General features: G+C 36.0%; 3 protein-coding genes across 4 annotated transcripts; 2 read left to right on the top strand and 1 right to left on the bottom strand.

Annotated features, from left to right (window-relative positions):
* The first annotated feature begins 21,302 nt into the window (after window positions 1–21,302).
* Window positions 21,303–27,973, top strand: mdfic2 (MyoD family inhibitor domain containing 2). The gene is made up of 4 exons (XM_067372931.1): window positions 21,303–21,399; window positions 21,495–21,567; window positions 24,360–24,530; window positions 27,717–27,973. Exons 1-4 carry the CDS (start codon window positions 21,397–21,399, stop codon window positions 27,971–27,973), a joined length of 504 nt encoding a protein of 167 aa, XP_067229032.1. The 5' UTR covers window positions 21,303–21,396.
* A 15,820-nt stretch (window positions 27,974–43,793) lies between these two features.
* zgc:113054 (uncharacterized protein LOC541322 homolog) lies at window positions 43,794–57,914 on the bottom strand. Of its 2 annotated transcripts, XM_067373023.1 has the most exons (11): window positions 57,782–57,914; window positions 55,820–56,009; window positions 55,518–55,609; window positions 54,674–54,906; window positions 54,318–54,554; window positions 54,124–54,195; window positions 53,770–53,986; window positions 52,953–53,161; window positions 52,162–52,234; window positions 47,042–47,159; window positions 43,794–44,574 (listed from the first exon to the last, which is right to left on the bottom strand). In XM_067373023.1, the coding sequence occupies exons 1-11, from the start codon at window positions 57,795–57,797 to the stop codon at window positions 44,379–44,381; spliced, it is 1,653 nt and encodes a 550-aa protein (XP_067229124.1). In that variant the 5' UTR covers window positions 57,798–57,914; the 3' UTR covers window positions 43,794–44,378. The 2 variants fall into 2 exon arrangements, with proteins under 2 accessions (XP_067229124.1, XP_067229125.1); XM_067373024.1 differs by lacking the exon at window positions 47,042–47,159 and having other exon boundaries at window positions 44,386–44,574.
* A 2,240-nt stretch (window positions 57,915–60,154) lies between these two features.
* eevs (2-epi-5-epi-valiolone synthase) lies at window positions 60,155–71,819 on the top strand. Its single transcript, XM_067373025.1, has 5 exons — window positions 60,155–60,473; window positions 62,298–62,931; window positions 63,742–63,978; window positions 66,646–66,898; window positions 71,618–71,819. The coding sequence occupies exons 1-5, from the start codon at window positions 60,223–60,225 to the stop codon at window positions 71,701–71,703; spliced, it is 1,461 nt and encodes a 486-aa protein (XP_067229126.1). The 5' UTR covers window positions 60,155–60,222; the 3' UTR covers window positions 71,704–71,819.
* Window positions 71,820–72,089: the final 270 nt, after the last annotated feature.

The following is a 72,089-nucleotide window of genomic DNA, read 5'->3' as shown; positions in this document are numbered from 1 at the left end:
TTGCGTTTCATTAGAACAATTCCTTTAATTGCGTCTCTCTCTATCTCATCCCTCTGTCCTACTTTGTGGAATCAGCAACAATGAGCTAAGGGTTCACACACACACACACACACACACGCTGGGTTTATTATTTAGACTCTCAAGGATTGCGACACTTGGGCTAAATTGTAATTTCCCTCTGTACGATGACAGAAAGCTGAGGGTACAGGATAAAGACCATATTGAGTGCTCTACCTCAGAGATTTTGGGCAAGATGAACAGTTGAGTGTTTGTTTTTTTCCCACCGACAGGGTCCCGAAACATCATACCGTCCAAATCCCATAGACCTCATGAGTATGAAAGCTTGTTTCCGTCACGGAAAAAAAACAATTTAAAAGATAATTGCGACACTTTATCTCACAATTCTGACTTTAGATATAAGATATAATGCAATTCTGACTTTGTAACTCACAGTTGCAAGTTAAGGGGCTGTTTACACAACACCATTTTCAACTAAAAATGAAAAACGTTTTATGCATTTTGGCCATTCATTTAAATGACAACAGCGTTTTGGTGGCCTGAAAGTGTACTCTTTCGAAAATGGGTTTCAAAGTGGAAGTTTTTGAAAACATTAGTTATCATCTCTGTGTAAACTGCATAAACGCGAATCTGTGAAAATGGTGACATCATGCACATGCGTATTACGTATTTAGTCTATCCACACTGTAAAAAAAATCCCAGTCAAATTTACCAGCAGCTGTGGTTGCCAGAACTTTACCGTAAAAAAAATATGTTAAATTTACGGTAAAATAACGTATTTCATTAACTGATATAATGTTAATTTACCAACCTAATATCTGTTTTGTACCTTTATAATTCACTGACAGTCACCAAACACAGTGGTGATAAAAGTCACATGATGAATCAAAGTTCATCACAAGCAGATTTTCCACAAGTTGAGAAAGACAACACTAATATATAGAAGGAGCACACAGTGTCATTCACACACACACTAAACACCATCATGGTAACATGCATGAAATTTTAAAAATGCAATAAACATTAATTTAACAACATTAGATGTAACATAAAAACCCTAATGTACATAACTGATTAGGAAAAAAAAGAGAAAAACTAAGAAGAAACAGAGTTATTTCAACGAAAATATATCAAATGTGAAGTGTCACACAGGGAATTGTGGGAATGTCAATTTACGTTTTTTCACTGTACATTTTTACAGTGAATTGTTATTTTTCACTTCCATAAATTGTGAATTTAACGGTATTTTACCGTAAAATTACATTAAATGTACCGTTAGATCCATTACAGTTATTCACCGAATATAGTACGGAAACTGTAAACCAATTGACCAGTATTTTACTGTTAAAATAACGGTCATTTTTTACAGTGCACCTTATTTTTCAACGCAAAAATAAGGTGTTTTCTGTGAATGTGCAGGACTTCCAATTTATTAGCCACTATAGGGAAACAACAAGAATATCAAACTGCAATAAACTGTAAAAATAAGGTGGATAGGCATGCGCGTTTGGCACAAGTTCTCTGTAAAAGAATGCGTATGCACGTAGTCTTTCTTTACAAAGTGACATTGCCAAATACTTGTCTGTCATGTAAATGCAGCGTTTTTAGTCGTTTTCGTGGATCTGTGTGAACAGGGATAGTTTTGAAAATGTGTCATCTAAACAAAGAAAAAACTTTTTCCATTTTTAGTACATTGTTGTCATGTAGCTAAACGTACCCTATATCACACACTTCCAGGCTGATGACCAGCTAAGTCCAGACAACCAGCTTTGGCTGGTTTTAGCCGTTTTTTTTTTTTTTTAATTTGTTTTTTTTTAATCTGTTAGCATTATGCTAAGCCATTCATTAAACTAAAAACACAAAAGAAAGAATTGTCCATCTAAAATAAAATGATAGGCCATTATTTACAACTATCTTAGCTATGAATGTATCAAAAGCATGTGGCTTGCAATATCAAGAAGCTATTACATTACTTTAGATCCTTAAATATCCTTACTTGTAAGAGTCAGTTATGTCATTGTTCAGCTCTCATGTCAGTGGAAACATGGACTGGGAAGTCCGCAGATCCTCGAGCTGAGCACCATTTCAATCTGTGAAAGAGACCGAGAGAGCAAAATAGAAGCTTGAAGCAATGCACAAATTTTACCGCAGTTACCTAATGTCACAATAAAACTAGAAGAGTTATAAAGCCTTGTATAAACTTGCTGTTCCAGAGAGCATTCTGTACATATAGTGAGACTAAGCCACACACACAAAACTAACCACATACAAATACACATGAGGAGATCATGATTTAATATAACCCATTCTAAATTAATGGGTTGGTAAGGTTTAGGAAAAACAAATTGAAAGTTAAAACAATCCAGGAAAGTTGAAACCAGGACAAATGACGGAATATTCTTACCTCACCATGTTCAAAAGCCTTGAGCATCTTTTCTCCCTGTAGACACTTGACAGTTCACCCAAAAATAAAAAATTCTGTAATTATTTAAACTGTAAGCTGTTATTTTCTTCTTATAGATCTTTTTTGAAGAACTTTACATGTTTAATACAACTACAATTGATTGTGACTTCTGACAGCTCTGAATGAGGAACAGTATGGACTTTGTTACTCATGAAAATCTTTTGTCTTCCATTTGATAACATCCAATAGGTCTGGACTTAATTTTTACTTGTGTACAAAAACACTAAACCTTTTTGTCTTGTGGCATATTTGAACAACAAAATATATTGCATACTTGCAGTGTCTACAGTAAACTAACAGTAATAACAGTAAAAACAGTAATATCTTCAGTGAATCAGTTAATAAAAAATTATCTACACCATTATCCACAAAATGCAGTGGTTAGCTGGCATGTATTCTCAGATAAACACATTAGCATCCCCCCCCCCCACCCCCCCATGCAACTCCACAAGGTGAGTTCTTATCTTCCGCCTTCAAACTGTGACTGAACACTATTGATCTAGAGCATGTTGTCATTCAAATGATAATTAGGACTGGGTTACAGGTCAGGATGAGATCCGTTTGAACATCTGGATGAGAGTTCCTCAAGGACAATGCAAGCAGCAGGACTTCTGAACCTCTCCAGGCCTTGGTCCATTATACAAATTATCTAATTAATTCCATCACTCCAATGTGCAGCAGCTCAATGGCCAACAAACCAGCATACTGCTCAGGGAAAAATGACACAGAAATGGAAATTTTCCTATAACATGTTTTTATTATTTTCATCTGTTGGTGAAATGTATATGCTACAATTTATATTGCATGGAGTGGCAGCAAGTCAATACAGGCACCTGCAATAATCATTTTAGTAGTCAATCTATAATTTGTTAGTTTGATTCCAAGAAGTTAGCTCTATTAAAAAAAGAGACAAAAAAACTGCAATGACTAATAACAATTATAAGTTTATTTGCATGAGATCGTGGCAGAACTCAAATTCGCTCAAAAAATAAAATGACTGATTTGCAACTATGCATAATATTGTAAATTTTGCTGCTCCATGATGAAAACAACATTGTTCAAATATACACAAGCAAACTTCTCTTCAAGATCATCCCAACATGTTCTACAAAATGCAAAGAAAGGAAAAAGGCAGCTTATATATTTCATTAATATTAAATAAATAAAGTTTAAATGTGCATGCTTAACCTCCATCGAAATTAGACCTATACTTATCTTAAAAAAGACTTAATTAAAGCCATGTTAAGTCATTCTAATGTATGGTAGAAAAAATGGTAACACTTTACAATAAGGTTCATTAGTTAAACATTAGTTAATGTAGTAACTAACATGAACTAACCATGAGCAATACATTTGTTACTGTATTTACTAATCTTCGTTAACGTTAGTTAATAAAAGTACAGCAGTTCTTTGTTTGTTCATGTTAGTTCACAGTGCGTTAACTAATGTTAACAAGATTTTAATAGTAAATATTGAAATTAACATTAATAAATGCTGTAGAAGTGCAGTTTATTATTAGTTCGTGTTAACTAATGTTAGCTAATGAACCTTATTGTAAAGTGTTTCCAAAAAAATAAACATTCATAATCTGAAATGTGAACAAAAGGTGAATGTAGTCAAAGAAGGGGGGAGGGGGGACACTGCAACCTTTTTGCAAATTTGCCAGGTCCTGATAAGCATTAAAACATGTCTGTGTTAGGGAAAAACAGTCTAGTGTTGCAGGTGACGATTGCCAAATAGAGATAGTTGCCTTTAAGTTCATGTCTATGTGTCAAGTGTGGGCTGTGGACACTGGCGGAAAGGTCTTATCAGACTTTACTGTGAACATATTGTTTGCATGTTATGATGTAAATGAACAAACTAAACTGTTTTTGATCCCAGCATGCAAATACACAAGTCTGATGTAAATGAGAGTGCCTGGGGAGGAGACAGACAAACAATGCAAATATTGCCCTCTTGTGGCTCCCCTGCTGCCAAATGCAATGTGCAAGATCCCTCTGTCATACCCCGTATCAACTTTTTGTTTCTGAGAATGGCATGATATGTAACTGTTTAAAAGCCATCTGCCTTTAATAACCATTATGATGTGGTCACCATCATGTACTTTTGGAGTTACTATGCTAAAATCAGTATTTTATTGTTTATTTCTGAAATGCTTTTTAGCTTAAAGCACCTCAAACAGCAATTTATTAATGATTGTAGTCTAGCACATAATTGTGCATATGATCAATGTATTGTTCAGTAAGTAGTGTTAGGTAGTAGTGGTGTATTGCAATTCAAAAAAGGGTCACAGTTCTGTTCTGATAGGGTTGCTGACAGCAGAAAAAAGAACAAAAATGCATGCAATCATTTGTGCATACTTAATAAATAAATAATTAATAATTATGAGAGCGAATAAAAACCAAATTATGAGAGCAAGTTTGGTTGTTAAGTGACAAGAATCTAAAGAAACTGAAATAACATTAAACTTATTAATTTAATCCATCCTTCCCCTCTTGCAATGTCACTTAAAGTCACTGTTAATTTATTTGTAGCTTAATACTGATGGACAAAGGTCTCCATTTCAGCTCGGAGACACTGAAACAGGTTTATCTTTGCGGGTTATTAACCTTGACCCACTGCAAATACTCTTCACTTCCAGGAGCCTCCGGTCCCACGCCATACATTTTTATGCCCTTAAGAAGTTCACCCCGGCAACAGCTACAGTACAGGCTGTCCCATCTCGCAAAGCGCTTTAAACTCATCTTAATTGTCACATGGGAGCCGGCGACGGGCACCTTAATTGATCTGACCTTTAGCTGTGCTTTTTAATTTCCAATCCGCCTTTCATTGTTCCATCTGCCACTTTTAAAACGACATCTGGTTAACTGTATTTTACCGGGTGATCTCTGTTCAGTTATTTTTAAAATGTAATGTATGCTTCAACAGATGTTAGTTTTTATAGACTAGGCGCAAAATTGTGCTCGGATATATTCGCAGTGTCTGCAATAGTTCCCCCAGCAATTCAAATATTGACACCAGGAATTACAAGCCTCTTGGCCGCCAGTGAACTCCACTATTATGTGGAAGCTTCTTATTTTGCAGCCTATTAGCAAACATCAATTCAAGCTGTATTTTCTCTCATCATATGGCATAAATAAAACATAAGCCTGCAGTTTATAAAGCGATAAACATTATTTTGCAGCAGGACTCGTTTTTACAAATATGACTGCTGTCAGCAATAAAAGAAGACAATTTGCTTGAATAAATAACATACTGATGCCGTTGGAGAAAAGATTAAAATATGCTTACTGTAAAACAATTGTGTTGTCTATTGGAAGGTCATATGGCAGAATATCATAATGGGGGACAGTCATGTACAGTTAAATCCTAAAGGTGTTTCAAGGATTATTGTTGTGGATGTACAGTATAAATAAGCCTTACTGCCTTAAAGTTTTTTCATCTTTTGGTGTACTACTGTAAATAGGATGTAAATAGAATCACATCTCTAAATAACATCTCTTCAGATGATTATCTTCAGTGTTGGGAGTAACATTCAGTTAAAGTGTGTTATGTACACATATTACTTTTGGAAGTAAGAAGTAATGTGTTCATAAAAAACATGGCCTCAACAAAAAGGATGATGACATTATATGATTTCCCTTTATACAGAAAAACTTTTTTTTTTTATTATTATTTTTTGTTGTAATATGTTTGTGGTAAAGAAAATGTAAATTAAATGCATTAAAAAAATTTAAATGCGCAAGAAAAAAAAACAATAAATGGTTTCGATGCAACACAGTCTTTGATTAGTAACGTATAATGTATCATCATTTACAAGTACATTTCCACAACACAAATGATCTTTCAGTATGTCAGATATTAAAATGAATCTCACTATCAGCAGTCTCCTCAGTTCATCTGCACTTCCTCTGTCTCTATAATGAAACCACACTAGTGAAGAGATGAGAAGCCAGTGCTTGGGTTCCACAAACTCTTTCACATCCTCACACGACGGCTTGTCGATTTTTACATCCCTGCTTGAGAACTTAATTGTCTGCCTTTACATTTTCCAATAGATAAATTTCCTAAAGCATTATATTATCATGGAGATGACTGTACCTTCAGGGGTGTTAAATTAATGGCATATAATTGACTAATTAAATGCTTATTGATTAGCAAGTTCCTAGGTGATGAGGACGCAGGAAATGGCTACTTTTACGCATGAAAAAGTGCCCATTTTATTCCAGTCTCCATCACCGGAGTACCGGAGGCCATGGACAACAGATTTTGTGTGTAGAACAGGGACATTCTGACATCAGTGTCAGAAAAACATTTCACCCAAAAATGAAATTGTCAGCATTTACTCACCATCATATTGTTCCAAACACATGTGACTTTGGAACACAAAAGAAAATAATGAAATTACAATGAATGACACAATGTTACTTTTAAAAGTAATGTGTTAGTAGCTAATTGTGTTACACATTGTGTTACACCCTAAAAAGTAACAAATTAGTTGAAAGTAATGCATTGTTTCTTTTGTGCTACTTTTTCCTCACCTGGGCTGGGTTTGCTTGTTTGTTTTTTTAATACCAAAAAAGCAAAAACAAACAAAAAAAACAACAATGGAAGTTCTATTTTTAGCAAATGTAAAGGCCCTTTCGCATCAAAAGTGAAATGAATAAGCCTCAGGCAGAAGGAAGTGCAAATTCACTCCTGTACAGTAGAGGGCGCAGCTCAAACAAACCTTTCAGCTGTGCTGCCATTCTGAATTGCAGAAGAATAGGATGCAGGAGAAGAATGTTCAATACTCTAACTTAAAAAAAAAAAAAAGAAAGAAAGAAAGAAACACACAAATGTGATGTTTCATCAAAGGTCAAGAGAAAAGACAGTTAATAAAGTGAGATTAAATACATAAAGTATACTTGTATTTTTAACATATTTCATTATTGCATGTTTGCGTAATATTCTGAGTTTGTATTTCACTGTTTTTATTCACTTTGAGGAATACTGTTTTTGTGTAAGTGAGATGAGTAAATGCATGTTCACATTTAGTCTAGAACCACTATAACCATCATGTTTGCACACAACGCCCCTACACCTCATACCTCGATTTGGGGGACAATAGAGGTGTCAGTCAATAAATGGGAAAACAAAGTAACTTGTGTTACTTTTTTGAAAAACCAACTCAGATATTTTGTTGTAAATGTAAAAGTAATTGGTTACTTTACTCGTTGCTTGAAAAAAGTAATCTAATTACGTAACTCACGTTAACTCAAACATTAACTAACGCATTACATGAGTAAGTAACTCATACTAACTCACCCATGTAAAGCGTTACGATCAACACTAGAATGAGGACTGGAAAGGAAAGGACAAAGGACAAAAAGAGTATCATAAAGGTGATACAGTTTGAGTGACAAACAATCAAAGATTATAGATAGAAAGACAGTTCACTCCTATTAGTTATGAATGGGAGAAACTGTAAAAGAGCAATATAAAGTAAAAGAGCCAATCGCTGATTGATAAAGTCATTGTGTCACTGCAGCTGCTGTTAGAGGCTCCGGTTCCCATAGAAACCTGAGACTCGCGCTTAGGACTGCATATGCGCATTGGATCGTCTAGCCCGATTTTTTATTTTTTTTTAATGCTATTTGAGCATAAGAAGCAACATTTATAAGACAGTTCATGTCAGATTTTGTTGCTGATTTGAAATATTTAATTGTGAGTTCGCCATGCGGTTTTTGAGATTTCAGGATTCCCCCATTCAAATAGATAGGACTTGGTCTTGGATGCCCGAAATAGCTACCCGGAGGCGTTGCAAATATGGCTGCCGAGTGAACAGACTTTCCTTGAAAGGCACTTTGGAAACTATTCAAAATTTAAGTCATCATTTCATGATAATCCTCCTTCTAGTGAAATGTTATCCAGATCATTAAGTCATGACAAGTTGAGTCCCATCAACAGGGCCGTAGCTAGAGTACCCTGCCCATCAGTTTGACTTGTGAATGAATCATTTAGACCATTTTTGTGAACTGAATAAACTGATTTCATTCAAAAAGATCTGACAATTCATTCATGAAGCAGACATCGTTACATCTCTCATGAACACACCAAGGACTAATTAGTAATAAAGACTTAATGTTCTACTTCTCACAAGATTCTCACACAAAAGACAGAAAATGAAAATTTTCATTTTTGTGTGAACTATTCCTTTAATCTGAATAACATCTTTCTGCACAATATTAGGATGTAACTATCTACAAATTGCAATGTGGTATTGGTCACGGCCTCTTTTCCCTGACATAAATGTAAATACAGAACAGGTTAATTCCCTACGAGGTCCGTGTGTTTGTATTTTAGAGCAGAGACTTTGACATGTTTCCTTGCTCAAGGTCAGAACAGCAGCACTCTCCAGCCACTGATGGACACACGTGGTCCCTCCAGAGCGCGTTTGCTTGTGTGCGTGTTCACCCCAGAACATCTGTTCACCAACAGCCCTGACCGCTCTGATCTGACACCACCCTCGGCTTGATCGTACCACCCAATTCCCTCTCCGGGGCCAGATGGCTGCCTGCTCCCTCCTTCATACCCCTTCTAGCTTTCTCCTTCCCTTACTCTCTCTTACCGAAGCTGCTTCTGCAATACCCGTTCAGCCACCCGCCCCACAGGTATCGCCCCAGGCTCGGGCCCTGCCACTCACTGTTGACCAGCCTCTGGTGGCTTCATTGGTCCCTCCTGTCAAAAGACAAATTGTTCGACAGCCTGAGCTTTTATGAATTCAGCCCTGAGGTCTAGGGCTCGGTAAAATAGGTTAAGGAAAATCCTTGGCCCGAGCTATCCAACTTTGAGTGGGAAGTCGAGGTTTTCAGAAAAGTTGAGTTTGAGCAGGTAGAAGTCAACAATGAAAGCTGAAGTTAATTACTTCAGTTTGGTGACTAAATGCGGTTTTCATCAGGCTGACCACAAGAACAGTGAGTCACTATGAAGTCAATCCATCATATCAGTGTATTTCAGAAGCTTTCAGTAGTGGGAGAAATAAAACATTCAGGGGGGAATTCAATAACAATGGTTTTTGAATATTTGAATGCTCTGTTTGCATTTTTGTATCCAATTCGATAAAGACTCCAAATAAGATAATGACTCAAACATGGCCAAAGATTTTGTGGTAACACTTTACAATAAGGTTCATTAGTTAACATGTACTAATAATGAACTGCACTTCTACAGCATTTATTAATCTTTGTTAAAGCTGCAGTTCATAAGTTGTCTCTTTGTCGCCATCTCTGTACGAAACCTGCAATTGCAGTTATTAGCGCCTCAGCACGGGTGAATCTAATGCTTTGAGGAGAATGTGTGGCTGTCAGTCACCACACCGGTGGATACTTCGGAAACACAGATTGTAGTCCTGGAAGCATGACCAAAATAAGAATTTTCACCGGAAAAATGTCATCTGAACAAGTAACAAATCTTTTGTTCTGACCAGCTGAGAAAAAAAAAACATTATAATAAATCACACTACCAATGCTGATTAAATCTAACAATCATTTAGCTTGTATCACATCAAACTGTGCTAATTATTGACTTATTGAAGCGTTACTGATTTTGTGCTGGATGTAAACTTGACAAACTTTACAGGGAAACCAATGTGTGTTCACACTTGTAGTTTGGTTCTCTTGGTTCTTTTGATCTGGATCTCATTGTATGTGTGTACATATGGTGTTTTTTTACCAGCTGAAAACTCATAAAGTGCTTATTAAATGTGTAAAGGAGTGAAAACAAAGATCTGCTGCAAAGAGATGGTGGTTTCGATGCCTGTAATGGGCAACACAGCTCCTATGACGAGAGGAACCATGCTTGAGTATTCTGACCGTTTTAGGTTCGCATTTTGACATCACATCCTATTTTTGGTTTGTTTATACAGTCAAACCAAAAATGATTCAAAAATTATTAAACTATAGCAAATAAACTATAATAATGAATTAAATGTTCAAGGTGTCTGAATAAATTTTGCTTTGACTATGTCTTTGGTCCATGTGTGTTCATATTTCAGTCAAACCGCACCAGACAAAGGTGGATCTCGGTCTGCTTGTTTGGTGCACACCAAGGTTTGGATGGCAACATTCACACTTATTCAAATGAACAGAGCAATCACACTAGAGTTCGATTTAATTGAACCAAACCTGCCAAGTGTGAACACAATCTCAAACACCAAAAGTGGTACAACAATTTAGTGAATTTGTCCCATTACTGGACCAGAACCAGTCTACAACTGAAGAGATGCAGCTATCAAACATATCTGCATTATTCACAAAATTAGTCATTCATAAACAAGCAAATAAAATATATGCAAAATCAACATAATTTAACACTTGTGATAGTATTTTAATCATCATTCATTGTTAGAGTTCTGTTTTTAGTTGCCATCTACAACAGGAAATGACTCTCGAATCACCTATAGCCAGTGAACATTCAAACTCACACGCAGAGAGAAAATCTGATTTCTGTTGAAATTCCAGATTGCATTAATTAAAACCTTTCTTCACTGCAAAGAGGAAAGCGCAAACTTCTTGAGTACTTACATAATAGCTCAAAGAATTTTTCCTGACCTGAGCTTTCAGGTATGCGGACAGGCCGCCAAATCCACACAAAAGACTTTAATTCTAGATTTCAACAGCTGAGTTAACCAAACACACACAGTTCAAAGCAACCTGTGCGTTGAATGTTTTCCGGAAGTACAAATGTAGCCAAAGGTATTTGAAAGCTGAGGGAATTTTGGTACAATGCCCTCCTTTAAATGCTCTGGTAACCACAGATGAGGCACAAAAAAAGAGAGAGAGGATCATTAAGTGGCCACAACATGAATCTTTTTAATTACTCATCCCTGCCTTAGTCATTAACAAGAGGGGGAGTCTCCACTGATAATCCGTGTAATTGGACAATGGGCTTCTCTTATTCAATTATTGACCACTGGCTCTGTTAGTGCACTGATGTCTTGCTTTGCTTATTAAGACCATGGGACGGTTTAATCTACTGTAAGGACTATATATCTTTATTTCACCTATATAGACACAGCACACTGGTTCACTGTAGACATATGCAGTAAATACAGTATGCGTATGAGCCGATAAATTCCTTGCACTACATATATTGTGAAATCACCAATAACATTCATAAACAGCATACATGATAAAACTAATTCAAAAAAATTAAATCGTGCTCTGATGCAACTCAAATGCATTGATGGTTTCATTGGCAATGCGGGCCAGTGTTAATTAACCCTACTTACAAAATCCGCACCTCCAGCTAAAGCCATTCTCATAACTATTCCCAAATATGCCCCTTTTATTTGCTACACAATTAATTCACTCAAATGAATATTTCCCTGGCAAAAACAGTCATTTTCAAATTAACAGCTTTTTCAAATCATTCCACATAAATACAGATAAATACACTAATGTTCCTTTAGAAGTCAATGTGGCATGAAAATTATTCCAGTGTGCCTCAGCAGAGAAAGAGGAATGGTTTCGGTTAATGAAAGCCTTCCCTTAAAACACTTTATGAAAAAGGCTTACATTTAGGTCGATGATACATTTGTATGCTATACACAAATATCTTTTCAGCTAGAAAAGAATCATTATAAGACCCTAAGTTATAACAGCACACAGCATTTGTGAATTTTAAGCACTAAGACGATGTATCTCGAACAATAGGTGATCATTTATGCCAATCATCACTGCACTGCTTTAGGGCCAAAAGTACGTTATTCACTACAAAATCGAGGAGCTCTGTTCTTTGCAAAGACAAAAGTGTCATTTTTCAGGAAGACGTAAAATGCATGAATAAAAAACCTGTCGTTAAAACTAAAATAGATATAAGATCAGTAAAGTCTCATTAATTGTGGTCATTACTACTTGCAGTTTATTGATTTTAACAATGCAATAGGCTCAAATAATGTCTAGTAAAAGCTATTCTCTGCCTCGGAGCACAGTGTAATCAACAGATTGTTAGACATGCATTTTCTGGGCCTATGACAATGCCTGATATATGGGGTCGATGAGAGTGTTCCTAATCCATCCATTGCTACAATTTATTAACTTATTATAATTGTATACACAAACATTGTGGTGATTTAGGTGACACAGTGGAAAGATGAAATCCGTTTATATTAAAAGGGGTGCTCACCCCTGAAACACCGAGCTGGCAACACCTTTCAACGGCTGCTTTTAACAACATGGTTATTGTTTTATTGATCAGGATTTTATTACATATTTGACACCCATGTTATGTGTTAATCGAACGGCATATAATTTTCTGACACATATTTTACGAGATTACGACCGCAATTAATTTAATAACTATTATTTTTTTGCACATTTCTGTCTGAGCGTGGTTTGTGGGGAAGTGGACCGTTTGTCTTGCGGGTATTGTCAGTCATGTACGCGCTCTCTCGGCGGGATAGTGCATGACCTGAACAGAGGGGACGGAAATGGCCGACGGTGCACGCTTCACAGACTCACCTCCACTCCTCTGTTCTCGCTCAGCCTCCTTTTGTTCTGGGGAGTGATATCACTATTAGCAGGGCCATTCATTGACGTATAATTCCACCTCTCTACACTTAAATGTTCCCATTTTATGGGAAAATTATACGACGGCAAAAGCTTTGCACATGTATACTTTGGTAATGTCACATATTTCAGCGAAGGACGAGTTAACCTATAGGATAAAAGAAGAAAAAATGTGTCACAAGAGCAAAAAGTAGCATTGATAATATTCATTACAGCACTTTTCTCGCACCTGTGCTCCAGTTATTGAAAACTAACACACTATATCTGAAAAGCACAGTTGAATACAGGCAATGCTGTGTGCTAATGCAGAAATAAAGCAAAAAAACTGTATTCATATAAAAAGAAGAGACAAAATCAGCATGTGCTCTCATGTATTTCTCAAGAGTACATTTGCTGAAGGTGGCAAAAAACTGTATCAGAACTATTAATTAATTTGTTCATCTCATTCTTCATAATTGAAAGATCTTATTAGCCCAGATAATAAAGGCTCTGATACTCTCCCACCTGAACATACAGACAGCACTCTGTGGACCTCTTTAGTGGCCTTGTCAGCAAATGTATTATTTGGCACCGAGCATAGGTAAGAACTTGCAGGTTTTTTAAACTCATTTTCTGTCTCTTTGAAATCTTCACAGCGACTATGTTCTGCAATAATCAGCTTCAAGACCTTGAGTTCCCAAAGGTCCTTCGAACAAATGTAGAATAATTGTTCGTCACTGGTATTTGAGGTCCAAATTGCTTAATAATCATAAATTTTAAGTCAAAATATGGTAGCGAAGATTTAAAGGCAGAGTCCAGGTACTTTAGATGTGCCATAGGCATTTTTTTCACAAAATTCATACTCTTTTAAATGCCACTATGAGAGGTATTCTCAGCTCGATTTTAAAGGATTAGTTCAAAATGAAAAGCATCAGATTTACTCAACCTCAAGCCATGGTGTATATGACTTTATTCTTTCTGATGAACACAATCAGAGTTATATTAATAAATATCCTGAAACGTCCAAGCTTTATAATGGCAGTGAATGGGGGCAACGAGATTGAAGATCAAAAAAAGGATATTTATTAACATAACTCTGATTGTGTTCAGCAGAAAGACGAAAGTCATATACACCTAAGATGGCTTGAGGGTGAGTATTTCTTGGGGTAATTTTCATTTTAAAGTGAACTAATCCTTTAAGGTGGGCATAAAACAGAAGTTGCAATAGTCTTTTCTTCCCTATATTGTGAAATATATCCAAGTGAAACAAGTGAAACTCCTTGAACAAGAAGAATGTAGACTGGAACTTGATTTTGTCCTTCGAGAATTGATTGGATCATTGTTGTTTGCTATTGCTATGATCTCATGTGAGAGACAGGTTGTAAAGACATCACGCCAGTAAACACATCATCAGAGAAGAGAAGAGATGTCGCTGCAAGAGGGAGGGGGAGTTATTTTGATTAAAGATTATGAAGACACATGAATTTAATAATAAATACGGCAATATTCCATAAAAACAAGAATTGTCCATCTTGATTTCATGGACACAATGTGTTTAAATGTATTCTGCAGATTTTTACCCAAAATCCCCAGAAAATGCATAAAACGTTTGCCTGGCATAGACGAAATAGGCTGAATGGCATCCTTATATTCCAAGAGACACCTCCTCTAATTCCCAAATCAGTTTAAACATTTGACAACAAGCAAGCAGTTGGTTGCACTGCACTGTTAAAATCATTCAATGAACAATTTGGCACATAGACACCACCATTAAAAGCACATTCGAGCACAGCAGTCCAAGGTAAGACATCAAACAGACCCAGGAACACAATAAAACATTCACTGTTGGAACACGCCAATCAATGAATACCAGCTGTTGTGGACGTTTACATTGCACTAGAGGGTCTTTTACACTGTTTTGTAGTTGTGGTATGCAGTCTACCTTGAGCGATGAGTATTTGAGACATATCACATTAAAAGATACAGGGGGATATGCTTCAGATTTGTCCCAATTAACCTTGTAATAAGATGTATCAAAGGCCTTATTAATGATGGTAATGAGAGAGATGAATTGACAGTGTTTAAAAACAGTGCTGTATGAAGATAAGCCTGCAGCACTAGTAGACGGAGGGAGACCCAACTCATGAAAATGTAGGACAAAAGAGATCCTTACCAGCAAGGACACACACACATAGATGGTGAGAGAAAATACAAGGCTAGCATTGTGTTACCCTTGACTCTTAAAGTATATATGAATCAAGGAGCTTATTATCTGGTTGACACCATAAGAGAGTTGTTCCCTCCTCAGCACTACTTAGGGCTCACCTCATAATGTGCCTGCGCTTAAACCCAATCATAATCTGTCTTACGCAATAACAACAAGACAATACTTTACTGAGAATGTCTGATGTCATATCATAATTACACTAATGGTAAAAGCTCTCGTTGCAAAAAAAAAAATCAAAAAAATCAAAGGTGCGTTTTAATTCATATGGTCAACTGTTTTCTGCTAAATGGCCTGTGATGACTGAAAAAATAATATATGGAATTTGGATTATGGAAGTCCAATAATATAAAAATAAGTTAAAAAAGAAAATGTGGCTACAATGTGTCTAAGCAGGTTAATATAATCCGCTCCTCAGACTGGAATATCTATATTCTACTGGAATATCCATTTAGTGCCAAGACAATATTGCCAGGAATATCAATAATTCAAAAATATTCATCAAAGATGATCATTTTGACTTTGACATCTAATTAAATAAAAAACAGAGAGTCAAATAGTCTGCCTTCAACCAATGTGGGGCTATCAGTTAATAGAAAAAAAATCTATTTAGTCATTTACTGGGTTGAATAACTTCAAGGGTTTTCCGATCCCCTCTTGGATCACCCTGGGAATTCCCAAGTGAAGCCATCGCCTTAGGAAACCTTCACTTTCTTTGTTTGAGAGAGAATCCCCAAAAGATTTAAGTCATATACTGTTTAACTTCACCAAATCCAATTTTCTCCTTTTCTCATATGCCTGCTATATTTTGCAGTATTGTGAGGTCATTTATCTGTAGTCTTAATTGGAAATTCTGATATCTATTTTGATTGTCCTTGGGAGGGATATTTCTTTGTCATTTTCACTGGAATAAGCTGGTATGATGGCCTGGTCAAGTAGCTGTCCTCAAACATTTGATAGAAGCTGACAAAACCGAATAATACAAGGGAGATTTACTGGCATTATTAGCAGCCTGATGACATCATAACCTTGCTTTAAAATTAAGGAATCATCTGTGTTGGAACTGTCAGGAACAATTGGATTTTATTTGTTTAAATATCTCTCGTAACATAGCTTAATATACAGAGGCAACTCAACTTGCTGCTGGCCTAGAAGACAGGGTGTGCTCAGGAAACTTCAAAAACAATCAATATTTTTGAAATTTCATGATACCAGTGGTGCAGAAATTACACTTCAGCTCTAAAATCTTTCAAGTAACTTCATTTTACTCAAATCAATCAATGAGAGCCTTAAGTATGAGTCTATCAAAGTCATTCTGTTTCAACTCATCCATCAAGATGTAAATCTTAGAACTCAGTGTCTGTGTATGGGGGATGGGAAGCTATATTTATCATTCAATTTAAAGCAGCAAGGTTTTTCTCCTTTTATACAAATGAATTAATCTATTTTTGTCATTACGCATAATGTATTTCATTACTGGAGGATAAAAGAGGGGTTAACTCATAAATAATTTAGAGGAAGGGAATCGGGTTGCAGTATAATTAATTATCAACTGGATTTAGAATATGACTCCATGAAAGATCATTTTATCTGTCTTTGTCTCAAGGTAAGAAGGAAATATTAACTCTGCATATTATGAGACAGCTATATTCCAACATGTCTGACATTTTACAATGTAAAATATATGCAAAAAAAAACAAAAAAACAAATATACATCCATTGCATGTTGTCCTCATGATATACAGTATAGCTTAAAGGTCCAGTATGTAATATTTAGGACGGTCTATTGACAGAAATGCGATATAATATAGTTTTTAGTGGTGTATAAAGTCCTTCCATAATGAATCATTGTTTTTATTACCTTAAAATGAGCCATTTCTATCTACATACACTGTGGGTCCCCTTAGATGGAAGTCGGTATTTTGCACCACCATGTTTCTACAGCAAAACTGTAGACAAACTGGTCTACAGAGTGTGTTTCTTCACTATGTTGTTCTTCTTCTTTCTTGGTGTTTTTAGAGGCATCCTGCATCGTCACTATGTTGAATATGCATGAAGAAGAAGTAGTAATAGTAGTAGTCATCTATGTCGTCTGGTTTATTAGAAGCAGAGACCATTCTTTGTTAGAAATAAGAAGAGAAATGAAATTTGAACAAATGGAGGATCACACGTATTATTTTGTCCAAGAGATGACAGAATGTCAATCTTTGTCGTCAAAGAAGCTAAAACATGATGCAAACAGGGAGAAAAATGTCTGCTAACGCTATTTCGCTGTCAGATTAAACGTCTTGAACAGCGTAGCTATTTACCATTAGCTAGCTACTTCACTACTCTTACCTTGTACTAACCAGCATGCAAAAAAACTAGCTAAAGTCAGCGAATAAAACACTGACACAATGATGAACAAGTAACAATAATATTCGCAATAACATATAGTTTTAAATATAATTTTATCTTTGAAACCTCATTGCTTGACTGGCTCTCTGCTGTCTCAGACGACAACATCTTTGTCATGTGTCGGCCACCATAGCTTATCTATTTGCTTTGAAAGTGAGGGGCGAGCGGTGGACTGAGCCATTGGTTGCAATTCACAACCTCAACGTTAGATGCCTCTAAAATTTACACACTGCACCTTTATAGGTACACTATGTAACTTGTGTGTATGCATTTTGTGGAAAAAAACATTGTTTTGGTTGTGCTTCGGCTCTGCGTGACGGTGCGGACGAATATGACCCTTCACAATAGATATTATGCTTTACAATGAACTACATATGGCAAATTGGCTAAAATACCTTACCCGTTGAATAATAAAAACATGTTGCTTTTACAACATTTCAAATCCCTCAGTTCTCACCATTTCTGAGAAGCCAAGCCAGTGTTGATTCTCATTTAATTACAAGCTCTGTCACATTCTCTTTTTCTCAACAGACTGTCCTCTGTTCGTCATTTTTGTAAAACGGGTGATAAAATTTAGCTGTCAACCTTTCTTGCTCGTTGTGACAACTAACCTATGTCACTCCCACACCATACACGCATCAAAGTAGCTGGAGCAACTTTTCTCTGTTTACAGATGGGCGAGTGATGCATGTACAAATTTTCCCACAAAATCCATCCCTACATGTCTAAAATATAAATACTTATATGAGGCTTACTGTGTGAATCAGGGGATAAGACAAAAACACACGCTTTGGAAGAAGTATTGATGATGTTTTGACTCATTATTTAAATTTTAATTTTGAACAAAAGAAAGCTAAAAAAAATTTACCTTTAAAGACAGAACAAACTGACAAGGCATCTGGTATCTCATGGCATCTCATGCATTCTTATTTTTTTCAGTTAGCGGGCCTCTTGTTCTGTAAATATATGCAAACAAAACTGATTAAAACTGCATATAATTGCATGTTGGTCTAAGATGATTTATAGCTTTAAAACTTTGCAAAGTTTGTTATATTTACCAAATCATAACTTATTAAGTTTGCAATCCTTCAAAGTAATGTTATGCATTTTTTTATGTATTATGTTTTTTTGGAAATGAAACATGCATTGCACTGAACCTACTACAATTATTTATTTTAATATGAAGTGTGAATTATTTTTTTCCCAGGGGGGTAAGGAATTGGCTTGTTAGCATCAACAATTAGCCCCTGCTGGTAGATACTATAACTGCACCTTTATGATATGAGAATTTTTTTTTTTTTCTGTTGACAGATATTCAAAGTATTATTATGGAAGAGGATTAGGGCCAAGCAATAATAAAAAAATAAAACCATCTCGAGATTAAACTCATTACATTTCGAGAAAAAAACTCATTAAATTTTGAGAAAAAAGTCGAGATAAAATGTTGAGAATAAACTCGTTAAATTACGAGAAAAAGTCATTAAATTACAAGAACAAATTCGTTAAATTATGAGAAAAATGTCATTAAATTTCGAGAAAAAGCTCGAGATAAAATGTTGTTGAATTAACAAATTTATTCTTGTAATTTAATAAATTTGTTCTCGTAATTTAACGACTTTTTTCTCGTAATTTAATGACTTTATTCTCGTAATTTAATGACTTTATTCTCAACATTTTATCTCAACTTTTTTCTCATAATTTAACGACTTTTTTCTCGTAATTTAATGACTTTATTCTCAACATTTTATCTCGACTTTTTTCTCAAAGTGTAACAACATTTTTCTCATAATTTAACGAATTTGTTCTTGGAATTTAACAACTTTCTTTCTCGTAATTTAATGACTTTATTCTCAACATTTTATCTCGACCTTTTTCTTGAAATTTAACGAGTTTTTTCTCAAAATTTAACAAATCTTGAGATGGTTTTATTTTTTTATTATTGCTTGGCCCTAACCGTATATTATAGTTTGTCATTGGCTGACTATTTTCATATGGCATTTCAAAGCATGAAATTAACAAATTTTTACTTCTATTTTTGAACCCACGTCTATCACTTTTTAGATGAGGGATCAGCTACATGACGAACATGCATTTTATTATAATCATTATGGCGCAAAGCAACATATTGCAATGCTGGAATCCTAGTGATTTTAACATAACTTGCTTAATCTGTATCCTGTTGTATCCAGCATGTAATATTCTTCCAAGGGGTGCTCTTCACACTTAACCAGCACTCACTCTTGAAGAAGGTATCTGGCATAGTCCACTCCCACAAACATTCCCACATCTTAATTTTTCAATTAGCAGGCCCCTTGTTCTCAAAACATATGCAAACACAGCAGGGCATCCTTTAAAATGCAACTCTAATCTGCAGGCTAGTTAGAGTAAATTGGCAGGCTTGTAAACCTTGAGAAATCTGAATAGAGCTCATTATCAGTTTATCTCCGCTGAATGGCTTTCATATGAGGAGCATGTGTTGTAGAAGCTGAACTAGATTGTTTTGTGTGAACAGGTATGTGCAGACATGTTTGTGTGCAATGAAAAATCATACTGAACTTCACTGCAGCAGTGCTACAGGCTACAGCATAAGGCTCTGAATTTTAAAAAAAAGTCTCTTTTTTTTCTTTTCTTGTGAAACTATGTGAATAATGCTGGAACTGGAAGAAAGTAGATTCATAATTGAGTTTCTTCAACTTCTGACACATTTATGTCCCAAGGGTTGATTTTTATTAACACAACTTTTTTTTTCTTTTTGTTATATGCAGTTTGCATTAAAACTGTCACGGAAAGTTTTTACCATGCCTTGATTATTTATTTTACAATGCCTTTACGTATAGATTGTATATCATTGTCCCAGACTAAGACTTTCAGTATGAAAATTCATCAAAAATGTATAAATTTGAAAGACTATGACAATTTAGACAAAGAGTCAAAAAGCCTAATATTTAATAAGTACTGCAATATGTACTGTGTGAAATATATGGGGGTGTTTCTATCAAAAATGACTTTTTTCTCAACTGTCCAAGTGTTGTGTCATTTTCAACACAAATTTTGCAAGTTTGCCAAGTAAACAATTTCAGTGAAGAGCATGCTTGAAAAAAATCAAGATAAACGGTTTGCAAACAGATTATTTTAGGCTAATAATTTCCAAACGAGCGGTTGTTAAATAATTAAAAAACTTGAAAATATTGAAAATAACTGAAAATATTATTTCATTGTTTTTAAATTAGACATTGAGTACAGTAGCTATTCAGTTATCTTTAGCAAGACGAAGATTTAGTTGATGTAAACAGCTTTTTTTACAGGGCCAAAATGCATAGATAGAAACACCCATTTGTGACAGCTCAGCATCAAATATGCATCTGAAGACGTGTTTGAACATGAATAATGAGATCTATCTCTAAATTAATCATCTTTGAATGAAAAACGTGAGAAAGCGTGACGTTACCTTTAGTTTTTGCTGTCAAACGCACGACGTCATCGGTAGACTTGGGTGTGTCACACGTCAATCAAAGTTGACGCTCACTTTAAACCAGCAGTGACGACTAGCGGGAGTGTGAGAGAAACGAAACCCTTTTCTTTGACGACAGTATACTTCTGTAATTTTAAATCTCAGTAACTTTATTATTAACTAATCCTCAGTAAATAGCTAGTTTATCTGCTTAAGTGCGATTATTTTTGTGTTGCTGAAGGCGTGTCGCGCATCTGTTATTATGCTTAGAACTCCCATGTGATGCATTTATTTTGTCTTCACTAAGATATCAATGGTAAGTTTTCATACATAGTTTTGTCAGTGTCTTTGTGGATCGGTCCATTATTAATTTGATATTTGCTTTCATATTTTAATCACACTATAAGACAGATGGCTGGACAAAACTCGGAAATCGAGCTTGATTTGATCAAAACTGGAGAGAGAAGCTCTTTTGTAAAAGCTGGTAAGTTAGTAATAAGCAATGTAACATGCCTAAACATTAGTCTAATACACTGTTGATCAACGATTTTGGTATGATGCATGATATTCTATTGAGAACAATGTTTTCTCACTCATTTTGAGATGATTATTGATTGAAGGATGAGTGCATTAGCTTTCACAGCAGTTAGAAATAGGTGAATCCTGTCCCCTGTCATAATGGATCTGTTTTTATCCTTTACCCCCTATAAATATCCCTTTCCCCATCAGGTAAATCCCCCAAAATCTTAAATTGTAGTTTTTTGATGGTTTATACTTGGATACTAAAAGAAGTTGAGACCGGGGTTAGTTGTCACACTGTCTATTACTCCATAGATCTCCATATTTATTTATCATAAAGACTTGTATTAGAGAATATATAATGCATAAAATGGCTATGCATGACAGCTGTGCTGTGATTGTGAACAGCTGATATAAAGGCACACTTGAGAATCTGCTCATTTTGAAGCTGCGGTTTAAATCCTGTGACTGTTGTCAAAAAGCATGCGCACTCCCGTAATAAAACACAAAGATTAATCTTCTACATCCGTCATGTCATAACATTTTCACTTCACAAAATGAGAACACAGTGAAGACAAACCACAGAACTTTCTGGAGAAACAATTCTTTATCCTCTTTTCTAAATTATTCAATCTGAAGGAGAGAGAGAATAAAAAAGACCAATACAGCCCAAAGCCATTTTCATTTGTCTTTCCCTTCTCTTTTTTATTTTGGACTAACAATGCAGATTCCTCTACGGAAAATATGTCCCGTGTGTTAATTAATCATAAGACATTAAATGTTAAATAAAAGAGAGAAAAGCACATTGAATAATTCATTTGGGATTGGTGGAAGAAAAAATAAACAAGGTAGTGCAGCCAAAGCAATGATTCATTAATAGTTTGCATTCTGATCTGGCAGATTCATTATTGAATGATTTCTGGGCTCACTTTGAGAGCAGTGAGAGCACAGGAACACATCTCAGCATGTTTTCTAGACAAGCTTTGATAAACATTGCTTCAGGATGAAAGAACTTTTGAAATGAGAACTGACGGAGAACATTTATTCTTTTGCATATATAGTGGTGGATTTGTTTCTGACAGGGATGTTTAGAGTATTTAAATGTGATTTTAGCATTGCGAAAAGTTAAATGTGCAAATACAGGTAAGCTTTCCAAAACACTGTAAAAAAAAAAAAAAAAAAAAAAAATTATGACTATGAGGCACTTACAAACATGCTGTTTGAGCGACTTCTTGCTCAGCCAATGGCATGAGTTTGGGGCGGGACTATAGAGTGCAACACTTTTTCAGCTGCATTGGTTCCTTGAGTATTTTTCCCATAAGGATTTTTCCCATAAGGATTTTTCAAGTCTTCATTAAAGAGTTAAATCCATGAACCATACAAGATGAATTACAACATTGCAAAATTGAACTGAAGCAAAAAAACAAAAAACATCGGACAAAAATACAAGATTTTACTTGCGTACTTAACGGATAAATGACAGATAAACATAAAAATATTGAATTAAAGCTGTTGATTGTGAATGTAGAAACAACACATTAAAGGGTTAGTTCACCCAAAAATTAAATTTATGTCATTTATTACTCTCTCTAGTGTTGTTCCAAACCCGTAAGACCTTCGTTCATCTTTGGAACACAAATTAAGATATTATTCATAAATTCCAATGGCTCAGTGAGGCCGGCATTGTCAACAAAACTTCATTGCCCAGAAAGCTACTAAAGACTTATTTAAATCAGTTCATGTGACTACAGTGGTTCAACCTCAATGTTATGAAGCGACAAGAATACTTTTTGTGCATGTAAAAAACAAAATGATGACTTTATTCAACAATATTTAGTGATGGGCGATTTCAAAACACTTCTTCATGAAGTTTTGAAGCTTTACTAATATTTTGTTTCGAATCAGTGATTCGGAGCGCATATCAAACTGCCAAAGTCACGCCCCCCAGTGGTGAACCATTGAAATTTCGAAACACTTATGACGTAACAAAGCCTCTTTTACTGAAATCAAGTGACTTTGGCAGTTTGATACATGCTCTGAACCACTGATTCGAAACAAAAGATTCGTAAAGCTTCAAAGCTTCATGAAGCAGTGTTTTGAAATCGGCCATCACTAGATATTGTTGAATAAAGTCATTATTTTGTTTTTTACGTGCACAAAAAGTATCACCGTCGCTGCATAACATTAAGGTTGAACCACTGTAGTCAACATGAACTGTTTTAAATATGTCTTTAGTATTTAAAGTGTTAATTGTCTTGAATTGTCACTTAGCCAATGGATTTTATTAAAAATATCTTAATTTGTGTTCCGAAGATAAATGAAGGTCTTACGGGTGTGGAACGACATGAGGGTGAGTAATAAATGACAGAATTTTCATTTTTGGATGAATTAACCCTTTAATATATGTTATAACATATAAGTTTATTGCAAAATATACTTACGTATACAAATATTTAAGTAGTTTGAGAATGTAGGGAGAATGACTGTTAGCTCAATCTCAGTGCTTCATGGGTGGTGCTAAAGTGCAACTAAGCGCAATTCTTTTGGTATTTGTTTTGATTATCTGACTGGTGGAGATTTCTTTGCTTTTCTAATTATAAAAATTTTTTTTTGAAGTAATCTGGACAGACAGCTTCAAGTAAAGCATACACCAATGATTAACCCCTCATAGCTCAAAAGATGAATATAAATCAACCATATCTTGCTCAATATAAATGTAAACATGCAGATTATTCAAAAACACCTTTTCTTTTTCAGGAGCGGAGGTGTCCAGCACAGCACCTGGGAGGCTCTCACCTATTCCTGAGCTGGGTCCCTGGGAAAGAGAAGCAGACTCTACGGACTCTACGGAATTCACTTACTCCTTATGCTCAGTGGACAGGTACAGCACTGCCAGCAGCTCCCTGTCTGACTCCCAGGAGAGAGGAGGTGAGTCACGCTTCATCACACCTGGGTTTGGGGATTGGCCAGCTTCCTCTTTCCCAGACCACCGTAGTGCCCTAAAGTGCTCTAATGAATAATAATTACAACATCAGCTGCCACCATGAATTGTCTTGTATTAAAATTCTAACTACTAATTTTCTCTCAAATGAGCGGTGGTTTTATACATTATCTTGTTTTAAAAAAATCCTTTGATTTTTTTATGAATTTATGTGTTGCCAGAAGCATATAATTATGCATTTTTAAATTGTAAATTATTAAAAAGTATCTATAATTTAAAATGAAAACTAAGGAAAAGCTTGTGATTTTTAAAGCTGTCTACATCAGTTGAATAACTGAATTAAGCAGCACATTCGATTAAACTTACATATAGAGATGAATTATTAAAATGATGCGCTGAGAACTCTTGTGCATGAGTATTATGATTCAACAGCTTTTTCAATATGAAATTAATTAGAACAATATATTTCCCCTCATTCAGCCAGTAGGTTCAGATGAGTTAAGGTGCAGTCATTATGTCGAGCTTTACACATGCGTTACAATGCCTTTCCTGGTGTAATATTCAGAGGTTAATCTAATTCCAACCCTTATGCTCAGAGGCAAGGGTATTTTGTCCCGCATTATGCTCAAATCTACTTAAAGTCTTGAAAGCTCCATTTGAAGCTTGGTTTATTTTTTTATTTTTTTACACAAGACCCTAGGCTGTGTGGAAACATTTCTTAAAAACAGACCATCACATTAAGTCAACTATGCTAAAATCCTGCTAATTTTTTGGAGTCTGTGTCATCCCTCCGTTTATTTAATCACCTGGAAGTCTCTGTCTCTCTCCAGCAGAGCACAGATGATCTTCTAAGGGAAAAACACCTATACAGAGACAAATGATAATTGATTACATCTCCACACAGCTCTATTCCTTCTTTCTTTGGAAGGAAAAGGTGATTCAGTAAATTATGCATGTGTACAGAAGTGCCCGGTGAGAGCTGGTAGGCTTTTAAACTGTTGTATACAAGAGGTGCAGACAAGACTGCAGGTCAATAAGGGCCTTTGAGTGTCTATCCCCATCAGCCGAAATCCCAAGGTAAGAGTTTTCAAAGAGGCATTTAGGTTCTATAACATACGTAACATTGTGTGGGCTTTTTAAGCTCTCGGCATGAAAATGCCATGTGTCATTTTGAGTGCTTGATTTTAGCATTTCTGACACTTTTTTGTGCTTTTTGACTTTTGACACACAATTTGACAGTAAAGGCATACTGTGTTAGACAGGTGTGATCATTTCATTAAATTCTAAATGGATGCTCATTGTGATGTACTGTAGTACGTTATTGCATAGAGCCTTTTAAATCTGTTAAACAGTAAATGTTTACAATTTTCAAAACTTATTAGCGATATCATAATATCTAGCTCTTCTACAGATGGCCACACAAAAAGTAGTCTTTCCCCCTTCAATGTTTCTGCCCTGGTACGTTACAGCTGTATAAGGGTGTTTCTTCAACTATAGACACTTTGGCCCTGTGGAGTTTTAGAAGAAAAAAAAAAACTTTCCTACAAAACACATTTCTCTCACTAGTTTATTTAATTTTTTCCACTAACAATGTCTAGCAATTTATATACATGCATAACAGGAGAATTCTGTAATTTTTTTGTTATATTTCACACATTTCCACCTCATTTCAGATTATGCAGTTTGTTTGATAACATGCAGTAATGGAAATGTCGGCAGTGGAAATGACATTTTTAGCCAACTTCTTTGTCTTGTTAATGAGCATTTTGTGTATCTTAAGTACATGTGATTAAATAATATTTAAGATTTTTGCATTTTCATGTCTACCTGAAAACCTTGGAGCGAAAAGTACTTACTATTTTATTCTATAGGGATTTTTCAAAAGTCTTCATTAAAGAAATAAAGCTATGAACCAAACCAACCAGCTACGAGGTGAATCACCTCATTACAAAAAAGCATTTGAAAATTGGACAAAAAACAAAGATACAAGATTTTGTACTGAACAACTATAATTTGTGAAAGAACTACGATACCATGAAGCGGTATGTGAATCGTGAAACAAATGAAAAATTAGTTAAACATAAAACTATTGAATTAAAGATGTTGATTGTGCATAAACAACATGTTTTTTTTTTGTTTTTTTTTGTGCAAAATATGATATATACATATACAGTATAATAATATAATATAATATGATGCATATACACAAATATTTAAGCAGTAAGAGCATAAGGAGAATTTTATAGCTAGTACTGTGTATCTTAAATAAACATTGCATAAAAATGTTCAATTTTTGCATAGTCGAATTTCATATCAGGCCTGAAACCCTTGGAACATAAGGGTGCGTTCACACTTGTAGTTCGGTTCTTTTGGTTCATTTGGTCCGGACCAAGAAGAAAAAAAAACATTTAGTCCTGGTCCGGTTAACGTTCAGATTGGCAATTTTATCACCGAACCAAAAGATACCGAACCTAAAGGCATAGGGATACATTCACAATGTGATTGGTCGGATTTTATGACGTATTGACTATTTTGAGACGGAACTTACCGAACATCCAAAACAATGCTGTTTTCTGAGGTAAATGTGCTTGTGTGTGTGTGTGTGTGTGTGTGTGTGTGTGTGTGTGTGTGTGTGTGTGTGTGTGTGTGTGTGTGTGTGTGTAGCGGTGCGTAACCTGCATGTGATGGTATTTGGCCAGTTGGGAACTCGTGAAGAGCTTATAAAATGTTTAAAGTAGTCAATACACCGGCGGGAATCCATCAGTCACACACACACAAACGATGCTGTGTGGAGACGCGCGTCTGATGCCTGTGATGAGCAAACTCGCGTCTATGACGAGAAAAACCGACATACGTGAGGATTCTCTCCTTTTTAGGGTCTCGTCTTCCTGTTTTTAGTTCGGTTACATGTCTTTGGTCCGTGTTGCGTTCCAAAGCGTTTGCGTTTGTTTGGGCATTTTTATTTCATGACATATAACTACTATCTGTACATATTTTCGATAACTCACAGCTCTGCTAACTAAACCGATAAACTGCAAGTGTACTCTCCATTAGGGAGGTTTTACACACTTCTTAATTCTTAATTGCTTCTTAAATTTAGCCATGAATATAGATGCTTTAGCACTCCCTGTTAACTGCCCACAATGTCATGATTTCTTATTTTTGTTTTTCAGACCTCTGTGCTAGGATTGTACTAAATTGCCTCTTCTGCCAATTCTACGACTTGTTCCTCATGCTACCTGAAACATGCGAGCGAGCTGCTAACTCCATCTGCCCTACCTACATGCTTTTCTCTCCACCCGCGGAACCTGCACACAACACCAACTGGAACTGCGGTTGTGATTTTGACTGTGGCCTTAGGGACGCCTGCCATGAAACAGGGGAATGCCTTGAGCTGGCGATGGAAATTTCTGAGGTTTGCTATCACTGAGGTGTCTGCAAAAGGTGCTTCATTGGAAGAACACTTTACACTTTCGTCTCACTTTGGGAAGGAAAATTGCTCATTTTAAATCAAAGAACACGACAGTCTATGCCAAGCTAATATATGCCCATTTGGGGTTAGAATTATCAAATCAAGAAAAATGTAAACATGAACATGAAATTTAAAGCTACTATAAGTGATTTCACATGAAATTGCAACTCTCCCATCTACCATATTCCGACCCCTAAAGTCACGTCATTGGTTGAAGTGGTAGAGAAGCGCCTCCAAGTTTTCTGAATGGTTAAGGTGAGTGGATTTCTCTTAACCCAAGACCTCCTGTTAAACAGGCTCCTTAACATGTTTTGACTCGATCATTGACTGATTTTGAAGCGATCAAATACCCAGAACCGAAATAAACTTACGCACTAACAGGTTGTGTATCGGATGGCTGATAAAATGATCCTATCAGCTTCACTTGGTAAACAGTTCTACACAATAACAGGCCCTTGTGCCAACGTATGCCGATTTTTATCACAATGAAGAGCGAAGTGGAGAGAAAAGGCCTTCAGTGTGTGTCCCCTTGTTGATGGCTTGTTTAAACTAGAGTGCAGTTGTTAACAGCCGGTTTGAGACGGTGTTTTGTAGGACACTTGTCCTTCTAGGGCCCATCAACCTTTGTTCTTCGTTCAGGAAGACTGCTCGCTTGAGTGTACGGCGACGGTGTAATAGATCGTTTTTGTCAGTGTCAGGCTCTCGTCACGTAATGGGCAAAGCAACACTTTTGTTCGTGAGTTTGTGTGCATCTATTTCATGGAGAGGTCAAGGTAGGAGAACGATCAGGCCAGGCAGTGGGCTGGAGTGTTATTGTGTTATCTTAGCTTGCTAAACATTTGTTTTCGGTTATCAGATAGAGATACCCACTGAGTAACATGGTTGTTCAAACAACAGAAAAACCTTGGTGCAGTTAGCCAAGAAGTGGCTAGTTCTGTCTTTTTTCCTACATTCCTACATGTTTGATATGCATTTTTGTGTTAACAAAAAGTCATGGTACAAACAATCATAAGACTCTTTTTTTTAATCAGTCTCCCAACAAATCAAATTGCTGGTTTGCAACAATAAGCGCTTTCAGTGGATTTGCCAAAATGTTTGCCAGATTAGTAGCATCAAATCCTAGAGGAAATTTCAGACTTTTGATTAGGGGACTTGTAGCATGTAAACTTGTTATCCACAACTATTTGTTTTGAGTTAGTGTATGTTGTTGGCAAAATCAGACTGGTACAAAAATGATTATGATAGTTAAAGTTTCCATCAAAATGCTAATGTTATAGTTATTGATACTAAAATATTTAGGGGGAATTTACACAACATCGCCTCACCGTTTTGGTCATTCATTTACACAACAACAGCATTTTGGGGGGCTGAAAACGGGTTTCAAAGTGCAAGTTTTTGAATACGATACTGTTGTCGTCTCCATAAAGCTACAAAAATGTGAATTTCTGAAAACTGTGACGCCATTTGCATGCGCATTACATGTTCAGTCAGTTGGTGCGTAGTTTCTTTACAAAGTGACATCGCCAACTACTGGCCAGGCAGCAGAATACAGCGTTCTTAACCATTTTCTTAACCGCAGTAACAGGGATAGTTTTGACAATGTTGTTGTTTGTATGCGAAAAACGCAATGGAAAAACCTTTCCTTGTTTAGTACATCGTTGTCATGTAAACGCACCCTAAGAATTGCTGTCATCAGTATGTATAAAGTACTACAATAACAAGTAAAACATCATTATTTCTCTGGCATTGATGTGAAATGCCTATTCTACTGTATTTTTTAAAATACAAAAGTATGTGAATGATAAAATATATGGAATATGCAAGACTATATTACTTTATTTTCAGTTAACTTCATTTGTAATCAGTTTGCTTTTAGTCTTTAATGCACTACACTTACAAAAGTTCATTTAAATTGCTCTCTAAAAAGACTTTGGGGGCCCGTCACATTTTTTCTGACATAAACTGTGCCTGAGCAAACAGATGCCTGCTTAAACGGTAAACATCTGCATGTCTACAACTTTTGGATCTCTGTCAAATTACCTGATAGCTATGGGAGCCACAGGGGTTGTTGGGCTTCACTAATGGTTTTGCATATGGTCTTCCCATCTATTTAAAGAACTTCCCAAAAGTTAGTTTTATTTCTTTACATCTGTGACTGTCTTTTCATTGTTCATAAGGACTTTATGATTATTCAATGGTTTTATTACTCTTCAGAGCACTCACAATGGATTATATGATGGGGGGACAATCACTTAGAGCTACACTGAATGAGCTACCTAAATAGAAACTTGGCCAAAAACCACTCCAGATACCATAGCATCCATATACCCAATCATCCACAATACCCTGTTCTGCATGAGCATGCACAATTTATATTTCCATGTAAAAAATCTAGTTTGTTGTCAAAGTTACTGGATGTTTCAAAAAAAAAAATGTTCTGCAAATAAATTTTATGCAGTTATTGAGGTCTTATGATGTGGAAATGTTCTCTGAATTATGAATGCTGAACTGTGCATGTGTGAAGTCCATTATCCCTTATTTCCCAAGATTATCTAGCCCCCAATAGGCTATCAAACAACTCATGGCTTGAATCTGGGCCATCTGAGAGGATGTATGTCAGCCATACACACAATCAAAAAGTGATCTCCCCCTCTTATGAACTAGGGTGGGTTTTATGCCTTTGGGCTATGCAGACGTTCAATCACAGTGTGTGTTTCATGGGCCCATCAAGCCCATGGGCTTATATCAGAGATACCTTTCAATCAGTAAGGGATCCCCATTTGACATGACAGGTGATTTTCCTCTGTGTTCAATTAATAACCTCATTTTAACAATTAACAGTGGAGGATTGTAGAAAGCCCTGTGGAAAGTGAAGGCCTGAGGGATTGGTAGTAGTTTTAGGTTTTGCTGAAGCAAAGCATTCTCCTAGGTTCACTCCCATCATCCCCAGTCATAAGGCCACGCCCTTTTCCAGGTGTCTCTCTATGAGAAGCCTCCGAGGAGGGGACGGGGTAGAAGGTGAGGTTGAAGATGGGCTTTGGAGGGAGAGCGCATATGGCAGCGAATGATGGAGTACGTGGTGAAAACTCTCTGCCTTTACGCCCCACGGAGAAGAGGAAATTAAAGACCAGGCGGAGGGAAGAAGAGCGTTAGGGGGTGTTTGTGGAAGGAAAGGGTGATTTAAGTGTCAGTACGGGGGGATGGGACTGTGGAGTTAATTACTGAGTAATGAGGGACAATTTATTGTGTTCTTGTTAGACACATCAAAATGCCTATTGTGAGACTCTCTGTTAATGTGTCCCCTTAGAGCTTGGTGCTAAAGGTCCTGAAAGCTTGTCTGGAGTTTTAGTAGCCAGCCAGAGTCTGATGCAGCCATCCAGGGACCCCAAGGGCCCCCCGGAGCCACTGAAATACCACCAGGTGCTTTTAGTGTCGGTCCCAGAGTCAGGAGAATTTATTCCGAGAAATAATGAGAGTTGCATTAGCAGAGTATCGATCCCCCTCAGTGTGGCCTTCCCTCATAAGCCTGCGGTAAGTCTTTAGAGGCACCTCTCAACCCCACTAAATCTTCACTTCCTCAGTTACAGCCCTCTCCTGTTGTTTCCTACCTCCTGTCCATCTGTTTTATTTTAGGTCAAAGTTCGTCGTTCATCTCTGGATGTGATATTTATTCTGGAAATGTTAAAACTAGAAAAAGAAAAGCATGATTAGATGTTTAACAACACTATTGTACGGTAAAACAATGAGGTGTGCCATTTTAAAAGAGTTTTCTCAAAATCAGACCTGTACAAAAATATTATTAAAGGCAATATTTGATCAATAGAATATGAATTTAAAAGTCTGGGATCAGTACGATTTTTTTTTTAAACAAAATTAAAGGGTTCATTTCTGTCATTAAGTACTCCTCCTCATGTCGTTCCACACCCGTAAGACCTTCGTTCATCTTAAGAACATAAATGAAGATATTTTTGATGAAATCTGAGAGTATCTGATCCTCATATAGGCAGCAATGTCATTGCACCTTTTGAAAGGTAGTTAAAAACATGGTTGAAATAGTCAACGTGACTACAGTGATTCAACCTTAATGTTATGAAGCGACAAAGATACTTTTTGTGCGCAAAAACAAAGCAAAAATAACAACTTGAACCATTGTCATACGTAGTCAACTCAGTGCAGGCTTCCTTGTTTACGTCCGAACACCAACTCAGTATTGGCCGAAGCTGCACACGTGAGCAGCACAACGCATGCGTGTGATGCTGACACAGGATCTGGCCAATAATGAGGACTTAAACAAGGAAGCCTGCACTGAGTTCACTACGCATGACAATGGTTCAAATTGTTGAATAAAGTCATTCTTTTGGTTTTTGTGCACAAAAAGTATTCTCGTTGCTTCATAACATTAAGGTTGAACCAATGTAGTCACGTTGACACTTTGACTACCTTTCTGGACATCAAAAGTGGCAATGACATTGCTGTGTGGATCAGATGCCCTCGGATTTGATCAAAAAATATCTTAATTTGTGTTCTGAAGATGAACGAAGGTCTTACAGGTGTGGAATGACATGAGGATGAGTAATTAATGACAGAAATTTCATTTTTGGGTGAACTAACCCTTTAAATTAATCAAAAGTGACAGTATTTTGTAGTCTTTTACATTGTTACAAAAATTCAAATTCAAATACATGCTGTTTATACTCATCAAAGAAAAAAACAAAATGTATCACATGTTTCTTGTGCAGCAAGTCAGCATATTAGAATGATTTCTGAAGGATCATGTGATCAAACTGGAGTAATGATGCTGAAAATTCAGCTTTGCTATCACAGGAATAAATTACATTTTAAAATAAATTAAAATAGAAACCAGCTATTTTACAGTATTACTTTTTTTATCAAGTAAATGCAGCATTGATGAGCATAAGAAACGTCTTTTAAAAACATTAAAGATTCTTACCAATCTTAATATGTAATTTAAAAAATAATTATATAAAATCTAACACATTTTATATAATTAAATTATATATAGTATAGTTCTTATTAATTTAGTATGATTTTACAGAATAAACATTTAGGTGGAAACCATGTTACAGTTTTGTAAGAAGAAGAAAGAAATGACAAACTATTTTCAACTTGTCAGTTCAGTGAAATAAAAGTGCATGTGAATCTCAAGGCCACTTCTAATAGACAATCTTGAAAGAAAGTCAGTAAAATCATCCTTCAGCCTATTCCTAGAGAGAGAAACGCCAGCCTTTGATGTGGTACATGTGAAATCAGACCATAGAACAAAGCTGCCGTCACCAACAGCCAGATGTCAAAAGTAATCCGCACCAGTTATTATTGAGTACCTGTCATGCATGATTCACAAGCAGCCATATCAATCGAGATATGTATATCTGCATGACATATAAACCCCAAAGGAGAGGATATAAGAAAATCGGACACAAATAACACTAGAAATCCCTGTGTTCAAATTAAACATGCTTAAAATGAAATGTATGCAGAACTCATTTTTGGTTTTCTCCATTTTCTTCCAGAAATTTGCATGACTGACATCTTTTTCCCAGAGCAGATCTTAATCTAAACCCAGTAATAATGACATCTTTAATCTGTGATAATGCATACTCTAATCTGAATTGTATTTCTTGTTTTGTAGGTCAAATGAATATGTTCCATCAGCAGCTGAATCTGCCTTCGAAATGATCTCTCTGGACGCACAAGTAGAATATGGAATGTCTATAGAATGCAAATGAGCTTTCTCTAGACGTGCATAAATTAAGCAATGAGGTTCCAGCACTTACACAAGGCTGTGAGTTGCATTTATTAATAGATTAATAGAAGTTAAAATGAGCCTTTATTTACGACACCACTCCGTGAACAGGATTCCTCCCCTGCTGTTTAAAGGGCCGGTGGAACAAAGTCTCTGTCCAGTTTATCTTAATGGAAGCCTTCTACAGGAAAATGCATCACTTTTTGCTTTACAAACAAGAATTAGATGTGCTGAAAGTGCATTATAGTGCTTTCTTTACAGCACGTTTGAAACCAACAGACACTGCATCAAATTACACTTCACATTTACAGTGCTGCACTAACATAAACCGAATGCCGTACGTCGACTATACATTATTGAACTCCTCCAGAGCAGTTTTATAAGACATATTCGTCGTGTTGTTCTCCTTTGTTCTCCAAACGTCCCTTAGGGGCCACCAACAGCAAGCTCAAACTGTTTTTGAAGAGAGACAACAATTTTCCACCATACAAGTCAACTTTTTCATTCATCAAAATGGCAGAACACATATGCATCTAGCTCCCCATAGATTCTTCCCCTAAGGAACATGCTTGTCACAGTGAGAAAACAAGTATACCAACAGTGTGTTAGGTAATAGGCCACCTCATTAATCACCAGAAGTTATAGCTTATGTAATGGCAAAACAACCTCAGCTCAACAAACTCATAACTTTGTGTTTAGACTCATGTCATGTACAAAGTACAAAATTGGTTGTACTATGAATTTTCCCATTTTAACTAGCAGCCAAGCTTCAGTCAAAGACACATACTTTATCTAATGGAAAAATAGGGGTCTGAGGATAATAAAAGAAAAAAACAATTGTAGAAAGCTGATGAAGTATATTGCAATAAGACATTAAAGGTGTCCTAGAACTTTTTTTTTTAAAAGATGTAATATAAGTCTAAGGTGTCCCCTGAATGTGTCTGTGAAGTTTCAGCTTAAAATACCCCATAGACTTTTTTAAATTCATTTTTTTTAACTGCCTATTTTGGGGCATCATTAGAAATGAGCTGATTCAGGGTGTGTGGCCCTTTAAATCTCATGCTCCACGCCCACGGAGCTCGCGCTTGCCTTAAACAACATAAAAAAAAGTTCAAACAGCTAATATAACCCTTAAAATTGATCTTTACAAAGTGTTCGTCATGCAGCATGTCTTATCGCGTAAGTACAGTGTTTATTTGGATGTTTACACGAGTTTGAGGCTGTGCTCCGTGACTAACGGCTAATGCTACACTGTTGGAGAGATTTATAAAGAATGAAGTTGTGTTTATGAATTATACAGACTGCAAGTGTTTAAAAATGAAAATAGCAACGGCTCTTGTCTCCGTGAATACAGTAAGAAACGATGGTAACTTTAACCACATTTAACAGTACATTAGCAACATGCTAATGAAACATTTAGAAAGACAATTTACAAATATCACTAAAAATATCATGTTATCATGGATCATGTCAGTTATTATTGCTCCATCTGCCATTTTTTGCTATTGTCCTTGCTTGCTTACCTAGTCTGATGATTCAGCTGTGCACATCCAGACGTTCTGGCCTTGTCTAATGCCTTTCATAATGTTGGGAACATAGGCTGGCATATGCAAATATTGGGGGCGTACATATTAATGATCCCAACTGTTACGTAACAGTTGGTGTTATGTTGAGATTCGCCTGTTCTTTGGAGGTCTTTTAAACAAATGAGATTTATATAAGAAGGAGGAAACAATGGAGTTTGAGACTCACTGTATGTCATTTCCATGTACTGAACTCTTGTTGTTTAACTATGCCAAGGTAAATTCAATTTTTGAATCTAGGGCACCTTTAATGTTTCATGTTGGGTGATTGGAAATTGGCACAGCAAATTTGTATCAGCACAATTAGGGTCAGTAGTTCATTTCAAAATTGTTGGTTTTGACTCAAGGATCACAAACAGAATGTCTGAAATTAATTTCCAGGTTCAAACAAACTGAATTTACCATCAAACTGTAGATATTAACTTTTCTTATTAGACTTTGAGTACAGTGGAGCACCCTTAAAAGGATAGTTCATCCAAAAATGAAAATTCTGTCATCATTTACTCACCCTCATGTCGTTCCAAACCTGTAAGACTTTTGTCCAACTTTGGAACACTTTGGAAATGAAATCTGAGAGCTTTCATAGACAGCTACACATCTGATGCTTCAAAAAGTTCATAAAGACATTGTAAAACGAATCCATATGAATTGAGCGGTTTAGTCCAAATTTTCTGGAGACATGATCACTTTATATGATTAACAGATTGAATTTAGCTTTTTATTCACATTGATCAGAGAACATAAACAGAAGCTCAACCGAACCTGCTTGACGCGCGAGAACAAACCTCTTGCAGAAGCTCAAACGTGCTGCGAAACACAAAAATGAACCTCAGTGGTTCTTGCATGTCAAGCAAACATGCTTGAGCTTCCATTTACTGATGTGTGAATTGATGAATGTTTATATGTGATTAAAAGCCTAAATTCAATCTGTTCATCATATAAAGCGATCGTGTCTCTTTAGAAAGTTTGGACTAAACCATCCAATTCAAATGGATTAGTTTTACGATCTCTTTATGGACTTTTTGAAGCATCAGTTGCATAGCTGTCAATGTAGAGACAGAAGATGTCATCAAAAAGATCTTCATTTGTGTTCCGAAGAGAAAGGAAAGTCTTACGGGTTTGGAACAGCATGAGGGTTAATGATGACACAACTTTAATTTTTTGGTGAACTAACCCTTTATGCATTTTTTTGTTTTATAGTCACATTCAAATGACATCGTAACCCTCAATATGGTGGCTGCAATCCTGTCTTTCATTTAAAAAAGCCTCACATTTTTCAGAAGTAATTATTTTTTTACTTTTAGAACATACATGCACATTTGTTGGATTAGTTGTTTGTGAAATTTAAGTGTAAGAAGCACAATTTATGGTACAATTCTTGTCAGATTTTATTCTTGATGCCATTTAAACAACATTGATAAACATTTCAGAGAATTTAGTATGTCTGTTCAAGTACAAAGCAGCTATACTTAACTAAAAAAAGCTGTCAAGATAGCTGTAAGTGGACTAAAGGGAGCTATGATGCATAAAACAAAGCATTTGAATATTAATTTTTGATTTATGATTTCTGTGACCGCACATCTAGGAAAGCCAATTTTGATAATTCATGACGTTCAGGTAGAAATTGGCTGTTTGTGAATCGGCTCATTGATTCTGTTGTGACTCAGAAATGCAAACTCTCAAATAAAAAAACTGTGAAACAGTAATTCATGAGGTTCAATGTTTAGGCAGCTACAGTCTAAACAGGCCCATAATCTCTGAGAATGATGTGTTGTACACTTCAGAGTCATCTACATGAATAATGCACATCTTTGTGGCCGGTTTCCCGCCTCTATTTGAATAGAATCGAGCAGTACAGCACAAGTTGACAAAATGTTGCCCTTTTTTATTATTTAGAGGAAATGTGTCTTTTTTATGCACCGTAATGTGTTCTGAAGTCCTGTATGTCAGCAGGTGAGCCTGATCCAAGCAAACAGCACAAGCTTTCTATCATACATAAGACATGAGATCACAAACAAGGCATAAACAGAGCTTACACATCAGAATTAAATTCCTGTACACTCTCAAACAGGTTGAAATGCAACTAAAAGTCTTCAGAGAAAGAAGTCTGTCTATGGTCAGCTGTTTTCCCTGACAGCAACATAGTGTTGGCCCATATCCGGCCCACATCTGGTCAGCATGTAGTCCAAAATTTCATAAACGGCTACCACTGCCGTGATGTCCCTCCTCAGCCCCTCTTGGGGTTGAGCAATTTAGGTTTATCGATAATTGCTTATTGTAAAATGCATGTAATTACAACTCACTGTTATTCCCAAGTTTGAAGCAAGGACTCTCAAATGTCAACTGTTTAGCAGCGTAGAAAGGTTACAGTGTGGTGGCATCTGTGTGAGTATGAATGTGTGTGTGCCTGACATTTGTATACTCACTTTATAATACAAAACAGAATAAAAATCTCTCTAGACGGCTCAGCTAATATAGACTAAGACTGCTACATAATGTGTATATATAAACCATTTACAATAAATAAAACAATGTTTTTAAGGTTAAGCATAATTTAAAAAATAAAATTAAAATGGGACTAATAATAAAGTTTAATAACAAAAACTAAAAATCACACCCTCACCGGCCAATTTATTAGATTTGTTAGGTACACTTTGCTAGTACTGGGTTAGATCCTCTAATTCTTCAGGACATAGACTCAACAAAATGCTGGAAACTGCTGGAGATTTTGTCAGCTGCACATCCATAAGCAAATCTCTCGTTCCACCACATCCCAAAGGTGCTCTATTAGATTGAGATCTGGTGACTGTGGAGGCCAGTTGAGTAAAGTGAACTCATTGTCATGTTCAAGAAACCAGTTTGAGATGATTGGAGCTTTGTGACATGGCGTGTTATCCTGCTGGAAGTATCCATCAGAAGATTGGTCTTCTGTGACACTGTGGTCATGAAGGGATAGTCATGGTCAGCAACAGTACTCAGGTAGGCTGTGGCATTTAAACGATGCTCAGTTGGTACTAAGGGGCCCAAAGTGTTCCAAGAAAACATCCCCACACCATTACACCACCACCACGAGCCTGAACTGTTCATGAACTGTTTCATGTTGTTTACTACAAAATGTTGCAGCAGAAATCAAGAATCATCAAACCAGTCAATGTTTTTCCAACCTTCTATTGTCCAAATTTGGTGAGCCCGTGCAAATTGTAGCTTCAGTTTCCTGTTCTTATCTGACAGGAGTGGCACTGGTGTGATCTTCTGCTGCTGTAGCCCATCTGCTTCAAGGTTCGATATGTTGTGTGTTCAGAGATGCTCTTCTGCATCCCTCAGTTGTAACAAGTGTTATTTGAGTTACTGTAGCCTTTCTATCAGCTCAAACCATTCTCCTCTGACCTCTGGCATCAACAAGGCATTTTCATCCACAGAACTGCCACTCACTGGATATTTTTTATTTTTCAGACAATTCTCTGTAAACCCTAACTTCAATCGTGTTTACATGTCTAAATGCATTGAGTTGCTTGTTTAATTGTACTAAAAAAAGAAGGTGTCTCCAAAAAACAAAACAAAAAAAACACTCCACTAAAGTAATGTCTGTCCTATGTTGTACAGCAATAACTTGATTTGGCACATATCATCAGCATCTCCATATTTTCATGCAGAAATTGTCAAACACATTTATCAGCACTCATCTGAAGTATGCATAGACTACTAGAGAAAGAGAACAAGCTAGACGCGAGTTACTTTTTCTGCTGAAGACATGTTTAGCACAACACAGTTAGCCGTGCCCACACTCCTGACAGTAATTGCAGCTCAAGGAGGTCATCAATAATGTATTCAAGATCACTTACACATCATGGAGCAGTCATAGGTTTGAAGAGAAATGCTTCTACCCTAGCTAAAAAAAAATATAAAAAAATATGGTGCAGGAGGTCTGGGGAAAATTTGGTCTTCAAAGAGACCTTGGAAACAGCAGTAAACATAATATATCATCATAATATATCATCATTTGTACAAAAAGTGTAATAGATTTGATTAAAAGGTAACCCTGTAAAAGTAATTTACAGTACAAAAAATTATATCAAATATCAGATTTTTTTTTTTTTTTTTTTTTTTTTGGTTTAGTGCTGCAGGGTTTGGATTTGCACATATTGCCACCAGTCCCCCTCTTTCACTGAAAAAGTGCCCACATTCATCAATATTAATTTCTAGTGTGTTGAGAAACTGAAAGAAATAGTGAGAAAAAGTACACGAATATATAATTTATGTTTCTATATATTATAATATTAAATAAATATTTATTAATACCTTTTAAATATACACACATATACCTTTTAAGCTTTATTATTAATAATATTATAGTATTATACTATTTATTAATAATTTAATACATTGAATAAACAAGGATTCAAAAAATAGCCTTTTACCCAGTGATACAGCATAAACTTTTATTTTATACAAAAAAAATAAAAAAGAAATAAATTAGTAGCACTGAAATATCAATAGACTGAATAATAAAGCAAATGTTTAACCTAGTATTCTAAGTAGTTTGAGTAGCATTTCCTATTAAACGATCATCTTTCTGCAGATTTCCCATGTATAAAATGAAGACAATGGGCAATGACAGTTCTTCAGTGATCTGTGCTGGTATTTGAAAAAGAAGCACATGGTGAACTGAAGCTTTTTGACTCCATGCTTCCACTTAGTGGACAGATAATGAAGCACACTTTTTAATCTAATCACTGATTCTAATTAGGACTCATTGATTTTTAAACCAACTCAGAGGATCTGTTTAATGTAACTTTGCCATGAAATAATAATTGAGTCCTGATTAGTAGTATTTCTGATTTTAAACACATCAAAACATGCATATTTTGTATTCTTGGATCTAAACGTGAATATCTTGACAGTTAATGTGATGCTGGGATTCAGAACAGTCACAGAATCGCTGATCTAACACAACAATGAACCTCTCCAACATCAATCTCCTCATTTACAGTACTAATTATGTAAATATCTGGCCTGAGTATCTGAGCTGATGGCATAATATTATAGGCATTTATGTGTATACCTGCTATCCTATTGCTTTACTAATGGAACTAATTGGCCACTCCTTTAGAATAATTGCAGTGACTCTGGTCAAGTTCTCCACTGGTCTTTTCGTTCAAGCATTGTTTTTCAGCATATACACAGAACAGAGAGCAATTAAGATAACAGTGGGAAGAGGTCCTTGCAGGGCTGGTGATGGTGAAAGTGACTAGTAGTGTTATACACAAGGTTGAACATGGGAGGATGGACCTAAACGAGTGTGATAGTGGGTAGTTTTGGGATACTTAGCTTTACAAATGCATACATCTGAATCAGGGAGCAAATTTATCAGTGATTATATTTGAATTGCAGTTGCAGCCTTGACCTAGCATTTAGCCGTGGACATTGGTCACTGTGCTGTTTATATTTGACCAGTGCGAGTTCAAATCCGATTTAGTAATTTCCATACAAAACCGTAAGTCTGAATGTTTTGAAAAGTAACATCACACTTCTCCACAACAAGCTGCACAATTTGAGCATAATTTGTGGCAGTAAAACAAATGGTATGGGATGAGTTACGCGCTGAAGTTAAATATCAGGGGCTTGGCATTTGTTCAAATCTTTAAAGGAAGAGTTCACCCAAAAATGAAAACTGTCACTCACACACTTTCGTTGATCTTTGGAAAACAAATGAAGATCTTTCAAGGAAATCTGAGAGTTTTCTGCCCCTCCATTGACAGCTATGCAATTGAAACTTTGATGCTTAAAAAAGTTCATCAAGAGATGAATATGAATTGAGCGGTTTAGTCCAAATTTTCTAAAGAGACTCGATCGCTTTATATGATCAGCAGATAGAATTTAGGCTTTAATTCACATATAAACGTTGATCAGTGAACATAAACAGCTCAACCGAACCTGCGTAACGCACGAGAACAAACCACTTGCAGACGCTCAAATGTGCTGCGCAACACGAGAATGAAACTCATTGGTTCTTGTACATCAAGCAAACATGCTTGAACTTCTGTTTACTGCAACTGATGTGTGAGGTGATGAATGTTTATATGTGAATAAAAGCATAAATCTGTTCATCATAAACCACTCAATTCATATGGATCAGTTTTAGGATCTTTTTATGAACTTTTTGAAGCGCCAAAGTGGTAGTTGTGTAGCTGTTAATGGAGAGTACAAAAGATCTTAATTTGTGTTCCAAAGACGTACGAAAGTCTTAAGGGTTTGGAACGACATGAGGGTGAGTAATTAAACCCTTATGTGTTGTTGGGGATGTTTTCATCCACTATGGGGTGATTTTGAGTATTAATTTGGCCACAACTTTCTCTGTGTTTCCGCAAATGGAATGATTTTTGGTGATCTTATTTTTCCACATATTTTGGGAAAATGCTTTGAAAATTTTCAAAAACTCAACAGTACACTGTGGGCAAATTCACTACCCTTTCGTTATGTTCGTGGATGAAAACATCCACTAAATTAAACTGCTGTAAAAATGTATCAGATAAATATTTTTTCAACATTTTTTTGCACAAATCTGTTAATCAACCTCAGTCCTGATCAAAACTACTAAATGTTTAAAAAAAATCCAGGATTTTTACTCTTTAATTGCCAAATTCCTAAATGATGTCACTGACTTTGGGAAAAAAACACACAAAATGACTTATTTTCAATATAAAAAATAATTGTGGACTGGATTTTTTTTTACCTTTTATCACAGTCTTGGACATGTCAAAGATTAGTACTAACATTGGTTTTGATGCATTGTTAGTTTTTGTGCAGCATCAGATTTAAATGTTTTCTCCCTCATTTGTTGTTCGTGGCTGTTTTTGCCCCATTGACTTCCATTATAACCACATTTTTTGATTGCAAAGCCGTGACACCATATAATCATGCATTCTTGATTGTTTGTGGTTTTCCCTGTTGGCAAGAGGTAAAATTTGTAATTTTTACTGTTGATCACCACGTGGCACCATTAACCCTTTAGATAGGCCTGTGCAAAAAAAAGCTTCGTTTCTGGCTTTTATATGGAGTTATATGGAGTAAAACAGTATATTATAGTGTGTGTGTGTGTGTGTGTGTGTGTGTGTGTGTGTGTGTGTGTGTGTGTGTGTGTGTGTGTGTCTGAGAGAGAGTAAGACCTTTGCGCACTTACCTTGATGTGTCTGAGAAAATCAAAACATGTACCTCAGCTCTCAGAACTACATGGAGTAAACAAGAACAAAGTAAGTGTATTTATGCACCTGCCCTCTTCACTCCGGAGGGGAACATGCAAGTGGTGCACAGGACAAAAAAAAAGAACAGTCAGCACTTGCATCTGTTGTGGTGGACACATTTGCAAAGAGCACCAAGTGACATGCTGCAAGTCCTGCTGGAAAGACTGAACACACACACACTCTTAATAGTTAGTTTGATTGTTTAGTTCTCCATCCATCCTCAACTCTTGCACCATTGTTCAGTTTATTTGAAGTTGTTGTTGCATTTTGGCTCGTAATAAATTGTTCATAAATCTGATCCAGAGTAGATTTTTTACAGAAAAAAAATGGAAAAGTGTATCACTGAAGGATTTTGAGGTTTTAAACTGGCTTTACCATCACAAAAAGACAAGCATTTCACGCATAGGCCGTCTGTACTTTTCACCATCAAAAGGCAGCAGGTGCATAAATACACTTACTTTGTTTTTGTTTACTCCATGTAGTTCTGAGAGCTGAGGTACATGTTTTGATTTTATCAGACACATCAAGGTAAGTGCGCAAAGGTCATACTCTCTCTCAGACACACACATACACACACACACACACTATAATATACTGTTTTACTCCATATAACTCCATATAAAAGCCAGAAACGAAGCTTTTTTTTGCACAGGCCTATCTAAAGGGTTAATGGTGCCACGTGGTGATCAACAGTAAAAATTACAAATTTTACCTCTTGCCAACAGGGAAAACCACAAACAATCAAGAATACATAATTATATGGTGTCACGGCTTTGCAATCAAAAAATGTGGTTATAATGGAAGTCAATGGGGCAAAAACAGCCACGAACAACAAATGAGGGAGAAAAAATTCAAATCTGATGCTGCACAAAAACTAACAATGCATCAAAACCAATGTTAGTACTAATCTTTGACATGTCCAAGACTGTGATAAAAGGTAAAAAAAAATCCAGTCCACAATTATTTTTTATATTGAAAATAAGTCATTTTGTGTGTTTTTTTCCCAAAGTCAGTGACATCATTTAGGAATTTGGCAATTAAAGAGTAAAAATCCCGGATTTTTTTTAAAACATTTAGTAGTTTTGATCAGGACTGAGGTTGATAAACAGATTTGTGCAAAAAAATTTTGAAAAAATATTTATCTGATACATTTTTACAGCAGTTTAATTTAGTGGATGTTTTCATCCACGAACATAACGAAAGGGTAGTGAATTTGAACAATGCACAAGGACAGAATTTTCATTTTGGAGTGAACCTTTTGCGGTCATAACTTTTACAAGCCAAAAAATGTAAATTGTCCATAGTCAATAGTGTAGAGAGGTAAGAAGACAGACTTCACACAGAAGTCACTTTCAATTCGGTGAATTCAGGCAATCGGCTTGAACACGAGTAAAATCTGCGTTGCAGAATTTTACATGTTAACACAAAACTCACGATTTCTATTGAAATGACTGAATTTCGCTCACAAAATTTCACCTGTTGACTGTACTGTACTAGCATGCTAAAATACCACTAAATACAAATTTGGATAATAAAAACATGCTGTGAAAAGCAGCGTTTATTGTAAAATTGTTCAAAAGCAAAACGCACTGGTTGAAAAATGCACAAATAGAATTGCTTACAATTGACAAACTATGTAAGTTTTTATGCTGGACCCTTTGATTACTTAAAATGTACAGTACATCCCTTCACCAAAGTACTGCATCATTAAAATCAAGTTAGTCAGTATCCTTTAGGAACTGTGGGTATTACCAAATCCGAGAGGCAAACTTTCTCTACCACAGACTCTGACCACCCTCTATGACTAAGTTATGCCCTGTCATGTAGTCAGAGGCGTCAGATGCCAAGTATACCACTGCAGCTTGGAGGTCTGTCACTTGAGCCAGTCGTCCGGCTGGGATATCTGACAGCCAGCGCTGAACTAGAGGCTCCAGACTCTCTGAATGGATGAGAGGGGTGTCAACAATACCACTGTAGAGGAAAAAGAAAGGGAGAGAGAGATCAGACATGAGAGGCAGGGAGACAGTGTTGTTTCAGGGCCACTTGCTTCAGTTATAGCAGTCACAGTGACATAAAATGAAGTTGGCTATCCTTCAAGGACCTCAGTAGTGAGCAAAACAGCTCTGATAGTGTTTACACTGGTTCATTTTGCTTTGATGGATGGATAGCGTGATTGACACACTCCAAACTAAACTTCAGAAGTCTTCAAGTTGACATGAAATCAAAACTTACCCTATTTACTATCTTTAAACCTGGTTCCTGGTCTTTTGGTGCATTTTGTCTACATGATCTTTCAATCAAATCTATTTGCATACATCTCTACAATGACCTGTTCAGTGTCTCCCAAACATAACTCTTATAATACAGAAGCCATTTCACCAATTGTTTTTAAAGAACGTCATTTGTGTTTTTTCTAAATAACAATATAAGTGGTATAATTATATATAATCAAATCAAATTATGTTCTTTTGAACTTTCTATTAATCTTTCTAATATCCTGTTTCCACAAAATAAGCAGCACATCCTTTTTCCTATCCTAAAACTTTTATCATATTTTATATATATATATATATATATATATATATATATATATATATATATATATATATATATATATATATATATATATATATATATATATATATATTATATAAAATATAATATTATATAAATTATATAAAAATGACTAATAATAAAAATGATGTATTGAGGTATAGTTACAACTGTGACATAGAGATTCTCAGGGGTGAACTTGACCTTCACCCTCCACTTCCACTGTAAAACCAAACAGTGAAATTAATTAAAAGAAATGAGTTTGTTTCACTCAAATAATAATGAAAGTTCATTGTACTTAATAGAAAAAAGTGATCTAGTGATTCCATTGTGGTGAAGAGTAGAGTGGTTAGGTTGAGGATTTTTCTACTAACTTAAAAAAAAAATGAATTTGTTTACTTAAATGTTTTGAGGTAATAAGTTTCCTCAAATGTTTTGAGTATTCCCAGAAATCAGACAACAATTGCATTCAGGCCTGGCTCCATTTAGTACACATTCCAATTAATTCCCAAATGATAAAGTCAATTCTTGCCCTTTAATCTCATTTAATTTTCTTTTTTATTCATTTATTCATTATTGTTATTTAATATTGAGCACTTTCCTTATAGTCAGCATGAAAAGTTCAACTAAAGGATCAACAACTGTCCACATCAACTGCGGTTTTGAAATTATGTCCGAACTTCAGTGGCGCTTTTGTCTCTAGCTAAAGGAAACGCACACCAATTTGGAACGAACGTACTTCACGGAGAGACAGCCGCATGGGAAATACAGCCCGTCTGTTCACACACTCAATCCCCAACAGCCTTCCATGCCATTTAAGCCTGGCCGAATAGATTCAATTCGACTTGATACCAAATCCACCACCGCGGCTAAATCAGAGGCGCTGAAGAAGCATGTGACACCTTTGGTTAGCATATTTAAATCTCAATTATATTTCTCATCAGCACAGCTTTATCTAGGAAACCGTCCTGGCAATCAAAGGCTTACTGTTTTCCCTCAGCCAATTTTGTAGATAATGCGGCTTATCACTGTCGCGGCTAAAGTTGCCAATGAAATCAGGTGGCAGTCAACCTCACACGCGCTAATTGTGGTCCCCCCTGTCCGTATGCATATTTACCAACCGTCACTTCACAGAAATCAGGGGCCCATTGAGAGACCTCGTATTTGAGGGAGGGGTGGGAGTTTGGCTAAGAGAAAAGAATTGCTTCCTCGCAAATTAAAATGAGAAAACAAGCTGGTGCTTTACAGAAACGAATAAAGAGCACATGTGTGCGTGTTGCGGATTTGCTGTGGGAACCACGGGGGCTTGGGGATGCTCGGCTTCAAGCGACACGCGCACGCTTCCTCTTGCTCTTTTCTTCCTTTCCTCAGAAGAACTGCGCTGACAAATAGATACAAACAAGGCTGCCATTGTTTTGCTGACACTTCTGCTGAAGAGGCTAATTTGAATCCCTAATTGAATATAACAATTAAAGAAACTGTTTGCTCTACTCATCCCTCTAGACGTCATCCAATTAAGCCGGATTGTATTGTTTCACACTGTAATTTAGTAACTGAGTCTCAATTGTGTGGCCCATTGTGTAAAATAATGCTTTTGACCCTGTCAAAACAAATTAAGTTTCCACTTAAATATCAAAAAAGTCCTCTTTCTGTTTAATTGGTGCAATGCACATATGAAGAGAGAAAGGGCTTTTTTGTTTGTGCAAAAAGTTGGCATTGATTCATGTGTTACATTCGAAAACATAATACTGGGAAGAACCAGAGCACGTGACTCTGCATAAGATTGCATGTAGTGGGAAATAATCAAGTTAGAAGTAATAAAAGTGTATTCCAGTGAAATTGTGACTTAACCCAGAAAGCACAGTCTATGGTCTGTCACACTTACGGGGAGATGCAATTGACTCGAACGCCTCGGTCGATCCACTCTGTGCCCAGGGTTTGAGTGAGCTTTACCACCCCAGCTTTGGACGTGTTATAGGACAGCTGCTTCTGTGGGTGTGGCACTATTGAGAAGGACACAGCACATTTAAAACTTATGAAGAACATTTTTATCAGTTTTCTGTCATTTCAACTCTTTCTAACAGTGAAATCCCATTAAGTGAAATAGTAAAATTGACGTGAGTGTATTTCATATACTGGACAATTGTGACCACTTTTTCAGTGGCCTTGGGTCCAGAAGTATTTGTCCCATTGATTTTCCATATAGGGATTTTAAAAACATCTTCAGTAAAGAGTTATGGTTAATGTTATCATTAAAAATCTATTTGTCGTAAAAAATCTATTTACACGTTACTACATGTACTTACTATAGTAATAACAGTAAATTATGCATAATAAGAAACTAACCCTAAACCAAACCCTAATCCTAACCGTAACTCTATAGTAAGTACATGTAGTTAATTAATATTACTCAGTACTTATTTGAGTGAGTAAAATGTAACTACATCACCTTAAAATAAAGTGTAACCGAATTTTTATTTAACCCCTTAACTGTCACTATCCCACTAAGGGGAGCTTTTTAGCCGTTGAGCGCATGTTTTTCATATTACATATTTTAGTAATCATCATAAATTGGGTATCATTGCAAGCATATGAACTCAAAATTCATCCTGTGAAAACCGTTTTGAAATTAGATGTTGTGTTACCGTGGAAACGGTACTCTTTTTGTGGGCTCCTCCCCTAGTGGGTGGTGTCAGGTTTCATATTACAAATTTTATTTTAACTTCTTTATATTTAAAACTTTTTCTAATCTTGACAAAACACATATTGTCGGAAAGGTCTGAGTCTCAAGGTTTCATGTTTGGTGATTTTTTAGTCATAGAAGTGACATTTGGATAGAAATGTATATATTTGTTATAGGAGGAGCATCAAAAATAAATAAATAAATAAATAAAATTAATCAAATGTGGGTGACATCCAGAGGATATGTTTGGTACAGCGCCTAAACAAAATCTCATGGGAACCTAAATTTTTGTGATATCTACTTCAAATTTGGAACACAACTTGTTCAAACATATGGCTTTGATTTGATATAAATTTTGGAGTAAAAATATTTCATAAAATACATATTTTATATAAAATAATAATGTTTAGTACAGTACATTTGAATTACAGTAAATATAAACTTCCATAACTTTTTCATACTTCAAGCTTCAGTGCGTCAGGAATAATCTGCTGAGTGTCTTCTTTAAAATGAGACCAAACTTATGTCTATATTCCAAAGTATTCTTGAATTACAACCATTGTGAATAGTGCAAAAAGAAATGATGTTCATGGATGCGATTATTAATGATACTCTAGTATGAAGTAGAGCAGGACCGAGTGTTGTGGGAGCTAAACGAGGCTACTGGAGTGATTGCGCAACACACGCCACGAGCAGCGGAACTTTTATTATGCCACAGTCGCCGACGCTGTTTCCGCTATTCCAGTCATGAGTATGAGGTAATACAGCTCTGTTTATCATATTAGATACATTTGAGTGTGTTGAAGATGATGATTAACGTTACTCTGTGTGTTCGCTCGGCAACTGCTGTGAGACACTTGTTGCACACTGCAGTAAGATAGATCAATTTTAGAATATCATATTAAATGCTGGATGGCTTGTGTTGATAAATAGCATGCAATTAATTTTAAAACGTACTGTATGATGGAGAAAATGCTGTATTACTGTTATTGAAAATAAAGCTGCATCTGATTATGCTTTGTTAGCTACTTGACAAAATAGTGTTTTTCTCTGAGGTATGGTGAAGCATGGTACTCGCTAAAAATCAAGAAAATTAGATTTAAACAATAAGACTAAATGTGTTGAGCTATATAACAATAATTAGTTTTCTGTCTATAAATATATCAAAACAGTTGTTCCCTTGTCTATTAAAACATAAATATTAAAGAGTCTTTGGTGTTTCCATGGTTTCTACAAAGTAAAACCGGAAACCGAGGGTAACGCGGGTATGACGCCATTGACAGGCGACTCCTCACACGTCCCGGGGGCCTTGGTTAAAATTGCAATTTTCTCACGATTTACAAATAGTTGCAAACATTTGGGATGTTGTAAGTACTCAAGTAAACAAAATATATAACACTGGCCTAGTGGTTTTTGGATATTTTACTGCAAAATTCTTACATATTGCACCTTTAAATAAACCAACTTTTAAACACATTAAAATCCACTTCATACGCAATATGACCTAAACATGTGATTAATACAAGGCCCGATTACTTCATTCCCCTCATAACTCAGCGAGAGGGTCTTGAACTCCAATGTGACATGAAAACACTTTCATTAGCTTTTGGGACCCCGCAGATGAAGCGATGTAAAATTAATTACTGGGGATGTTCGGTGTGCATCATCTTCAGGAACAAAGGCAAAACGCCATTTGTTTGCCTTGACCATCACAGATGCTCAACGCTGCATGCGATGCAGGGAAAAAGGGGCTTGCTTGATTAATCATCACGAGGGAGGCTCCAAGTTACATGCAACTTTAGTAGTTAACCCCGTCACCCGGTGATCTCACTGCCAAATTGCCGTGGTTGGGAGCGGGATGATAAATACGGCACAGCTGTGCGAAGGCAGCGGCCAGTCCTGTGGAGATGGGTTCGCGCTCTCCGGCCCCTCGTTTGTTTTAAAGGAGAAACGCTAACCGGACAATTGTCAGGTTGCACTGGGCCTGGTTTTCGAGGGAATCCAACCAGTTATTCAAAAAATGAGGCCGTTCTTTGCCTACAAATAAGCTTTAAGATTCAATGTCTATCTTATCGGCACACAAAAAGGCCAACATGTATTAATCCTAGCAGAAAATGCGGTGAGAGAACAGGCCTTTTTATGCCTCAGAGTGGCATTGATGTTTCAAAGAACATTGCGGTTTTAAGAGCAGTCAGCTTGAGAGGATGAAGAGGACAGTGAAACATATCTTAAATCACATTTAACATTCATACAGATTTTCATTTCACACTTTAAGAGCAAGGTCTGATCTGTACATTTCAGAGATGTTGCAGGTCAAAGTGATGTCACCAGAGCCTGATTTGTCATCCAAGGCTCATGAGTATTAAAGGGTTAGCTCACTCGGCAAAAAATAAAAAATAAAAAATCATGTCGGTCCAAAAGTCCAAACCCATGTGATTTCTTTATACAGTGGAACACACAAAAAAAGATATTTGTCAGTTGATTTTTGAGATTTTCAGTGATAATATCTGTTTGTTCATCACACAAAGCTATCTTATGGCTTCAAAAGAATTGAAATATAGTGCATGAGTCATGTGAACTACTTTTATGGTGGTCCTTTTTAGAGTTTGACAGCTCTCTTTCACTATATGTTTTTGCTGTATGGAGAAAAAAGAAGCAGCATGAACATTCTTCTAAGCATTTCTATTTGTGCTTCACAGAGGAAAGAAACTTATATGGATTTGAATTGACACAAGGGTGTGTAATTGATAACAGGATTTTAATTTTTGGGTCAACTAACCCTTTAACAGCCAGTCTGTTCAGGTATCACTTCATGTGTAAATGCATGACGCCACCTATCTTCCATGTTAGGTCAAATACCTCTCTCATCCATGGACCGAACAGCAGAAAAATACAAATCCAAACAGATCATTTGAAATATTCAAATATGTATTTAAAGTGGTCAAAGGGAAAAGGAGATGGGAAAACACTGTGCTATTCACCAGATGGACAGAGGCAGTGTCATTGTGCATTTTAATTGAACTTTCAAGATGTATTCCCCAACTTAGCTACAACAGCCCCCATCTGATTACACATTATGACAATATTATAACAGATGTCCAGGCCAATAAAGAAAATTCCTGAAGGACTGTATGTAATGTGAGTAATTGATCACTTTTTTTCCCTTGCCCTCTACTCCCCCTTCCCTCTCTCTCTCTCTCTCTCTCTCTCTCTCTCCACTCTCCTTTAGCAGCATGCTCCTGTGTTACAGATTGCACCCACAGTTGGGACTAGCGTCCATATGGTACACAAGTTTATTGGCTACTTGACTACACTGTTGATGGAGTGCTGCTGTTGCACAGCGAGGGACCTGTTGGAGGAATTGTGTTACGCTGCGTCGCAAATAACGTTCCTTTTACAGCATGCTGCATAAAAATCAAACACTGTTTTTTTTCCGCAGCTCTAGACAGAGCACCAGGACCGGCGGCATACCAGGAAGTCCCTTTACACGAGGCTGAACAACAAGTTGCAATTTACAGCCTTTCAACAGCGTTACACAGTTGTCATGTGTATAATGATGCAAAAACAGCCTTGTGAGGGGCAATATGGCTGAACAAACAATAAAAGGGTCAGTGATTTTAGATGGTTGTACACACAGACAGTTTGAGCACAAACACTATGTCAGATATATAAAAATGTATTACAATTTAGCAGCTTTTCTTGGCTGGTTTCAGTCTATTAGTGTGTTAAAATGGTGCAGGCTGTTTACAAACCTAAAGATGATGCCGTAAATAGCATGTTTCTAATTTCTGAATTAAAAATTCATTTATATATATATATTATATATATATATATATATATATATATATATAAAATGTGTGTGTGTGTGTTTATGTGTAATTTTATTAATATTATATTTTATATATATATTATATATATATATATATATATATATATATATAAAATGTGTGTGTGTGTGTTTATGTGTAATTTTATTAATATTATATTATATATATATATATATATATATATATATATATATATATATATATATATATATATATATATATATATATATATACTTGATGGTTAATTTTTCTGAAACTTTTCTTTCTATATAATGGTATTTTTTTATGAAACCAACATGAATATAAAGACACGTTTTAAAGTAGATTTCGAAACCATTTTTCCTCATCTTTATCATGGACACGTGTGTACCTAAATGGTATTACAAAAACTTGTCTTTCCAAAACCCCACCCCTACGTTTGATGAGAGTATTAAATTCAGAGGGAAGAGACAGTGTAATATCTCAGCTTATGGTGGCATAAAAATCATCACTCACCTATTAAACTGGCCATGGAAGCTGTGTTGATTATCTTGCCGTATCCTTGCTTCAGCATGACACGACCGGCCGCCTGAGGCGGTAATTTGAGGGAGAGAAGAGACAAATGTGCTTTCAGAGGAAAGTATTGACACCTTCACTAATCAGACTTCCACGTCTACAGTCTACAGGGAGAGGAATAACACTCCCCACATGAGGAGAGAGACAAAAAGTGTCAAAAACTCTGGGCGTTCATTTTAATGCGTGTGAGGCATCTCCATCACCTCCCGGTTTTGTGTAAAACAGCTTACTCTGATTTATCTGGTGCCTGGCAGGATTTAATGTCTTCTAATGCTGTAGGTATGAAATCACTTTCCTTCACACTTCTCTGTTCACCTATCAAAGCTTTTATTCCATCTCCCAGAAAATGTCAGAAACTAATGGAAAAGTTGTTGCTAATATACAAAGCAATTAGAATCTGCAAAAGTTTGGGAAAATACAAGTAATGGAAGCCCATGTGACAAAATGTTAAATATGCTTGGTTTAGTATGATAAAACTATATGTAAGGTGGGGATTTGAACCTGGGTCCCTTTTCAGGACAACTTGTCTAAGTTTAACCTTTGGTCATGTCTATATAGGTGCCTCCTGGTGACAGCATGATGCTGACTGACTGTGGGACTATGAAATCTTTAGCAAATGCATGCCACATTATTAACATTAATCCTATTAACATTTTTTCAGCAATGCTTAGACTAAATGGGTTATCTCAGCTGGAATTAATGGCAAATAACATATATAAATGATGTGGTACCTGACAACACATGAAAGTCCCTCTGAGGTTAACGTTAAAGGTTTGGTCCCACTCTTCTAGGCTGGTGTCTTCACTAGCTGAGTTTTTGTTGATGCCAGCGTTGTTGCAAGCGATGTGAATCGTGCCCCATTTTGAAACAATGTCGTCAATCATCTTCTGAACGTCCTCTGATTTGCTAATGTCTGCAGCCACAGCCATGCTCGAAATGCCTGGAGCAACATATATACATACATAAGAAGCAAATGATAAGACAAAGTCCAACGTGTACATGACCACATAAATATTACAAAATAAATGTGGAGTTTTTCCCTCTTTTAAACACTAATTATATATATATATATGTGTGTGTGTGTGTGTGTGTGTGTGTGTGTGTGTGTGTGTGTGTGTGTACTAAATTATGTTACAGACAAAAGATGTCAAAAATAAGCCTGAACAGCAGGGAAACAGAGGATCATTTTGGTACTATGATACTACGGCGCCATCTGCTGATAAAATCAAGTAAATCATCATAAATAGAAAATTATGCAGCATTTTTATTATTACTTTTTAATTATTTATATTTTTTCCATGTCAATAAATGTTTGTTTTAGCAATTTTGTTATACGCTTTTGTCATTTTTATTAGTTTTTTGTTTTTTCATTTTTATTTAGCTTAAGTTAAAATTAGTTTTTTTTAAGTCAGTTGGAGAGGCAACATTTCCCATTTTTTACATTCTTTATGTTTTTCATCTAATATCATTTAGATTTTGTTTCATTTCAAGTGAATATAAAGATTTTTAGTACTGCCTGAAATACAAGAACATGAAAGCACCGCTTACCTTTCAAAGTCAGTTCATGGGCCACATTTTCTGCCTTTCCTTTGTCCATGTCAATGATGGCGACTTTGGCTCCAGCTTCTCCAAGGGCATGTGCGAAAGCCCTGCCGATGCCCTGACCGGCCCCGGTCACATAGGCCACTTTCCCATCCAAACGTAATCTGTCCAGCACTTGCTTCCCTTGGACTCCTCGAAACACCTCATCATAGGTCACAGTACTCTGTGAAGCATAGATCATCATCATTGCTCTGATCAAGAGCTGTACTCAAGTTTTATATCAGTTCTGCCATTTTAATTAGCATTAAAAAAAGCGATCATTTCAGCCTAAAAACTTTTAAGGCATAAAAATACCTCTACCTGTGTGTTTGCCTGAGGTGTGTAGGGCACTCTTCGTATTATAGTGAGGCCATCTCTCAGCGGAACAATAACCTATAAACAATGATTAACTGTCAAATTCAGACCAATAACAAAAAAAAAATCTGTTTAGTGTAAAATATTAATTTTGTAACGAATAAAAGTTATAACAGTATAAAAGTGAATAACATGCACACCTGCTCTACTCGAGGATCATTTGTGACAAACTGATTAAAATCTCGCAAGGCTTTCCCAATATCATCTGCTGAATCCTTGAGGTAAACTCTCCCTTTAAACAGTGTGTTGTCTACACATATAACGCCATCTATCCGCAGAAGGTTATGGTCCAGGAGGAACTTGTAATAGTTAATGTAGTTTTGTTTGTCTGCATCGATGAAAACCATGTCAAACTGCTCTCCCGTTGCAGCTAATTCCTGCAAAATAGTAGAGCATTTTTTTTTCTTTTTTTCAAATAATCAAAATTACTTGCTGGGCAAGACATGTTTAACAGCTCAAGTGACTGCTGACATGTAGAGATGGTGGGGTATCCTACCTTTAGGGTATCCATAGCAGGCCCAGTCTTTACAGTTATCTTTTTACCATGGGGAGACTTGTCAAATATAGGTTGTGCAAAGTCTTTCAGGTAGGGCTCGAGCTCACAGGCAATGAGTTGGCCATTTTCTGGTAAAGCTTCCGCCATTGACAAGGCCCCATATCCTGTGAACATTCCTATCTCTAAGACCCTCTTTGCTTTGCTCATGTGGACCAGCATCTTCAATACTTGACCTATAGAATGACAATAAACAGTCTTAAAATATAGTTTGCACATATGTGCTACTGTTTAAAAGTTTACAGTCTATAAGATTTTTAAACATTTTTGAAAGAGGTCTCTTATGCTCACCAAGGCTGCATGTATTTAATCAATAATACACAGTACATAATACACAGTGATATTGTGAAACATTATTAAAATAAAAAAAAGTAACTGTTTTCTATATATTTTAAGGCATAATTCATTCCTGTGATAGCAAAGCTGAATATTCAGTCTTCAATGTCACATGATTCTCCTCCAGAAATCATTTCAATATGCTGGTTTGATGCTCAAGTAATATTTTTTATTATTATCGCAATTCAAAATGCTTAATATTTTTGTGGAAAGAGTTATTCATTTTTTTTTAAGATTCTTAAATGAATAGAAATGTCAAAAGAACAGCATTTATTCAAAATATATTTTGTAACATTATAAAAGTTTTTATTGTGACTTTTTGATTAATTTAATGCATCCTTGCTGAATAAAAATGTTAATATTTAAAAAAATAAAAAATAAAAAAAATCTTATGGACCCAAACATTTGAACGGTAGTATAAACTAAATCTTGCAATTAAAAAGATGCATACCTTCTACCTGTCCAGTGATGCATGTAACAGGAAGCCTGAATAAGGTTTTTCCTTCCTCATGCACCTTATTCCAGTCATGAGAAACTGATTTCCTACAGAAAATGAATAATATGCCAATCTATGATGTGTATATTGCATAAACATACTTCATAAAACATTACAATAACACAATAGTATGTGAATGGTAACCAAAAAAGCTTGCACTGCACAAACAGCTTCAGGACAAACACAGAAACACACCATAAATAAAGACACATATTAGTAATCTGAAGCTCACACAGAGTTTTGGGTGAATAAGTTACCTATACAACTCATCCAACGGTTCACTCTCCTGGCTGCTCATTTGTTCTAGGTAACCATCCAATCCGCTAGCGATGTCCAGGGCCTTCTGAAGATTATCACGCAGCTCAGCTGGAATATTTGCATTATTCTCAACAATCTCTTTAGCCTTCAGCAGGTGCTCAACGACGAACTCCACAATAGTGTCTGAAACTAATATTCAAAAAGATGAATTAGTGAATGAGTAGTATTGTGTAGTTAGATGCAAGGGCGTAGATTTGGTTTCAATATTGGGGGGTTGAATGTTGGTATGCTGCCTGTTATTATTTTTTAATTAAAAATAAATATAAATAAATAATAATAAATAAAATAATAATAATTTATAAAAGTTAAAAAAGTTTTATAGCATTATTGGATAATTATTTATTCTCTACCTATCTATCTATCCTTTATAAATTTATGTAATTTATGCATAATCATTAATCAAATTCTAACATAATTTCTTTCTTTTTAGAATCAGTTATGTTAAATATTGAAACCACCAGTAGGCGGCAGCGCTTTTTTATTGAGTGCGTCACTTAAATCGTTCATTCAGCCAATTCGTTCAAAGGTCAGATTAATTTAGGAAGAAAAAAAACAGAGATGTGAATACGTTTGTCATTGGTAATTACAGACACTATTGAAAAATGAACTAACAAAAAAACAGACGGCTGTTTTGGTTAGTTACACTGAAAATTATGGCTAAATTGTAATGGATTAGCTAGCTAAAATATATGTGGAGTGTATTACACAACATTCTCATACCTCCTTCTCAGTACATGCTTTATTCTTTTTAACGTCCCTCTTTGACCAGCAGTTTAATATAGTCAACTGGGCAGCGGTTCTCTTCATTTTTGGTGCTACCCGTGCTCTCTCATTCAAACAGTAGAGCACCACTCGCGTTGTTTTGGTGAAAGTGCGACGCGCATTGGTTGGACGTTACCAATCAGTTCAATGGAGGGAATACAGTAAGAAACTATGGTAACTTTAACCACATTTAACAGTCGGTGTTATGTTGAGATTTGCCTGTTTTTCAGAGGTCTTTTAAACAAATGAGATTTACATAAGAAGGAGGAAGCAATGGAGTTTGAAACTCAATGTATGTCTTTTCCATGTACTGAACTCTTGTTATTCAACTATGCCGAGGTAAATTCCATTTTTGATTCTAGGGCACCTTTAATTACTGATGTCCGCTACCTGGTAGTTGACTTACACTAAGATTTAGAAATGAGAACTGGTTACATGACACAAAAAGACTGTGTAAAGTATTACTGATACAGGTCACATAGTAGCCTATCACCTATGACATTGTAGCCTAATGTACTGAACACGTGAGTCATGTTACTTGTCCTACTTGTAATTATTCGAAGATACTGAAGCTTCTGGGTGCAATTGGTTGCTAACACCGTGTTTATTTACAATATAAAGACAATATTCTTCAACGTATTTTTTTTTTTTTTTTTTTTTTTTGCTGCAAGTTCACTAATCTCCTACTTTCACTCTTAAAAATAAGTTTCTTTATTAACATCCATTGAACCTTTACATTGTACAAAAGGTTCCTTATAGTGCAAAATAATTTAAAAAAAATAAAAAAATATTCTAAGAACTTTACTGAAAGGTTCTTTCCCGAAGCAAAATGGTTCTATTGCACCGCTACAAAAAAGCCCTTTTGTAACCTTTTTTTAAGAGTATGTGACATACGCTGTCTACTCGACCGAGTTCAGTAACACACTAATAACCCTGACTGGAATCCCACTAGTGGCTTTTAAAGTTATTTTCGGCGGTGTAAATTCTCAGTAAGGGTTGTAAGTCAACATTAAACACGCATTAGTTCTGCTGCAACATACAAAACTGACGTTATTTTTAGAAAATGTGCAGTTTGACTTGTCATTTAGCAATCTATAAATAGTTCGGGAATACAACCCGACGCACGTAAACATTCCTACCTTTAGCTGCCTGCATACTAGCGATTAGCGAATCCTCGTGGTTTGAACAGGAAGAGTTGTGTTGTTCCCTGTTGCACAAGCTCACTTTACGAGCATAAACGTTATGCAAACTATCACGTCACAAACTTACACAAGTTAACGAATGCTCCGTTTCCGTGCGCAGCGCAGCTGTCTCCTGTGTCCGTGTACACAGACTACGTAAAGGCGCGTCTGAGCACAGTTGAGTTTGAGTCCCAACCCTTGTGAATCCCAGTTCACGACCCACAAACCCAGCCAACACTTTTTATCTGTTTATCCTTCAGAATATTCTGAATATTAAAAACCCTGTCTGAGTTTAAGGGAATTAAAGTTGTTATTTTAGATTGGTGATCAATAGCCTAGACTTAAGCTATATGGCGAGAGAAATAGTCCTTGAGCTCAACTGTCCTGTAGAGTTTAGCTCCATCCCTATAATGCAATTTATGACACAACATACCATTTTCAAGTAATCCTGAAGACTTAGATTAGATTTTTCAGGAGTGTATGATCAGGGTTGCAGGTTTGAACACCCTTGTTACCATAAAATGAGCTGTGTGAAACCCTGCAAGAAAATATCTAGTTAAAATGCAAAGATGTAGTCAGTTAAATTTTAAAAAATCAGTTTTACATGTGAATATTAACATTTGCACAATTTTTTTTATATCTAAATACATGAGATGGGGGACTGTGTACAGGGTGCCCAGAGAATGGAGGAGACTGTAAACATGGGGCTCATAACAGATGAGGGCCCATAACAATGTCCCCTTAGGGCACCAGACGCAAAAACGTGACACCTACCATGGGGGACCCCCTCCCCTAGAGTGATTTCTACTAAAAGATCACAATTTCTAGTGAGGGGGAATAACCCCCTCCCCCCAACACCAAGTTGGCACAGTGAAGAAGATTAATATATAACTGCTTTCCGCAAAGTCAGAATGTCTTTGACATATTGGTTTTAGGTCAGACTGACTTTTGAAAATTTGAACCAACTCATGTGACACACATACTCAAAACAGACTCAACTATGATAGTGATATCAGTATTACGTGAAAAATTCTTTCTCATGCCTCCTTCAAGAGAGTATTTGTCATCTAAAATATAATTTAAGAAATTACCCTTAGCCAAAAATAAACTAAAATAAAGCACAAAGAGTAAACATGAAAGTTCCAAAGTATGTTGGATAACTTGAAATGGGGCGTGCAAAGTTCGTCAAATAATTTTTTTAAATGACTTTAAAAAAAAAGCTGCCTTAAATTTTTAAGTAATCAACTGGGTTGTATAAGTCATTTCAACTTTAATTATAATTAACTTAAAAGAAATTGGTGAATCTTGCAACATAAAAAAGTAGAAAATTGCTTAACTTATTTTGATGAGTTAAAGTAATGTAAAAAGCATATGTTGTAATGATCATATATATATATATATACATAAATATATATATATATATATATATATATATATATATATATATATATAAATATATATATATTTTTTTTTTATTATTTTTTTTTTACAGTCTAAATAAAACTACAGGATCTTAATGGAATTTGCCAACAGCATCACAAACTATATCCACTTAAAAAAAAAAAAAAAAAAAAAAAAAAAAAAAAAAGTTAGGCTACTCTACCCCCATCAAGAGCAAACATCATTCCAAAGTGCATGATGATGGGTAACTTGATATTTTGGAAAAGAGCTTGCAAAGGTTAAGACTGGTCTGCGCTAACTTTGCTCAGGTGTGCACGTGGTTGCTTATCAAACAGAGTCAAACCTGTTAGACCAGCTTAACTTTATGCCATGACTTTAACGGGGTCTTTTCCTGATTATCCTTAGTTTATTATTGTTTTAGTTGCATTTAAGATCATTAATTATTTGTTTGTGTGTGAGAGAAAAGTGTCTAATAACTGGGATAAAATGTGTAAAACATGATTGTTATCAATGCATATGGCGCAATGACATATACACGTTATCATAGGTGTCATGTTCCAGTGTATCATCAAATAAAGTCATCGCCTTCTCTAAACACTGATACTGACAGTCCTCGGAATCCATGAATACAGTACATTGGTTCCCCATGACTTTTTTGTGCAAATCATTACACACACACACAAAAAGAGGCATAATTCATTTTTTATTTTTTTTTGTGAGACATATAGGATATATATTTAAAAAAACCAAAACTATTATCTAATGCAGCATGAAAATGCAATTTACATAACTGTCAACTAAGCGCTCACATAACTTGTCGCCAGCTTTCACAATCCACCCGCTTCGGGGCGTTTGCTGCACGTGGGGTCTTCATCATATAACTGATCATATATAACGAAGGTGAGTTGTGTAAGTTCAAAATCAGCAAGACATCACGGTTTTGGAGAGGGAGAATCTTTCATAGGTTTTCCTCGCAAGCTCCTCCTTGATTCCTGCTGATGCACCTCATGCCATTATATATCTGCGCTTCAAATATGGAGAGATCTGAGGAACCTTTAACAGTTAATACACCTGAAATTCAGCAGTCAGCTGTTCCCTGTCACCCGTCCTTGGAGAACTCGACGATGGAAAACCTCAACAAACAGAAGGAAACCGTATTCAGCCTGGTGCAGGTGAAGGGGACGTGGAAACGCAAAGCAGGGAAAAATGTGAAGCAAGGAATGAAAGGACGAGTTTCAGCTGCTAAAATGTGCGTATAAATCAATAAGTATTCCGAACATTTACAGAAACACGTATATTATTTTATTTCAAAAAAGGCTGTCAGGTGTGCTTTATGCGGAAACTTATGATAAATTAACTTAGTTTCATCCAAGTCAAAGGCTGAATCAACTTTCATTAGGGTCAGAATTTCATCACATCCAAATAACTCCTACTGTCCTGAGAAACTGCACCCACCTGTGGTCATTTTTTTGACCCACTTAGAAAACATAAAATAATACATTGATTCATTTTTAGGTTACAGCAGGTAATGTTTGTAAGGATAGTGCAGGTAAGGATAATGTTTTTTTTTTTTTTTAATCAGACTGTTATTATTATTTTATATATTAAAAACATTAATATATTTACAACAAATAAATCATGTAATATTGATGGATTAACACAATTGGAGTAAAAATGAATGTTAAAGACCTATTTTCTTTGTTAATTGTGATAACTTTTGGCATTTCATAGCATTTTATGTAGGCTAGTATTTTATAACAACTCCTGTATCGTTTTGTTATTAGTAAATGGACAGATGAATAGAGCTACAATTTTAGTTCATACATTTTTCTCTTTACTCCAGACGTACTTTCCAGTAAAACAGGAGGAGTCAAATACGAGCTCAGTTTGAATATCAATTGCAACCATCCACTTATGCAAAGCCGGTTGTGAGAGAATTACAGAAAAGTGCTGTAGTGGTTTATGTTGCTGCACAGTGTTTAAGAGAAAACTCCTAAATATCACTTAAATATTTGAAATATATTAGAAAATATAAAACATTTTTCAAACAGTTAGATAGATTTAGAGAAATCTGCACAACAAAAAAGGGCAAGGGTGAAAGGCCATAACATGTTATTTGAATATGGGTAACATTTGAAGATTTGAATGTAAAAATAGTTATTAGTTTAGATATTCTTGACTATTGTAGTCAAACCTGGATATAATACTTAAAGGGATAGTTCACACAAAATTGAAAATTTGATGTTTATCTGCTTACCCCCAGTACATCCAAGATGTAGGTGACATTTTTTCTTCAGTCGAACGCAAATTATGATTTTTAACTGCAACCGCTGCTGTCTGTCATTCAAATAATGGCGGTTGATGGGAACTTCAACTATAAGAGTGAATAAACCTTGCTTAGACAAATCCAAATGAAACCCTGCCGCTCGTGACTACACATTAATGTCCTAAGACACGAAACGATCGGTTTGTGCGAAAAACCGAACAGTATTTATATCATTTTTTTACCTCTAATGCACCACTATGTCCAACTCCGTTCATGACTCCTTTAGTGATGTCTGATCGCGCTCTGTCAACGGCAGTGATGTCTGACACTCATTGAAGTATATGCGCGAGAAAATTTTCATTTTTTCAGGTTTCATTTGGATTTGTCTAAGCAAGGTTTATGCACTCTTATAGATGAAGTTCCCATCAACCGCCATTATTTGAATGACAGATGGCAGCGGTTGCAGTTAAAAATCATAATTTGTGATCGACTGAAGAAAAAATGTCACCTATATCTTGGATGCACTGGGGGTAAGCAGATAAACATCAAATTTTCATTTTTGGGTGAACTATCCCTTTAAATGGATGTAGTATATTCTTGACCTGAAGACAATAGAAGGGTTAAATGAACTTTTTACAAGTATTTTTACAGTAGTAATTATTGTATATTTTTATTTGTTTGAGAACAGAAATAATGCAGTAAGGTAGCACCACTTATCTTTTTTTGTAATATTCAATTTGACATCTTTTTTTTTTTTTTAAATCAAAAACAAGCTACAAAATGAGTTATGAGCTTTATATGTTGCAGTTACGAAAGCACCTCCTCTAGTGGCACCACCTGGACAGTGGTCACCCCCATCACCTTCACATATACAGTTACTCAGACCAAAAACCTTCTTGACCCCAGCAATGACACTCTGCTTTTGGGCCACATCAGAGACACTGAGCAGCTTGAGGCCGTACGGTCCAGCACCAAGCCCTTAAAACGCTTCATAGTCATGGATGAGGTAGTGTACAATCTCTATGGTTCCCAGGTCACCGACTACCTCGAGGCCAGGCACGTCCTGTACCGGATCCTGCCCCTGCCCACGACGGAGGAGAACAAGTCCATGGAAATGGCCTTGAAGATCCTTGAGGAAGTCCACCAGTTTGGTATCGACCGGCGCACGGAGCCCATCATTGCCATCGGAGGTGGGGTCTGCTTGGATATCGTGGGTCTCGCAGCATCCCTCTACAGAAGGCGCACTCCATACATCCGTGTTCCCACCACCCTTTTGTCCTATATCGATGCTAGTGTCGGAGCAAAGACCGGCGTGAATTTTGCAAACTGCAAAAATAAGCTAGGCACCTACATCGCACCTGTTGCTGCATTCTTGGACAGGTCGTTTATACAGACAATTCCTCGTAGACACATATCTAATGGTCTTGCAGAAATGCTGAAGGTACATTAAAACGTTTTCTTCTTTTTTACATATTATTACAGTTTTTACAATCGCTTGGACCAATTTCTCAATACTAAGATCACTTTTTCAAACCCTAATTTTTTTTTCTCACAAAATGCATTTAATGATGACTATCAAATTACATGAATTGTTTTCTCACAGACACAACCCCCAACAACCATCAGGCCTTGCGTAGGCTACTTTTTTCCAAAACTGTTCAATTTAAGTTAACATAATACTAAACTGAGTAATGCAGTAATACCATATTGAAATATATACTAAATCTAAAAAATAAAAAAACTACCAAAACAATTAAATGTAGAGGGTGAACTCCTACACAGGTGTTAGTCTGTGATGATCTCATTACCATCTATCCACCTGCCCCATGACGCTTTGCGCGATTATCGGTGTAACTTCCGTTAAGCTGTAAACAGTCAGTGAAAGGCTCGCTCTGTGAACGCAGTAATACGTTTTTGTATAACTGGGCACAATGAGATGACATTATTCGACTCACCCTTTAACCATTGAACATTAAAAGGACATTTAAAACAAGGTACTTTCAACAGAAAGGATTTTTTTCTTTAGTGAGAAAGTGTGTTTGTTGGGTGACAACCTTAGTGTTATGGAAGAATGACTTGGTTTGAGAGATTTATGAAGTGTTTTGGTACTTTTAATGCATTTTTGAATGCGAAATGAACTGCTCTGCCAAGCTGAAGAGTTTAAAAAAAGTCACCTAAGTATTGAGAAATATGTCCTAGCAATAGTATTTGTCAAACAAATTTGAATTAATTTGTATTTATATTGTTGTAGATGGCTCTCATGAAGCACAGAGGGCTGTTTGAAATTCTGGAAACGCAGGGACAGTTCCTGTTAGACTCCAAGTTTCAGTCCGCTATGGTTCTAGAAGATGACCGCATTGACCCTGCCTCTTTTTCCACCCGTGTCGCTATAGAAACCATGTTGGAAGAATTAGCTCCAAACCTGTGGGAGGATGATCTTGACAGACTGGTTGACTTCGGTCACCTGATCAGCCCGGAACTAGAGATGGTATCTTCACTTCTGCTATTTTAAAAGATTTGGGTGGGGCTATAAATTAAAGGCTTTCAAGGATGATTGATGTGTTTTGCCTTAAGGCTTTCAATATTCTTTTATTGGGTGAGAAATATTATTGTAGGAATGTAGACAGTCTGAAAACCGTTCTCAGATTTGGATGCTGTTTCTCCACATTAAAATGCCTGAGACTGTCCCTTACAAAGAATAAGTATATTTAAGTATATTTGTAAGTATACTTTATGTAGTACTATCAATGTACTAGAAGTGTAGGCTACTTGAAAGTGTACTGTATACTTGGGACTAAATTTTTTGCCCCACTTTTTAGTGTATAAAAGTACTTTTAAGTATGTTTTAAGTGTTACAGTAGTAAACTTTGAGTCCACAACTAGTTTACAACTAGGCCAACCTAGTAGGCCAACTAAGTTTTTCATTAGTACTGCAACTGTACTACAAGTGAACTTACAGGTAAACTGATACTAGTAAAATACTTGTAGCACACTCTTTAGTTTATGAAAGTACACTTTCAAGTAAACTCTCAGTAAAATACTAGCTTGGTAGTTTTATACTGCAAGTATACTTGTAAGTTTTCTTGAAGTGAACATAACATCATACTTAGAGTTTACTATTTATATATTATATTTGCACTTTAAGTATATTACTATGTTCCTATTTAGGTATTAAAATGTTTTTGAAAAACATTTTATTATAGCTTCATGGATCCTTTTTTTTTTAGTTTCATTAAAAAGCAACATTTTAAACAAAAAGCTGAGAAAATCACATTTTTGTCAAAGACTACGGTCCGGATCGGATTCAAAGCGATGATCAAAAAGCTTCACCACCCAAAAGCTTCACAGTCGTTTCCTCTTGATGGGTTTAATTTTCATTCGGTAAAGTTAGGCAGTTTTGAACTTATATGCTGTTTAAAGGGTTAGTTCACCCAAAAATGAAAATTCTGTCATTTATTACTTACCCTCATGCCGTTCCACACCAGTAAAACCTTCGTTAATCTTTGGAACACAAATTAAGATATTTTAGTTGAAATCCGATGGCTCCATGAGGCCTCCATAGGGAGCAATGAAATTTTCTATCTCAAGATCCATAAAGGTACTAAAAACATATTTAAATCGGTTCATGTGAGTACAGTGGTTCAATATTAATATTATAAAGTGACGAGAATATTTTTGGTGCGGTTTCAAAACACTGCTTCAGGAAGATTCGGAGCACAAATGAATTGGGTAAGTAATCACAGAATTTTCATTTTTGGGTGAACTAACCCTTTAATGTTTGATGATCACATTATTTTACATTTGCGTGAAAATTTTCTATCAGTTGTTTCTGCTGCTTCTTGACCTGTGTTTTGATCCGGTGATTCTGAATCTATACTATTTCAGAAGATGCGTAATAGCGCCCCCTACCATAAAACAGTGAAAACATGTATAGCCATAAAATTAGGTATAGCTGCAGACTGGAGATCTCCAAAATTGGGTTAACTCCAAACATGGGCAGTACCTCCAAAAGTGGGCGGAGTGTCCACATTCAAAGACTTTCGCTATTGGCTCTGGCTTCAGCCAATTGTCATTGACTTAGATTTAAAAATAAAAGTTTGAAAATTAAACATTGTTTTTCTAATCTAAAATAAAAAGTTATAAAATTTGCTATAAAAATAAATATGCCTATAATAATAAATATGCTCTGTGAGAGAGGAGCTCGTTGCCAGTGGAGTTCAGACTGGAGTTAGAACCTCCGCTCAACGAAATGAGCGGAAATACCCTGCAAGCTCTCCCGCGAGCCATTCCAGCTTTGTTCTAAGCGACGGGGACATCCCAAGGCTCGAGATTCGCAGGGCAGTGATACTGGGTGCAACTAAAAAGGTCCCATTATCCAGTTTGGGTGTTATGGACGGGCCGGCTTGGCGATTTCATATCGTATGATCTTATTAACTGTTTATCTCCTGAACTGCTATTTTCTTTAGCACACTATTCAGCGCAAATCCTGCCCTGCAGTCATTTTCATTGGTTAAGGTTAGGGTGTAGGGTGGGTTTTGGGGGGTTAGCATTTGTTGTAGCATTGTATAGAAAGTCAGCACTGTGATTGACATGACCCATGAAATCTTTAGAATCGGCTGCAGGGAGGAGTTTTCGCTGAACTGGCTAGGTGTAAAAAAAATCATGAGTGCGTGTTATGTGCCTGTCTGTCAATGGGAAGAAGCCACACCCTCTTTTGACGATCCCGCCTTTTTTTGGAGTTCCCAACCCATTTGGAGATCTCCAGGCTGCAGCTATACCTTCTCGAAAATTCAGTGGATGGCATAAAGTAAATAGTGGACTAGCCTATTTAATAGGCAACTCAATCAAAAGTGTAACAACTACAAGCCAAGTTAACTTAATTTTAGTAAATAAGTAAATATAATTAAGAATACTTAATTATACTTTTAAGTATATCTTGATCAAAATATTGAGTACAAGTATAGGCCAAATATACTAAGTACACTTAAGTGAAATTTTAAGTATATTTCTGATAAGTACATAAAAAGTAGACTGAATGTAATAGCACAATTGAATAAACTTGTAAGGGTTGTTTCGGGCTTTGGTTTTATATACATACAAAATGCAGCAATAACTGCATGCGAAATACTTCATCATCCCCTATTCCATGTTTTAGAAAGTCCTACCAGCTCTACTCCATGGTGAAGCAGTGAATATTGATATGGCGTACATGGTGTATGTGGCGCGTGAGATGGGGTTGCTCACAGAGGACGAGAAGTTCAGGATCATCTGCTGCATGCTGGGACTGGAGCTGCCGGTTTGGCATCAAGACTGCACTTTTGCTTTGGTGCAGAAATCTCTATGTGACAGACTACAGCATTCTGGAGGGCTCGTGAGAATGCCTTTACCAACAGGCCTCGGAAGAGCAGGTAATATATTTGAATCTCAACATGCTTAAAGTCTAGTCTTGGTCGAGAGTCTGAAAAATAATGCTAAATGCTAATCATAAAACACAATGAACCATAATCGTGAATGGTTAGTGATGCAAAAACTTGTGAAAATGAGATCCAGGCAGTAGCTAAAGTTGATGAAAAATTATTTATTCATTACAATTAAATTTAGCCTCACACGCCAACTTTAATCGATAATGAAAATAATTAATAAAACCAAAAGGAAAAATAACCATCATAAAGTATTAGTCAATAGTTAATAATACAATTTAGAGTATTGTAAAATCCAGAATATTGTATCTAATAGATGAAGATCAAAAAGAGCAATAATTGAGACATTTGCAGATAAGAGACAAGAAGCAGAAGCCAATGAGACTGAAGGAGGGAAAAAGCTGAATTATCAATGACTTGGTCAGCTTTATACCATGAGCATATAGGGAAATTTACATCCCACTCAAATTGATGTTTTGTTCTAAAAGAAAAGGTTAATTTCACCCATTACGTCATCTACTGGTCCAGTGTCAAAAATAGTTGTTTTTATCCCCTATAGGGAATTTTGCAAATGTCAGCAGACATATTTTGATCAGATTCAAATAAGCAATAATTCTGAAAAACACGACTTCTGCAGTACTTGGCAGGCGTCCAATGTCTAACCACAAACGTGTCAGCGTGACCTGTCATACTGGAGCACTTGAAGAACAATTGAACATAAGCATACTCTTAAATATAAAATAACCATAAGGGTACAATAACAAGTAAATACTTGAAAATATGATAAGAATTAATATATATAAAGTATTAGTACATAAATATATGAAAGCAAAATTAAAACTGATAAATCATAAGCCATAAATGATTAAAAATGAATATCAATAAAAATGCATGAATATGAATATTGACCATTTCGGATCCATCAGTTAGAATAAACTTGCTTATCAACTTTTTAAACATCAAAATATCAACAATATTTTTTGTTGTTGATATCAAACGTCACACCACCATATAGACTAATATTTTGGTACAATATTTTGGCATAACTTCATTAGTCACATTGGTAGATGCCAGCATAGCCAGGTTGTTTGAAATCCCTTCATCCTTGAAAATCTTGAAACCACTGTGAAGAATCTTAAAACACTGAGAAAATATGACCCAGACTACTGTAGAGGCTGTAAGCGCAAAATATTCATCCAAACATAGACCTCTAAAGTATATATACACCAAATTAATAATGAATTGTACATGTGTTTAGCATTCTGCAACAAATATTTTTTGGGGATTTCCTAGGATATTTTAAGTCGTAAAGTGAGCATCTATGTGTCTGGAACAGGGGCCATATTCACAAATCATCTTAAGGCTAAAAGTAGCTTGTAACTTGCCGATTTATGAGAAACTCTCAGGGCCCTATCATACACCTGGTGCAAAAAAGTGTTTTTTGCTACTTTCAGCCTGACGCAGTTATCATTTTCACGTCCAGCGCCTTGTTGTTTAAATAGCAAATGCACTCATGCCCATCTGTTCACCCATGATCGTGCTGGTCGGAAAACAAGATGTGTTCAAGCACATTGTTGGTGTGTTGCTATTTTGAGGCAACTGAAAACGACTGCGCCATTGACCAACAAAAACCTGGTCTAAAGTCCATGAAAGAAAGAAAAGGATTCGTGACTGGAGAAGCGTTCAGTCTTTCCGCTTGCAAATTCCGCCATATAAATAGCAAATCCGACATGGTACAAGTGCAACTGGCCTTTAAAGGCATTGGGAGATGAGACTCTGATTGGTCTATTGCACGTTACACCCAAAACACTCCCATGACTCATTAAGATACTAGGTACAACCCTTTTTTGACAAGGCGCGCCAACCATTTTTTCCGTGGTTAAACTAGCAAAAGAGGATTCAGACACACCCTAAGTGCACCTGTGCCATGTGCTTTAGACCATAATAAAATGTTTTGTGAATATGGCCTCAGGTCAGTTCTAGTTGGCTTGTCTGTTCTTCCTATGTGGATTAGCAAATGAATGAAAGTTTATATCCTTTAGTTTAAATGTGCTAATGTGAATAGCCTCTATACAGTAGCTCTGTTGTGTTTGTGTTATGTTTTTCTGAGAATAGACATGACTTTGTTTCCCTCATTGGAATTCCTACACAACTTGCAAAATTCTAAAACAACATTCGGAGGCAATAAATCCTACATTTAGGCAATTCTAAGATAGCATAGTTTGTTGGGGTGTACGCCCCCAATATTTGCATATGCCAGCCCATGATCGAGGCATTACACAAGGGCAGCCAGTATTAACGTCTGGATCTGTGCACAGCTGAATCATCAGACTAGGTAAGCAAGCAAGAACAATAGCGAAAAATGGCAATAACTGCCAATAACTGACAAGATACATGATAACATTATATTTTTAGTGATATTTGTAAATTGTCTTTATAAATGTTTCGTTAGCATGTTGCTAATGTACTGTTAAATGTGGTTAAAGTTACCATCGTTTCTTACTGTATTCACGGAGACGAGAGCCGTCGCTATTTTCATTTTTAAACACTTGCAGTCTGTATAATTCATAAACACAACTTCATTCTTTATAAATCTCTCCAACAGTGTGTAATGTTAGCTTTAGCCACGGAGCACTATCAAACTCGTTCAGAATCAAATGTAAACATCCAAATAAATACCATACTTACGCGATTAGACATGTTGCATGACGAACACTTTGTAAAGATCCATTTTGAGGGTTATATTAGCTGTATGAACTTTGTTTATGCACTATTTAAGGCAAGCGCGAGCTCCGTGGGCAGGGAACATGAGCATTTAAAGGGGCCGCAGCCTAAATCAGCTCATATTTAACTCCCTGAGGTCTGAAAACATGCCGGCACGTTTTGCAGGATTTTTTTCACATTGCAGCAAAACATACTTAAAATACTCCGTCATTTCTTGTCATAGAGACATAAGTAATATATCAATTGAAACTATAGAATGTCTTCTTTTATTTGTGTACACTCAGAGTAAAAACAAAATGTTGTGCTTTTTGTAGAATAAAGATAACTAACATGATGCGTGATCTCTCCTCTTCCTCTGAACGAACTCCAATCTGATAGTTCTCAGAAAATGAACTGTAACTTATGAATACTAATGACAAAAAAAATGACACTTACGTTTAAAGAAACGTTGAAATGTCAAGTTTTAAATCGTGTAAGTCAAATCAAAAACAAACATTCTGTGTTTATGTAATCTGTATGAAAAGAGAGCCATGTCAGAAGTCTGTGATTCAGCTCATTATCTGCTAATGCGGCCACGCCCACGGAGCCAGCACTATTCAGATGCAAATTCAGAGGCAATACATGCATACATCGTCTCAATCGTGTATTTATTATCTTGAAAAGTGTTTATTTGGATGGTAAAGCCATGGTTAGCGATCTCTAGAAGACATGCCGTTAGTTCCTAGTTCCTTTTCTTCTTTATATGAATTTGTGGCCTAAAGGTGTACATAGAGTGCCCTCCGGCTGCAAGTATGAATTAAAAACACCATTCCTGAAATGTCCTCTTCTTCTTTACAATAATTTGTGGACTAAACGTGCACAGAGCGCCCTCCGACTGCAAGTATGAATTAAAAACACAGTATCTAGCACTCATAGTGATACAATAAATATTACTTCTCAGTATAGAAAATTGACAAATATATAAGAATCCATCAATATTTCTCCAAATGTGCATGCTTTTAAGCTAAAAGCCTATATGAAATGCCACAGAGGTAACATAATTGTTCAGACACTTTGCATCACAGAAATACATTATATTTTAAAGAATATAATAGAATACAATTATTTTAAATTGTAATAATATTTCACAGTATTGCTGTTTATGATGAGCTGAGACATGATTACAGAGGGGTTTTTTTTCACAGCCTACCTGACTGAAAGGCCTCATTAATATGCAAGTCATTTCAGGTCATTATTATGTGATTCTTTTGTCTTCTCAGGTGTAAATGGCCCATTATTCATGCAGATTCACGCCTCCACGCATACTGTGTTTCTTGACAAAAAGTGTCTTACAAAATTTAAATCTCTCTATTGTTTTATATGAAAGAGAAGTCAGCATAATTTTTACATAATTCTGAAGCAAAAACTCTAGTCTACAACCTCCAATAACCAGAAGTCTTGTGAACACAGATTTAATATACTTTTTTTGGCCTTATTTCAGTGACTTAAGTTTTTTGTTTTTTCAATAACCACGCATGAACATTTATGTACATGTTTGTATTTTTGAAGGAATAACGTTTCTCACATATTATTGTAGCCTAGTTTGTGCTGAATACAGTGTAATGAGACTTTTGTCAATATGTTTATGAACAACTGAAAAAAGCACAAATGTCAGGGCATGTCAAAACTTCTCCAAGCCCCAAATCAGCCTCAGACTCCAGAGGGTTAATGATGCCCCAAAATAGGCAGTTAAAAAAATTAATTACAAAAAATCTATGGGGTATTTTGAGCTTCACAGACACATTCAGGGGACACCTTAGACTTATATTACATCTTTTAAAAATATGTTCTACGGCACCTTTAATGACTTGAGATTAAAAAAAAAGAAAAGAAAAAAAGAAAAGATAATAAAGCACCCAAGGGGAATTTTTAAGATATTGTGTATAGTGTTTAAAGTCACATGATTTGGAAAAAGTGAATATTCTTTCCTCGTTCCTTTCTTAGAAATCTTCAACGACACTAATGAAGGCGCTCTGTTCCGAGCATATGAGAAGTGGTGCGATGAGCTCAGCACTGGTTCACTTCGATGAGACCTCAGCTCACAGATGACCTGACACCAATGTTTACATATGGGGAGCCCCTTAGCTTTAACAATTTATACGTATGTATTATTCTATGACAGCTTTGATTTCCTTTTTATTTTGTATACATCATGGGCATTTAAGTGTTTTACATTTAAAACAATTGCTATTCATTACTGTAAATGCCATTTTTGTAAATGGCTGTGAATAGAAGGCCGACTTATGTGAAGATCTTTCGTTAGTTGTGTTAAAGGGGTTTCTTTCCCATCATTTCATATTAAACAAATTTTGGTTAATCATGAAATCATGTATTAAAACTGTAAAAAAAAAAAAGTCTGCCTTTGATGTAATGCATGAAAGTTTATAATAAACAATGCACTTATTAACAACAAGAC

The sequence above is a fragment of the Chanodichthys erythropterus genome, chromosome 21 (genome assembly GCF_024489055.1).
Source record: "Chanodichthys erythropterus isolate Z2021 chromosome 21, ASM2448905v1, whole genome shotgun sequence".
Lineage (NCBI taxonomy): Eukaryota > Metazoa > Chordata > Actinopteri > Cypriniformes > Xenocyprididae > Chanodichthys > Chanodichthys erythropterus.
Note: the sequence above shows the minus strand (reverse complement) of the source record. Positions and strands in the feature narration are given on the sequence as shown.

Coding starts and splice junctions, on each gene's coding strand:
- zgc:113054 (XM_067373023.1), bottom strand. Junction 54,555..54,673: donor CTGCTATGGATACCCTAAAG/GTAGGATACCCC, acceptor ACTATTTTGCAG/GAATTAGCTGCAACGGGAGA. Junction 54,196..54,317: donor ATGATCCTCGAGTAGAGCAG/GTGTGCATGTTA, acceptor CATTGTTTATAG/GTTATTGTTCCGCTGAGAGA.
- mdfic2 (XM_067372931.1), top strand. Junction 21,568..24,359: donor AAGCTCTTTTGTAAAAGCTG/GTAAGTTAGTAA, acceptor TTTCTTTTTCAG/GAGCGGAGGTGTCCAGCACA. Junction 24,531..27,716: donor TGACTCCCAGGAGAGAGGAG/GTGAGTCACGCT, acceptor TTTGTTTTTCAG/ACCTCTGTGCTAGGATTGTA.
- eevs (XM_067373025.1), top strand. CDS start 60,223: ATGCACCTCATGCCATTATATATCTGCGCTTCAAATATGGAGAGATCT. Junction 63,979..66,645: donor TCAGCCCGGAACTAGAGATG/GTATCTTCACTT, acceptor TCCATGTTTTAG/AAAGTCCTACCAGCTCTACT. Junction 66,899..71,617: donor AACAGGCCTCGGAAGAGCAG/GTAATATATTTG, acceptor TTCCTTTCTTAG/AAATCTTCAACGACACTAAT.